The sequence below is a fragment of the Dama dama genome, chromosome 3 (genome assembly GCF_033118175.1).
Source record: "Dama dama isolate Ldn47 chromosome 3, ASM3311817v1, whole genome shotgun sequence".
Lineage (NCBI taxonomy): Eukaryota > Metazoa > Chordata > Mammalia > Artiodactyla > Cervidae > Dama > Dama dama.
Window position 1 is genome coordinate 23295203 of NC_083683.1, and position 72089 is coordinate 23367291.

Genomic DNA, 72089 nt, shown 5'->3' on the forward strand with positions numbered 1-72089 from the left:
TCCTCTTTCTTTTACATCTCCTCCACCACCACCCCTCCCCCAGTCATTATGATTCAGCAAACCCAGCTTCCTTATGACTCCTTGCCTACACCAAGTTCACACCTGTTCTCCCTTAGATGCCCTTCCCATGTGTCTTGCTCACTCCCACACTTCTTTCAGGTCTCCTTACAAAGAGATCTTCCCTGAGTTCCAAGGTAATATACTCCCTGCCCACTGCCCACTACCGTGCTCCCTAGCCCCTTATCCTGCTTTATTTTTGTCTATAATCCTTCTTTTAAATGATGCACACTGACTTTCTACCTCCATATTAGAACTGTAGCCCTCTATGAGGACTGAAGTTTCGTTCTGCTAAGCTTTCTAGCATCTCAGTACTGCCATGTCACTTCATGTGTGAATGAATGAATGAACAAATGAACATCCCTAGGGCGGAAGAGGCTTCTCTCCCCATCAAGAGTGTGACTCTCATAAGACTTTCACAAGGTGACCTTGCTGTCTCAGTTTTCCCCGTCTCCTGCAAAAAAACAAATGGGACAATGTCTCCCAGATTGCCACAGCTTGGAAAATTACTCGCAAAGACTGTAAGCCAGCATCCTAGGATATAGTCTGGGTTCCTCAGACCTCTTCCCTCCAGTTGATGTCCTTGCCTCTAAAGGAAGCTTCCCAAGAAGTTGAGAGAGCTCATTCTTTGAGTCTTAACCTCAACATTCTGGTGCTCAAATTTCAGTCATCATTCTCTTCTTTTTCCCTCCCAGGCCAATCATCAGGTTTTCATGTGTTAAGATTCCTAATGAGCCCAAATCTCCTGCAAACCTCATTACACAAATGAGAAGACAGAATTTTTTAAAAAGTAAAGTCAACCTCTCACACTAACCTATCACCAAATTCAGGAAGCAACACCTCAGTGAGCACTGAGTTCAGAAGTTCAGATATTCGGTTTCTTCTCTAGAAAAATGAAGCACCATCTTCTTCATTAAGTAAGTGAAGATGCCAGGAAGGTGTGACTAAGTGCTTGGAAGAAATAAAAAGGAGTAAAATCTTCAGAATCCAACCACTTTTTTAAAAAGTGTGATTGAAAAGGAAACTCTCCCAGATGCTAAAAGGAATTTTTTTTAATGCAGGAATGTGTGTGTTAAGTAGACTATGCTTTGCCAAAATCAGGATACCATTCTTAAAGACTTAACTTGATTTATTCTATCACTTAACGGAAAGTTTCAACCATTATCAAACTTCAGCAAATGCTGAATAAATTCAGTATATGCCTTTCAAAAATCCTCTTACATCTAAGTTAAAAGTTTACTGTTTAAAATTATGATTCAAAAGCTTAATTGGATAAACATGTTCCATATTTTTTCTAATTCTGTACTAATAAAATAGTCTGATACATTTTAAAGATAGAACTAGTAAATCACAGAGCACAATCTTGACATTCAACAAGATTTGAGGAAGAAGAGGATAAAGATAGGATAGAATGACCATCATCAAAAAATCAACAAACATTAAATGCTGGAGAGGATGTGAAGGAAAGGGGACACTCTTGCACAGTTGGTAGGAATGTAAACTGACATAGCCACTATAGAGGACAGTTTAGAGATTCTTTTAAAAACTAGAACTAAAACTACCGTATGACCCAACAATCTCACTACTGAGCATATACCCTGAAACCATAATTCAAAGAGACACATGTACCCCAATGTTCACTGCAGCACTATTTACAGTAGCAAGGACATGGACACAACCTAGATGTCCATCAACAAATGAACAGATAAAGAAGTTGTGGTACATATACGCAATGGAGTATTACTCAGACCTGGAAAGGAATGAATGTGAGTTAGTTGAACTGAGGTGGATGAGCCTCAGTTCAGTGGGTCTGAAAAAGAAAAACAAATATTGTGTATTAACACATATATATGGAATCTGGAAAATGGTACTGATGAACTTATTTGCAGGGCAGATATAAAGACACAGACAAACAGAATGGACTTGTGGTCACAGAGGGGGAAGGAGAGCGTGGGAGGAACTGAGACATATATACACTGTCATACACTGACATATATACACTATCATGTGTAAAATAGACAGCTGGTGGGAAGCCGCTGGACACCATAGGGGGCTCAACTCCGCCCTGTGACGACCTAGAGGGATGGGACGGCAGGTGGATGGGAAGTCGGCTCAACAGGGAGGGGATATGTGTATGTAAATATATATATATTTATAGTTGATTTGCATTGTTGTATGGCAGAAAACCAACATAACATCATAAAACAATGATCCTCCAATTAAAAAAAAAAGATGGGGTGAATTATTAAAACAATTATTCTGTGTCATAAAATATTCTGTGTCATAAAAGTTTCTCTTCTAGAACTTAAATTCTAGCCCTATGCATGAAAACATGTGAACTTTTTTCCTAATCATAAAACGTTCTCAAAATGAAAAAATAAAGCTATCTAGGAAAAAAAGAAGAAACAATAGGAAGTTCTTTTGCAATAATAACCCTATGGTTTCTGCTTCTGTGCTAGAAAATCAGATAGCTGCATAAAAGCATAATTTACACAGGGTGCTCTGAGCAGTCAAATCACAGATTTTTTCCCTTGAGTTTTGCCTCTACAGAAAGGACATTAAATAAAGTTCCACATGTTCACATTTTCAATTTAATTACCTCTTTAAAATGCTAGAATTTTTCAGCCACGTGGGACTCAAGTACATTTTCAATCACGTAGGACTCAGCATTTTATATCATTAAGTTCTCATTACACCTCCTGCAGTTCACACTCTACCCTTTCTGTATGTAATCTGATGTGTTTAACTAACTTGTCTAAGGTCATTTTAGTCGTAAAAGAGCAAAAATGAGAACTGCAACATCAGCTCTGCGTACTAGCTGCGTGACCTTGCAGCCTAAACCTCTGTAAGGTCCCTGTCAAAGGAGAAGGTTGGCCCAGAAGATCACAGATCTCTTCCAGCCCTTAAAGTCAGTGATTCCCTATTCTTGATTTTAGGCTTAAACTTTTTATATCTCTACTGTGTTTCAGTTTAAGACTCTCAAAATTCAGTATCATTAGTTTGCTCTCAATGTACCTTAAAGACAAGCCCCTTAAGTTTTATATCAACAGAAATCCCCAGTCATTTGAATACTTATTTCTTTTACAATTTCTTAGAGGAACCTTTTGACATCAGTGAAAATGGACACTCTCTCTCAAAAACCATACTATAGCTCTATAACATTCAGCCAATTATGGATTGAATGTTTGTGTCTCTGCCCCCAAAGACCATACCATTAATGTGGTGGTATTAGGAGGTAGGACCTTTAAGAGGTAAGTAGGTCATGATGGTGGAACCCTCATAAATGGGCTTAATGCCCTTAAAAAAGAAGACGTAAGAGCTTGCCCTTTCTCTTTCTCTCTCTCCTTCTCTTTCTCTCAATCTCTCCCCCTCCCTCTCTCTCTGTCTCTTATCTCTGCATCTGCAAACCAGGAAGTGGGTCCTCACCAGACACTAACTCTGCCCACCAGATCATAGTCTTCTCAGCCCCCAAACACCGAGAAGTGTCTGTTGTTCACACCATCCAGTCTATGGTGATTTGTAACAGCAGCCCAAGTCCTGGAGAAGAGAATGGCTACGCATGCTGCTATTCTTGCCTAGAAAATTCCATGGACAGAGGAGCCTGATGGCCTACAGTCCATGGGGTCGCAAAGAGTTGGACACGACTGAGCGACTAATACAACAAGCCAGTTAAGACACCGACTATTCTTCAAATCATGGCGCCTTCTTCTTTGACCTCTCAGCTTTCATTAAGCCAAACAGTTCTGACTCTTTCTGTCTTTTCTCCAGTTTGCTTTCCTACACCTTTGTCATTTCCTTCACCTTTTAAATTGCTCATTTCTTAAAAGCCTCAAGTAGCATGGTAAGACAGAAGCCTGATTTACGCTAAGTGGAAAAGTCGCTTGTTTGTCCTGCATATTAGGAATCTCTTTTTCATCTGATGTAGGCAAATGTGGTTGTTTTGTTTTGCTTTGTTTTAATTAAATGCACTCAGCTATATTATTGCTTCTTAGCTTTACTTCAACATCAACACTTCTGGTTACTTTCACTTATCATCAGTAGTTTTTGTTCTCTATTTTCATAGCTTCAATTTCCTCCAGAGGTAAAATAACTTATATCCAAATGGTAGAACAAGGATCTGGCTGTTATTTCCCTGTTATGAACTGAATTATTTCCCCCCAAAATTCATATATTGAAGCCTTAGCCCCTCCAGTACCACAGAATGCGACTATAGAGAGCTTTTAAAGGGACAATTAAAGTTAAATGAGGGTATTAGGGAGGGTCCTACTCAATACAACTGGTGTCCTTATGAGAAGAGGAAACATGGACACAGGCACACACAGAGGGACACACAGGCAGAAAATAGCCCTCTACCTGCCAAGGAGTGAGGTCTCGGAAGAAACCAACCCTGCCAGCCCCTGGAACTCAGACTTCTAGCTCCTAGGACTGTGAGAAAGCAAATTTTTGTTTGTTTGTTTGTTTAAGCCATTCAAGCTTTCAATACTTCGAAAGCCATTGAATACTTTGTTATAGCAGCCCTAGAAAACCAGTGCAGGCCCCTCTCCTGGTTATGACCTTGGAAGAGAGAGTGACCCTGGTCACTGGTAACTGCGCACACACAAACAAAACCAGCAGCTGACACGGTATTCACCGTCTTCTCCATCACGTCCAGTCCACTGGTGCAGGGCAGACTCGGGTCTTCACAAGAAGAGAAGAACCTTCTTCAGTAGCTTAAACTACATCTCCAAGGTTTATCTTTATTTTCTTTGAACTCAAAGAAATACTAACAGCCTAGTAAATCCTAGGTAGGCAGCTAAAGAGTAACAGCATTCTTCCTGAGGAAAAATGGGGCCAAACGGACTCTGACCATCTTTCTCTTCATCTTACCCCCAGTGGTCACTCTACTGAACAGAGAAGCCTACTATCTGAGCCTAGTATCAAGACCAGAATAATCCTAAGAAGAGAGGATTACTCATCAGAATTTCATGAAATCGTTTAATATTTTGACCTCTTCATTTTTCTATTCATTCACTTCTTCTGGGAACATTTATTGAACAACTACTATATGTAAGGCTCTGCATAGGGGCCAGGGCTACAGATGCTAATAAATCATCAATATGTCAAAAAGCCATACAGCGTCCCCCAGGAAGCTAGATTATAAAGATTTCTAAGAGAAGAGTGAAAAATCACAGAAAGCAGAATTTTAAGATTCCAAAGACAGATGCCCTACTATTCCAGGAAATCCAAGCAAACATACCACATTGATTGGGCAGAGAACTCAGATGTGATGGGCAAACTAAAGTCATGTGACGCCTCACAGAGAGAGAAGATAAAGGGATTTCTTTTCCTCCGCCTCCTTCCCTCTCTGACAAATATGCTGAACCATTCCTTTGCAATCCCCCCCCCCAAACAGACACCATTTCCATTCTTATAGTGCAGCCAAATTGTGTTTTTAAATGTGTTTCCTTTGTTTGAAGCTTCTAAGGCCACGTAATCCCTGTTATTTTCTCTGAAACAGTGTCCACTACAGAGGGACCAGATGACCACGCTGAGCAGTTAGCAGCTCCGCTCTGCTGTCTGGGTGAAGGGGACTGGAGGCGGTGGTGGCCGCCCTGATGTCAGGAGCGCCGCCGGGAACACTGCTGCCTTTTCAGGCAGGGCTGTGAGAGGACGGGGCGGCCCGCTGCGGGAAGGGGGACGGTCCTGAACCCACTCAAGAGAGCGCCTCAAGGGCAGTGGTGTTCTCTCTGCAGGCACGTGATCAGGAACAAAGGAATCTTTATTCATCTCTTTCTGCTGCACTGGTTTGCTTTTTATTCCTTATAAGCAGCTGAGAAAGACCATGAGCAGCCCTTTTCATCAGCTGTGGAAGAGATGAAAAGGTTCAGAAGAGAGAAGCTGTCATTTCTGAGAAGGGTTTATTCACACTGTAGAATAATCTTTAAAGAAAAAAACTCTACAAGACTGATCTTTTAATTATAGAGGAATAAATACATCTGTGAAATCTACCAATTTCACTTTGGATTAAATACTCCCTCGTTTAAAAGCCAGATATGCAGTAAACAAAGATTTCCGTTAGGAAATGACTTCTCTCCCTAATGTGATACATGGCTTCCAGCTCACCCGCTTCTCTACCCCACCCCCAAAACCCAGTCACTCACTATTTGAGAAACAGTAGGGACAAAAATACATAACATCTCAGAGATCAGGTTTGGGGTTTTTGTATATGTTTGTCACCATGCACAATCTGGACTCTCAAAACATCAGATCAGATACCAATTATCTGTGAATAATATTAGGATCATGCTGTCTTACAGGGTACTTTTTAGTTTATTCAAAAATTCCAACACATTATCATCCCATGCACGAATCACATCCCAGCTGTCGCTAAAGAATACAAGAGTCCTGTCTTAGAGTTTTTGGGGTCCCTCCATCGCACTGGTGATGGGCACAGATATTCAAAACCCATCTATTGACTTAAAATGTCACTATTCACAACTCAAGGAACTCCACCAACCAAAACATTTAAATCGCCGTCTCTTCTAGTTCCTTTTGGGCTAACGAGCAAAGGAACAGTGCCTAGCTGGTTGTATCTTTGTTGATTTATATTTTATAGGTTTTCTCTTACTAAGACAGCACAGAAGCTATTCTCCCTCCATACACAAGTGGGCCAGGGTTTTCTGAATCCTCTTTCCCATTTCTGCTATTTCTGGACCTTGAGTCAGCTCTCCTCTTTGGGGAGTTCACAGACTGCTACAAGTTTCCTTTTCAGGAAATCCATTTCTATTTGAAATTATCTCTCCCGGGGGAAAAAAGAAGAAGAAGAAGAAAAATAGCTAAAGGAAAAGAAGATCCTATGTGTTCTTAAGAACTACTTCTTTTCTGTCGGTGTTTTGGTAATTTTTCATATTGGCGTCCTTCTCTAAATAGGAGGCTACTTACACAATATTTTAATATCACTTCTTTAACTTTGCAAATGGAGAAGGAAATGGCAACCCACTCCAGTATTCTTGCCTGGAAAATCCCATGAACGGAGGCGCCTGATGGGCTACAGTCCACGGGGTCACAGAGACTCAGACATGACTGAGCAACAAAACAACTTTGCAAGTACACAGAGATGCTTTAATTCATGTTTAGACAGATGGCTTCCCAAAGGTGGGTTGATTCTTCCCTTTATTCAGCAGGTTCCTCTTCTGAAGCCTTCTCATTTGTATCTACTGACATCAGTTAGCCTGTATTTTCTCCAAAGGTTGATGCCAAGGTTTGGTTCCTCCTGTCTGCAAAGTCATCTTTTCCTCCACTCTTCCTGGGGTGGGGGGGTCCTGGAGCTCAGAGCAATACTTCCTCTATGATACAACCGTGTGCCCTGGGATGAGTGTCTTTTCTGTCCCCACTGTTCATTATTCTCAGAGTTTTACCTGAGCATTCAGGACCCCTGCTCTAGGAAACATCATCTCTTCAAAATAATCTCCTAATCAGCTTCCAGACAAGTTTCCTTCCAGTTTCTTCTTAAGTCGTCTTCAAAAACGTTTTATGGGCCAGCCCACCCTGTTTTAATCTAAATAAGAAAAGGAAGAAGAGGAGATAGCATCAAAATGCTCTCTTAAAAAAAAAAAGAAATGCTCTCTTTACGAGGGGAAAGCAGGCTTATCTTACATGTTGTAACTTTTGCTCCTTCAGCACTTCCTAAAGCCTAGTGGCTGGTGAGGGAGACTCAGAGGCCATCACTGGGCCAACACTGTCCTCTGTTTGAAGAGGTGGCATCAGTTCACAGCCCCTGATTCATTCCCTTTGTCTACAGTCCTATGTTCTGACCCTGCCCTGCCACCAGGTAATGACTCACGTGACTTCTGAGGGTGGTATAATCTCCTGGGACAGAACGGGCTCCACTGGCACAGAGGAACGCTTGAGAAAAACTCGTTCATAGTCAGCGCTGCAATATTCCTAATAATACCTTCTTACACTCTATTACGGGCTTCTTAGGTGGCACTAGTGGTAACAAGCACGCCTGCCAACGCAGGTAGACGTAAGAGACGCAGGTTCGATCCCTCGGTCAGGTAGACCCCCTGGAGAAGGGCACAGAAACCCACTCCAGTATCCTTGCCTGGAGAATCCCGTGGACAGAGGAGCCTGGTGGGCTATGGCCCACAGGGTCACACAGAGTCAGACACGACCGAAGGGACTTAGCACACACACACATTATATTATGTACATTTGCTTGTAATTGTGTTTTCCCCTCTTAAAAGGTGCCTCCCTAAGAGGATGTCCCCTTCTTAAGGGAAAGACTGTTTCATTGACCATGGCTTTCCCAGGGCCTTACACATATTGAGTAGATGTTCAATAAATAATTGTTCATCTTCATTTATTGTTGCTTCTTTACAGAATCATCAGGAGTTCCGTCCAGGTACTTGAGAGAAAGGGAAGAAGGTACTGAACAAACCTCACTCACAGGAATAGCATTTGATAGAATAAGGCAATAGGAGAGTGTCCTCTGGAATCCTCAGAGGAAGAAAACCCTGAAACAGGCTGGGGAGAGGGGGGAATAGTTGAAGAGAGGGGAAACCACAGGCCACATGCTAATTATCAGAGGTACTGGCCTAATATCTTAGAGAGTACTGGCCTAAGACAAGAGCAGACATGCAAATGCCTTCCTAGAGCACAGAGCAGTCAAAGAACAGACCCCTATTGAACTATACTCAATATTTTGTAATAACCTATAAGAAAAAAGAATCTGAAAAAAAAAATATATATATGCACGTGTAAATGGATCACTTTGCTGAGCACCTGAAACTAAAACAGCATTATACATCAACTACGCTTCAGTTTTAAAAGGACTATTTTAAAGAACAGACACTTTATTAAGGGCCACCCTTCCTCCGCACACTCCCCTATATCACCAGCCTCCCTAGGGGCTAATAGATACGGGCTCTCAGCCTCAATCTCCTTGCTTTTCCCATGCTCAGAGAGACTGCTTCTCTTCCCCTTCTCTGCAGCCCTTTAGACATGCATTCCTTGATCTAGATAGAATGCTTCCTTATCCAGTACTTTTCTTTCCTTTGAAAGATAACCAACACTCAGAATGGCCTCTTTCTTACAGCCTCATCACTCCATCACTATCATCTTTGCAGTGGAGACTTAGGTCTCTGCCTGTTTCATGCCCTGCCCATTAGCACTGAAACAGGCCTACTCTTTACTGACCAGGGATGCCCAAGGAACTGATTCAAATAGCCGAGATTTAGCAAAGCCGGAGTGGCACCTGCTTAGACATGACTGGAGATCACTGGCTCACCCCAGGGCTTTCAGGAAATAAAAAGGAATCCAGTAGAACCAAGAGTCTCAAGCCAAGAAATCGCTAGCTAGAATTCCGCGTGTACCCCACCCTCTATTTTACAGATGGACTCTCCAGTCCCAGGGAGACCAACCCAGCCTCTGGGAGTGACAAGCTGAGAATCACCACGCCAGAGTGACCATTCGGTCCCAGCTGCATGGGCTCCAGCTTCGTGCGTTTTCCTTGGGACGCTCAGAAACTCTGCGGAGACTAAGGAGATGCCGTCGGAATTTGCCAGGTGAGCTGGCACTGGGCGAAGCAGTCCTGCCGCTGGCCTCGACTCCATCCCCCTTCAGCCAGAAGATCACAACTTTGCAGATACTGGAGAAATTCAAAGACGGCAGAGAAGTTGGTGGACGTGAAGTACATCTCTCTCCACAGGTACATCGGGAATACACCTTCAAATAACCTAGATTTTCATCTCTGGCTTGCAGGGAACCTCACGGACGATCCCAGACGCTTCCTTGCTGCTGGCTGCCATGATGAAATGTTTGTTAGTGTTGTTCAGTTGCTGAGTCATGTCCGACTCTCCGCCGTGATGAATAGCTATATTTATTCTTCTGCTGTCTCCATCTGCATTAAGTTGATTTGGTGTGTTCTGGGGATCAAGCAAGATAAAACTATAACCAAAAGAGCTTGTACAACCCTAAGGCTACATTAAAATGACAGTCATTGCTAGAAGAATTATAGTCTAAAAAGTATGGCGCTCTGGCATCTGGTCTGGTTGCCGTGGGCTTCTAACTACTCTATCTACACTACCTCCATTCACAAAATTGTCCCTGGTTCTCCCTTCACTTCTGTCAGGTCCGCGCGCTCCCTGTAACTTGGAGGGAAACCCACTAACCTAAGGAAGATGCTACACAAGTTATGTTGATTGTCTTAAACTATATTCAACTGTATTTGATTCTTAACCAACTGCAGCCTGATTTCTATCAGGTTCAATGCAGTTTCTTTCAGAAAAGGATCTGCACTAATTTGTATGACTTACGTATAGAATAAGCATTTAAGTTTAAAAAGTCAGTGGTTCCCAAACTGGCTGCACATACTTTGGAAGCACATACATGCTTCATGTGAAGACTGGATGAACATATATGTGTATGTATATAGGTACTTACATATGTGTATGTGTACACAGATATCTCCACGTATATTCATAATATCCAGCATTGCTATTTCAAGTGTAGATATAAATGCTATTGATAATGAAATGCAAGTTTATTTGAAAGCATGATAATTTATGAAAGCATTTATCATTGTACACTTTCTCAATCATTTGTTAATATGTAGTGATTCTAAATTTTTAATATAATAGCATTTTATCAAATCTTGGCATTGATGTTATTAGTAATGTTTGATTATTAACAATAATATTCCAACACTTATTATGTGTCAGACACCTTTCTAACAACTTCAGGCTCAAGATTCAAGAAGTGTGCTCAGCTGTGTCCGACCCCATGGACTGTAGCCTGCCAGGCTTCTCTGTCCACGGGATTCTCCAGGCAAGAATAGTGGAGTGGGTTGTCAGTTCCTACCCCAAGGGATCTTCCCAACCCAGGGATTAAACCTGTGTCTCCCATGTCTCCTGCATTGGCAGGTGGGTTCTTTACCACTAGCGCCACCTGGGAAGCCCTCTAACAACTTAACATATATTAACTCATTAAATTCTCACAATGAACCTATGAGGCAGAGCTAATATCATTTCCAGTTTACATATTAGGAAACTAAGGCACAGAAAGGTTAAGTAATTTATCATGGAGCTAATAAGAGGCAGAGTTGAGATTAAAACTCAGGCATTCTGGTGCCAGAGCCTAAGCTCTTTGTTTCCACATAAGTAGTTGAGAATTCAGCTATGCAATAATACACTGGTGCCACTGTTTTTGATCAGAAAATTGTATGTGACCTTGACATTGATTTCATATTCTATGCAAACAAGCATATTTCTATCTGGGTACAGAGCAAAATGTATATGCATACTCTGGCTTATATTTGACCAGGGACACAACCAAGAAATCTATGGTAACTGCTTTATGAAAAAACAATAAATTGAAATAATAATAATAATAAAAATCCTACATGCTGCCTGGTCTGCCTATATACTCCTGCCCAAGGAGGTCACATGGACCAGAGTGAGTTTCCATTCACAGCATTTCCTTTGTTGATTATTTTGTCACTATCTTGTCGCTTTCACCTTTTTCTGCTCCGTTAGGAAACTATTAACAGTTTTCCAATATTTGCACTGTTTGATGGTTTGCTAAATTAAAAGGTAGTAACAACTACAACAACAGAAGCAAAAACTACAAGGGAAGTTAAATTCTATAAAAATGCTGCTGCTGCTAAGTCGCTTCAGTCGTGTCCGATTCTATGCAACCCCATAGATGGCAGCCCACCAGGCTCCTCCGTCCATGGGATTTTCCAGGCAAGAGCACTGGAGTGGGTTGCCATTGTCTTCTCCCTCTGTAAAATAGAAGGATGCATTTCAAATTTTTGCCTCTGTACTTGAGTTACATTCACACTCACCCATGTTCCATTTCACTGAACATTTAAGAACATTCACTGACTCTCTGCCATGTCCAGGAATTGTGTTTAGAGCTATAAATATGTGAATAGAACTAGAATAATCTAAACCCTTTTAAGAACAGTCTGAAAGATTCTAGGTGGTCCATTCACTCAATTTATAACTACATTGCCAGGGAGAACAGGGGGACAAAACTCTATACCTGTTCTGAGCAGGGAGAGATGACTCCGAGAGAACAAGTCATTAGACGGGAAGCCTCCTTGTGGGTTCTTTCCCGAGGGCTCGCTCACTCCCAGAGCCGCCTAGAATCCACATGCAAATCAGCAAGGCAAGACCTCATGGGGCCTCCTTGATTTCCTGGGAACAACTTCTCCCAAGATACAATGGTGACCCTCTTATTCCATATTCTTACTGATCCTCCAACTCTTTCCCCCAGCTTCTCTCTTTCTTTGATTTATTCAACTTTTTTTTTTTTCCTATCTTCTTTCATCATTCTCCTTCTCTTAAGGTATGTTATTTCCTAGGAACACTTCCACCAGGTGACTAATGTCATATTATCTTAACACTTGCTACGAGAAAGTGGTATTTTCAACTCTGTTTCCAAATTATGAGAATTTATGATATTCTAATTTCCCCTTATCAATGGGGAGTATGTTCCATGATGCCCAGGGGATGTCTTAAACCATGGATGGTAACAAACCCTATTTGTATTATGCTTTTTCCTATAAATACATACCTGTGATAAAGTTTGATTTATCAATTAGGCACCATAAGAGATTAACAATAATAACTAATAAAATAAAACAATTATAACAACATACTGTAATAAAAAATTATGTGAATATGGACTCTCTCTCAAACTACTTTATTTTACTTTAGTCTTTCTTCTTGCGATGATGTGAGTTGATAAATGCCTGTGTGAGAAGATGAAATGAAATGAGTGACAAATGCACTATGATATACCTTGAGGCTACTATTGACTTTGGGTGAAACTCAGAAGGAGATTTATCTGCTTTGGGTGATCTTGGATCATTCATGGTTGCAGGTCAGGAGCAGATGATGTCAACGGTTGGGCTACTTGGGCAGAAAAAGCAACATGGGGTGAAATTTCATCACATTACTCAGAACCGAGCTGCAATTTAAAACTTATGAATTACTTATTTCTGGAATTTTCCATTTAACCTTTTCAGACCATGATTGAGCACAATAACCAAAACAGCAGAAAGCAAAACCACAGATAAGGGAGGACTAAGAAGACTCTTGACAGTCCCTTGGACTGCAAGGAAATCAAACCAGTCAATCCTAAAGGAAATCAGTCCTGAATATTCATTGGAAGGTCTGATGTTGAAGCTGAAGCTCCAATATTTTGACCACCTGATGCGAGGAGCTGACTCATCGGAAAAAATCCTGACGCTGGGAAAGATTGGGGGCAGGAGGAGAAGGGGCGACAGAGGATGAGATAGTTGGATGGCATCACCGACTCAATGGACATGAGTTTGAGCAAACTCGGGGAGATGGTGAAGGACAGGGAAGCCTGGCGTGCTGCAGTCCACGGGGTCACAGAGAGTCAGACACGACTGAGAGGCTGAACAACAACAACTGTGCTTGAAAACTGCAAGTTCCTTAAGCATTAAAAGTTCTATATTTGATGGCCTTAAAACATCCTTTCTGACCCTCTGGGTCAGAATCTGAGTCAAGGAGGTTGAACAGAGCCAGGTCAAGAATGACTTTGGAAGAAGTAAGGAATCTAAAGAGTGGTTTGAAGAGGGGAAAAAAGCACAAACAACAAGACAATCATAGGCACACTGGCAGCACACATATGCTACATGGACTCTCGGGGAGATGGCATCCAGACACAGGTGTACTTGAAGTGAACAGCTACAAAGGTGCTGATCTGTGTTCTTTCGTCCAGAAATTTTAGAATTTTTGCTTTTCTCCAAGCACTCTAATCATCCTATTAATTCCTTTGCAAACCTTACTTTTTATGGAGCCCCAGTCTTTTGAGCTAAAAATATCTGGACTCCTTTTGCACCCAGGGGTACAAGTGTAAATGTTACATTTAGCTGAGAGAATTTTTCCAGCTTCACTTTCTATGCTTCATTTGAGAAGACAATGATACTGATTCTTTAACAAACTTGACAAGGTGTGCTTAGGAAGTAATTCTCATTGTCCTTTGTTTTGTTTAAAAGACAATGTGTTCAAGTTGAGAAGGTCACTTGAATCATAGAAGACTCCTCTGTTCTAGATCACACTTTCCCACTAACAAGTATCATGTTAAGTCATTTCACCTCTCTGTCTTCAATTTTCTCATTTGTACTTAGCATACAGAAGGAGCTTTATAAATATTTGTTAAAAGAATGAATTAATGCTATTTACTACCTTAAATGTGGAAAATTCTGAAAGAGATGGGAATACCAGACCACCTGACCTGCCTCTTGAGAAACCTGTATGCAGGTCAGGAAGCAACAGTTAGAACTGGACATGGAAAAACAGACTGGTTCCAAATAGGAAAAGGAGTGTGTCAAGGCTGTATATTTAACTTATTTAACTTATATGCAGAGTACACCATGAGAAACGCTGGGCTGGAAGAAGCACAAGCTGGAATCAAGATTGCCGGGAGAAATATCAATAACCTCAGGTATGCAGATGACACCACACTTATGGCAGAAAGCGAAGAAGAACTAAAGAGCCCCTTGATGAAAGTGAGACAGGAGAGTGAAAAAATTGGCTTAAAGTTCAACATTCAGAAAACTAAGATCATGGCATCCAGTCCCATCACTTCATGGAAAATAGATGGGGAGACAGTGGAAACAGTGACTGACTTTATTTTTCTGGGCTCCAAAATCACTGCAGATGGTAATTGCAGCCATGAAATTAAAAAACGCTTACTCCTTGGAAGGAAAGTCATGACCAACCTAGGCAGTATATTAAAAAGCAGAGACATTACTTTGTCAACAAAGGTCTGTCTAGTCAAGGCTATGGTTTTTCCACTGGTCATGTGTGGACGTGAGAGTTGGACTGTAAAGAAAGCTGAGCACCGAAGAAGTGATGCTTTTGAACTGTGGTGTTGGAGAAGACTCTTGAGAGTCCCTTGGACTGCAAGGAGATCCAACCAGTCTATCCTAAAGGAAATCAGTCCTGGATGTTCTTTGAAAGGACTTATGTTTAAGCTGAAGCTCCAATATTTTGGCCACCTGATGCAAAGAGCTGACTCATTTGAAAAGACCCTGATGTTGGGGAAGATTGAAGGCAGGAGGAAAACGGGATGACAGAGGATGAGATGGTTTGATGGCATCACCAACTCAATGGACATGAGTTTGGGTAAACTCCAGAAGTTGGTAATGGACAGGGAGGCCTGGCATGCTGCAGTTCATGGGGTCGCAAAGAGTCGGACACGACCAAGCGACTGAACTGAACTAAACTGAACTACCTTAAAAGATGATTGTGAAGAGCTCAGTTTTTAAGCTCCCAGATATGTCTGTTTTACTTACCACTGCATTCCCTGGCACAGTGCCATGCACATATCAGAATCTCATCAAAACATAGTAAGTTAGTGAAAATTAATAGATTCTATAATAGCTGCCATACTTTACAAAGTTACCAAGAATAACAGTTTTAGGCTCACGATGAAGATGAATTCTGTTGGTTATACTCATCACTGTATCTCCAATACCTAAGTCTCTGGCATTTGTAGGTGTTCAATAAATAATTTTGTATTAAATAATTAATGAATGCTCAATAAAAATATATGTAAAATTATTTCAAAAAGCACAAAGCATGATATCTGCACAAGTTATTAATAGTCTCTTTCTTCCACACACCTACACCAACAACTTCTATAAGAAGATGACCTCTGACCTCAAAAGGGATGACTTCCATGAGATATGATGATTTAGAAGAGATGATATAGAACCTTCTGACTCACATCTGGACCTCAGGCTGGGAACAGTGATGTGGTAAAGCTCAAATGTATCCCAAGGATATGCAGTGACATTTCTTACGTTTCTTAAGAACATAATCAGGACATTATTCTTTGGGTATATCACATACTGGATCTTCCTAGGTGGCTCAGTGAGAATCTGCCTCCCAATGCAGGAGAGGCAGGAGACCCGGGTTCCACCCCTGGGTCGGGAAGATCCCCTGAAGAAGGAAATGGCAACCCACTCCAGTATTCTTGCCTGGAGAATCCCAAGGACAGAGGAGCCTGGTGGGTTACTGTCCACGGGGTTTCAGAGTCAGACAGGACCACGTAACTGAGCATGCTTTCATATTACACATTACATTTTCAGTTGCAAACAACAGAAAACCCTAGCATAAGATGTTCTAAACCACTAAGAATATGCATTAACTCAGCTAGATATAGAAGCCATGTGTAGCAGTAGAATAGCTTCAGAATGGGTAAAGTTTAAGACTCAACATTATTGTCAAAGACTCAATTTACCTCCTTCTTTCAGCTTTAACATCCACTGAGATGCCCTCTAGAGCTGGTTCCTCTAGAGTGAAAAAATGTCTCTCACAGACCCAGGCATTATTAGACAACACATCTAGTGGAAGAAGGGAAAAGGGAAATCTTTTCTTGTAGCTTATTCTTATCAGCAAGAAAATCATTCTCAGAAGCAGACTTCAATTCTTGTGGGCCAGAATTATATCATATGTCCACTCCTCAGCCAATCACCATCAAGGGAGAGAGAACCATTATGGTGGGCTTAGACTTGGCAGGTTTTATCCCTGGAAATCAAGATAGGGTCAGTCATCCCTAAGTTTCATGGGAGCTCCAGAAGCGGCAGCAAGGAGGAAGGGGACAGTGGGGCTTGGCCGCTCGGTGGGCAGCAGAGTCTGCCAAAGAGAGAAAGTATCGTGCTTTCAAAACTGTTATTTAATGTATCTGATTAAGATTCTGTAGGTTTAAGACTTCAAAAACCTATTCTGTCTTCAACAAAAACTCAAGGAAGGCAGCTATAAAAATTATAAGAAATTTTTCTAGTGGATAAAATTGCTCAAAAATTGAAGCCACTTCCATTGTATAAGGCATACCTTCTCCAGAGGCTATCAAACATCAGTGTCCTTGACTCACAGTAAAAAAAAAAAAAATGCAGTAAACACCTTACCTTTACACATACTTCACAACCTTCAGTGAAACAATACTTATTACCTTAATACCCATGAGCATACTCATGTTTTCTATTCCATTCTATTTAACTTTTTTTTATAACTATTCATCTCAATCCAAGAAACTGATTTCAGGACCCAGTAATGGGTTGCAAGCCACTCTTCGTTTCAAAACACCGCTTACTCAAGGGTCTGGCAAGTCTCATTTGCTTATTTGTTTTTGTTTGTGGCGGTGCCATGTGGCATGTGGGATCTTAGTTCCTTGATCAGCGTTGGAACCCAAGCACGGAGTCTTAATCACTGGACTGCCAGGGAAGTCCCTTGTGTTGCTATGTAAACATGATAAATCATGATTTGTTAAAAGCAACAGTGACGTTATTTCAATTAACCCTGTGAGTATCCTTAAGCCATGTTTATAGCTCAGAAAACATACAGTATGAGAGATCTGTTAGGATCTTACAGCCAGTAAGCGCTGGGGGTGGAGGTGGGAGGGGAAGGGGAGCTGTGTAGCAGACTTCAAATGAAGGTGTTCTGATTTTAAATAGGTGTTTTGAAAGAAAAACAAGAAACAGTTCGGTATTCACCTGAATGAAGTCTTTAGTTTCTTCAAATGACAGCTGTAAAAAATGCAAGCATAATACTCACACTCACTGGCATAATCAATGGCCAAGTACAACTGTTCAAGGCTAATTACCTCCGCCAGGCCAAGCAGAGTTGTACAGTCCATCAGACAATCCATTACATCTAATTAAAGGAAATTATTTCGAGATGACTCTTAAGCCTATTAGAGAATGTTCTGTGCTAACTTTTCTAAAATGTTTAGAGAAGTTTATGAACCATAAGAGAGTTTGCAAAACTAGAACTCTGATCTAGAGAGATTAAAAACACTTGACCTGCCCCATCTCCTCTCTTCTTTAACTTCAGGAATCAGGTTGGCCCTAAAGATTTTCTGTCAGCCATTGAAGAGTCCTTTCTGTATGGTAATAAAATTATTATTTGCACTATTTAATCCTGAGCAGGAAAATTCCTTTTAGCTTCATGGGTAACATTTATTTTTCTAGCTCAAGGACAAAATCAGCTAAAGAACTGTCAGCCCAGAGACACAAAGAAGATGAACGATGAATTCCCTGCTTCTCGGGTTAGACAGCTGGAGCAGCACCAGCCAGACTTACAAGGCCCAGCAATGTCTTTCCTGCTGCTGCTGCTGCTGCTACATCTCTTCAGTCGTGTCCGACTCTGTGCGACCCCACAGATGGCAGCCCACCAGGCTCCCCCGTCCCTGGGATTCTCCAGGCAAGAACACTGGAGTGGGGTGCCATTGCCTTCTCCGAATGTCCTTTCTAATCTCCTTTAAAAGAACAAAGAGCAGAGACTGTCTAGACACTCAGGAATGCCTCACTCCATCCCTGGACCCTCCAGTTCTCCAAGAGTCCCGGGTGAGGAAGCTAAATGGCAGAGGATGATGCAGTGGAAGCGAAGAGAGGAAGCAGGGGCCAGGCACACACAATGGCAGCATCACCCAAGCTTTGTTCCTGGGCCTCCACGACAGATGGAAGAGCTCCCAGGGCAGCAGTCACGGCACAGGGGGCCCAGTGCCCCCCAAGGAGCTGCACCAGAGGTAAGGTGCCCTGCGGGAATGGCAAAGCACTGCTCTCGCCTCACTGGAGACCGTCAGCCTCCCCTGCTATGCTGGCCTCCTTTCCTAAGTAACACTCTTGAGAAGCCTATGAAACCAAAGGTCTTTTGAGCCCAAAAGACCATATATTCAGAATCAAATATTAGAACTTGAAGACCATCTAGGATCTGTTGTTGTCATTGCTTGATTTGCATTACAGGTTGTAAAAGGCTAAATAATTTAGTTATACTGCTTGTGGATTTAATAAATCATTTTAATAGAATGAAATGATAAGAGGTAGATGCTGTCCCAGTAAATCCAGGATATGCAATGTTTAGGAAATGGTAGAGATATTTCAGATTTGCCTCTGTCAAGTTCTAACTGCGGATTTCGGTGAGGACTATTTCTCTTCCCCACAGCCACAGAACAATCAAAACAGGATCATATATAGAGGGGGAAAAAAACCTAATTTGATTTTCTGTGGCTCTCCATTAAGCCACAGACTCTGTGGAGAAAAATGTAACTTCTATTTCTTCAATAACTTTATCCTAATATTTCACATGGCACCTGTACAATAGAGAATACTATTACCCGCGTTTATTTCATGCATTATATGAGATCATGGCAGAATTTTTACCAAAAAAAAAAAAGAAAAAACCATCAGTGTAGAAGAACAACAGGGTTAGTGTATTTGGGTTATAAAAATTTTATTTACATACAGAGTCCCTTGGCCTGCAAGGAGATCCAACCAGTCAATCAGGAAATCAGTCCTGAATATTCTTTGGAAGGACTGATGCTGAAGCTGAAGTTCCGATACTTTGGCCACCTGATGCGAAGAGCCAACTCATTAGAAAAGACCCTGATGGTATGAAAGATTGAGGGCAGGAGGAGAAGGGGACAAAAGAGGAAGAGATGGTTGGATGGCATCACCGACTCACTGGACATGAGTTTGAGTAAGCTCTGGGAGTTGGTGATGGACAGGGAAGCCTGGTGTGCTGCAGTCCACGGGTTCACAAAAAGCCAGACATGACTGAGCGACTGAGTTGAACAACTTTAGAAATTCTATTTCTGCATGAAAGGAGACACACCCGTCCATAATCCTGAGTTATTCGGGTTTCCTATTGAAAGGTAGAGAATTTGTTAAGAGATACTCAACTAGACTATGAAGTTATGAGCCAGAAAAGACACTCAGTACTCCCAAGACAGCCTACAGTACTCAAACTTGAAGACCAGTGAAAATAGAAGGACTAAGACTGGATCCTCTTCCACAGGCAGCTTTGGCTAGGTCAGCTTAGGGGTAAACAGCAGGACTCCAGTTCCAAGGGTACCCAAGGCTGGGAGAGCTCTATCCATTTCATGAAGCTCCTTCGGGTGATCCTGTTCACATAACGACCCAGCACCTACAGGGGCAATGAGGCCTATCTGCCCTAGAGAAGCTAGTGCTGCTAGAAAGGGCTTAACGGCCCAAAGGAGGTTCTGGTTCTTATGGCCTTAGGGACGATCAGTCAGTCTCTCTCAAACCTCCTGACACTCAGAAAGCACTGATACTGCCAGCCAACGTGCACTGTAGTGCAGGTGACACTATAATCATTGAGCTTGTATTGATGCAGCTAATCTTCACCACTATCCTATCAGGAAGGTAACTGTTATTATCCTCATTTTGATAAACTAAATTTTATCAAGGTTAGATAAATTGCCCAAGTTTACAAAGCTGTGGCAATAGCAGAAGCCGAACTCAGAACGTCTGTCCACAGAGCTACATGCTCTTCGCCATGACATCATACTGCATAGTTTTACATCCATGCGCATAGTACCTGTGTGTGTACATGTTTGTGCATCCACGTGTGTGTCCATGCTATACTGATATTCAGTTGTCGGCATTCTGTCATAGAAACTGAATTGTCCTAAGAAATATTCTTTCGACAGCAGTACTTCAAGGTCATAAAAAGAATGGTAAGCATGATAAGAAATAAGAAATAATAAGGTCAAAGGATTGTCAAGCCTACAGAATGGATTAGAAAAATTCCCCTAGAGATATAGCAGGTCTCTAGAGGATTCAATATGCCTGATACAAAGAATGCTTGCCTCTAAAGGAGTCGTGAATATTAACAATCACGAGCGTGGAGAATAATTTTACTTGACCAGACCTTCCCTGCTGTATACTTCACTTAGTGGTGTGCATCAGACCAAGGCATAAAAATGAATTGCAGCTTTGCTTAAATTAGAGCATCAATTTCCCTGGTAGCCAATATTTATGAGTAGGAGACTTGAATCACCTTGTTAGAGAAGCAGCGCCCACCCCTACCTCCTGGCAGGTGTGAGCAAAGGGGCATCAGTCTGGGGCACGGGGATGGTGCCCAGCTTCTTCTTCCTCCGTGTACCAGCGAACCTGCTTCAAAAACATGAACATTGAACGAAGGGCTCTAGATAAATCACCTGATTGCATTTCATGCCTTTAGGGAGATGGCTGTTTAAGTCAATAAGACTGGTACTTTTTTGCTACACCTTTTGCATTTCCTCCTTGTCCTTGGGTGCCCCACGTAAGTGTTTTACACATGACAGAAAAGAAATTCTATTTTACACTCAAGTAGAACCTTTAGTTTAAATTAAGTCCACTCCCCTTGATAGTCCCATGAGGAGAGAGAACTGTTTTGTGCCCTCCTCATCAGTTCAGTTCAGTTCAGTTCAGTTGCTCAGTCGCGTCCAAATCTTTGTGACCCCCATGGACTGCAGCATGCCAGGCCTCCCTGTCCATCACAAACTCCGGAGTTTACTCAGACTCATGTCCGGTGAGTCGGTGATGCCATCCATCTCTCTCATCCTCTGTCGTCTCCTTCTCTTCCCACCTTCAATCTTTCCCAGCATCAAGGTCTTTTCAAATGAGTCAGCTCTTCGCATAACATGGCCAAAGTATTGGAGTTTCAGCTTCAACATCAGTCCTTCCAATGAACACCCAGGACTGATTTCCTTTAGGATAGACTGGTTGGATCTCCTAGCAGTCCAAGGGACTCTCAAGACTCTTCTCCAACACCACAGTTCAAAAGCATCAATTCTTTGGTGCTCAGCTTTCTTTACAGTCCAACTCTCACATCCATACATGACCACTGGAAAAACAATAGCTTTGACTAGAAGGACCTTTGTTGGCAAAGTAATGTCTCTACTTTTTAATATGCTGTCTAGGTTGGTCATAACTTTCCTTCCAAGGAGTAAGTGTCTTTCAATTTCATGACTGCAGTCACCATCTGCAGTGATTTTGGAACCCAAGAAAATAAAGTCAGCCACTGTTTCCACTGTTTCCCCATCTATTTGCCATGAAGCGATGGGACCGGATGCCATGATCTTAGTTTTCTGAATGTTGAGCTTTAAGCCAGCTTTTCACTCTCCTCTTTCACTTTCATCAAGAGGTTCTTTAGTTCTTCTTTGCTTTCTGACATAAGCGTGGTGTCATCTGCATACCTGAGGTTATTGATATTTCTCCCAGCAATCTTGATTCCAGCTTGTGCTTCACCCAGCCCAGCGTTTCTCATGATGTACTCTGCATAGAAGTTAAATAAGGAGGGTGACAATATACAGCCTTGACATACTCCTTTTCCTATTTGGAACCAGTCTGTTGTTACATGTCCAGTTCTAACTGTTCCTTCCTGACCTGCATACAGATTTCTCAGGAGGCAGGTCAGGTGGTCTGGTATTCCCATCTCTTGAAGAATTTTCCACAGTTTCTGGTGATCCACACAGTCAAAGGTTTTGGCATAGTCACGAAAGCAGAAATAAATGTTTTTCTGGAACTCTCTTGCTTTTTTGATGATCCACGGATGTTGAGAATTTGATCTCTGGTTCCTCCGCCTTTTCTAAAACCAGCTTGAACATCTGGAAGTTCACGGTTCATGTACTGATGAAGACTGGCTTGAAGAATTTTTAGCATCACTTCTCTAGCATATGAGATGAGTGCAATTGTGCGGTAGTTTGAGCATTCTTTGGCATTACCTTTCTTTGCTATTGGAATGAAAACTGACGTTTTCTAGTCCTGTGGCCACTGCTGGATTTTCCAAATTTTCTGGCATACTGAGTGCAGCACTTTCACAGCATTGTCTTTTAGGATTTGAAAGAGATCAACTGGAATTCCATCACCTCCACTAGCTTTGTTCGTAGTGATGCTTCCTAAGGCCCACTTGACTTTGCATTCCAGGATGTCTGGCTCTAGGAGGGCCTATTACCATAGGCATATTATTATTCCTTTGTACTTTTTATAATTTTCCATTTTTCCTGCATTTCTTGGGGACTTCTCTAAGACTCCTATGTATTTTTTACACCATGTTAAAATAATTTTTTAAATCATATTGAAATGATATATTTTCCTAGCGGAAAACTAGAGAAACTCTGAAATGTCCAAAGAAGAAATTTAAGATCTGACATCTCAGATCTTTCTCAGAGCCAATTTGATATATATCTTTCCAGTCTCATATGCCAATGCACATATATGTTTTTCTGACTGTTTTCCCCTGCCACTGATAATTGCTCCTTACTCTTCAACCTAAGTCTATGCATAGGCTTCATACAGTCAATGAATTCTGTGAAATTACTTACAAATTTTTATGTAGGTAAAAATGTGCTTTCTTCCCAAGAAGGGAATTGGCTGCTTTTATCATATTCCCAAAAGGATGTAAGACCTAAAGAAACAGTTAAAGTTCTCATTTAACAACAAGATTTTGATGGTTGTATAATATTCTACCATATTAACTGACCTTTCTGTTATAAATTATACTGCAAAAAACATTTATAATTAAATCTTTTCATTCACCTTCAATAATTCCTAAACAAACACATCCTTAGTGACTTTTATCAAGACATCAATGATCAGGAATTTGGGATTAGTAGATGCAAATTATTATATATATATAAGATGGATAAACAACAAATTCCTACTATGTAGCACAGAGAACTATATTCAATATCCTGAGATAAACCATAATGGAAAGGAATCTAAAAAAGAATAAATGTATGTATATGTATAACAGAATCATATTACCATCTAGCAGAAATTCACAAAACATTGTAAATCAACTATACTTCAATAAAATAAATTTTTAACAAAAGAAAACAATATCTTATGGACATTCAAAAAGAAAGATATCAATGACTCTAAGGGGAGTGAGGTCACTTGACATACACCCTTACATTGATGCCAGATCACTAGAAACTGCTTCTGGGAGGACTGTCAACTAAATACTCTGCCTGCCTAATTGTAGTAACTCTGGAAATAGAACCTGGCTGAAGAGAACATAAAATCAACAGAGATAAGAGTGACCAAAACACCGCTGCGGTAACTGAGAGGGTGAGCTCTGGCGGTGAGAGTTCCTGGGCTCACATGTCGGCCCCCTCGCTTGCTGTCTGCATGGCCCTGGGCACACACTTCCCTGTCTAAGCTTCACCACAACTTGGACTAATAAGGGCCCTGGGCTGGACACCGGGAGTGTGGCTTCCTGTTGGTTGCAGGTGGTTTCAGGACTCCTTCGACACAACATTTTCAGACTCCCTTGTACAAATCAGTAAACCCCCGAGGCCCTCCTCCACACCCCCTGTCTCTTTCGTGCCCAGCTTCTTTCTGTTACCTGTCTCATATCTGATACGTGATATCTCTGTTTTCATCTGGCTTCTCTCAATAGGATGTAACCTTCACAAGCACAGGACATTTGCACTCTGTTCTCAGCACTGCACCTTGAGAATGGAGAACAGGGTCACTGTGATGACTGAATGATTCAAGGGGTCTATAAGGACGTGTTAGTTTCCTAGGTGACCGTAACACAGTACCACAAACCGAGGCGCTTAAACAACAGAAATGGACTGTCTCACAGTTCATGAGCCTAGAAGTCCAAACGGTGGTGGGACCAGGGACTGCGAGGGAGAATCTATGGCAGGCCCCTCTCCCAGCTCCTGGTGGTTTTCTGCCGTTCCTGGGGATCCTTGGCATGTAGATGCATCACCCAAGTCTCTACCTTCACCCTCAGTAGCCTTCTCCCTGCGTGTGTGTGTGTTGGTCTCTGTATCCAAATTTCCACCGGATTAGGGCTCACACCAATGACCTCATCTTAAATCAATCATCTGCAAAGTTCTTATTTCCACATAAGGTTATATTGATCAGCACCCTGAATTAGGACTTTGACATTTCAGGGGAAGGCACAATTCAACCCATAATAAGCGGACAGCAGGATTTCTCTGGTGATCCAGTGGTTAAAATTCTGCCTGCCAATGCAGGGGACAGGGGTTCTGTCCCTGGCCCAGGAAGATCCCACATGCCAAAGGGCAAATGAGCTCATGCACCGTGAACTACTGAGCCCGTGCCCTAGAGACCACCAGCGACAGCTCCTGAAACCCGCCCACCCTAGAGCCCATCTTCTGCAACAAGAGAAGCCCCTGCTCTGCAACTCGAGAGTAGCCCCTGCTCACCACAGCTAGAGCAAGCCCACATGCAGCAACGAAGCACCTGTGCAGCCCAAATAATAAAATAAGCTAAATAATGTTTTTTTAAAAGCCGGTAGCAGAGCATCCAGCACTCTGTTGGCACTCAATAACTATTTACCCTACTTAGATACTCATGTTATGGGATCATTATCTTACCGAGAAAACTATGTTATGTCTAGTGTGATAGGTTCTCACGAGTTACTATGACATACCTTCACTCTAAGGAGACATTAACTGCACTTGCAGTAGCTCCCATTCCCTCAGCTCTGAGTGATGACCTATGGGGCAGAGAGGCAGCTCTGAAGTCAGTCTTTGCCATTGTTGCAAACCCGTTATTTTGCAGACAAGAAAGGAGAGGCTAAAACGCAATGACTTGAGCAGAGGTTTACAATAAGTTAAAGCAAAAGCTGTACCAGAACCCAGCCTTTATCACTCCTGGCTCCTTGCCTCCTTTATATAAACCTATCTACATAGATTTAAAATTATAATTATGATTATGGACACATTTTTAAATAGGTTGATTATAGAATTTTTGGCTCATGGATTAGTCCACCTGGACAAACAAGTTACCTATAAATATAGTCAATTGACCCTCGACAAAAGAGGGAGGGTAATACAGTGAAGCAAGGTAGTCTCTACAACAAATGGTGCTAGAACAACTGGATACCAAAAAATGTAGAAAAAAATTAATATAGACACAGATCTTACACACATCACAAAAATTAACTCTAAATGGATCATATTCATAAATGTAAAATGTAAAGATATAAAATTCTTAGAGGATAGCATAGGAGAAAACCTAAATGACCTTGAGCGTGGTGATGCCCAAAGACCCAAACCGTGAAAGAAATCATTGATAAGCTGAACATCATTAAAACTAAAAACCCCTGCTCTGTGAAAGACATTATCAAGAGAATTAGAAGACAAACCACAGACTGGGGGAAAAAATTTGCAAAAGAGATACCTGATAAAGAAGCATGATTCAAAATGTCCAAAGATCTTCTAAAAATCAGTAAGAAAACAAACAACACGCTTAGAACATGGGCCAAAGACCTTCATAAACATCAACGAAGTATACAGATGGCAAAGAAACATATGGAAAGATGCTCCACATCACTTGTCATCAGAGAAAAGCAAATTAAAACAGTGATCGGTTACCAGTACCCAGCTTTGGTGGTGAAGGTTTAATCACTCAGTTATGTCCAGCTCTTTGCAACCCCATGGACTGTAGACTCCTCTGTCCATGGGATTTCCCAGGCAAGAATACTGGAGTGGGTTGCCGTTTCTTCCTCCAGGGGATCTTCCTGGCCCAGGGGTCGAACCTGCATCTCCTGCATTACAGGTGGATTCTTTACGACTGAGCCACCAGGGAAGCACCAGCTTTAGAATGGCCCACACCCAGAACACTGGCATCACCAAATGTTGGTGAGGAATGGAACCACACAGACACTCACTCACCGCTGGGGGCATGCAGAAGGGTGCGGCCTCCTGGGAAGACAGTGGTGGCTTCTTACAGAACTGAACATGCTCTTATCGGATAACACAGCAAGCATGCTCCCAGGTATTTACTCAAAGGGGCTGAAAATGTATGTCCACAGAAAAGCTTGCACATGGATGTTTATAGCAGCTTTCTTCATAATTGCTAAAGCAGATCTGCAGGCAACCAGATGTCCTTCGGTAGATGAATGCATAAGTAAACTGTGGTATATCCCAACAATAAAATTTGTTCAGTGCTAAAAGGAAATGATCTACCAAGCTATGAAAAGACATGAAGGAAACAAATGCATATAAGTGAAATAAACCAATATGAAAAAGGCTACATACAGTATGATCCCAACTATAGAACATTCTGGAAAAGGCAAAACTATGGAGATGATAAAAAGATCAGTGGTTTACCTGGGGTGGGGGAGGGGATGATGAATAAGGTAGTAACAATACCCTATATGATATTATGTTGATGAATACATGTTATTATCTATTTGTTCAAACCCATAGCATATACAACACCAAGAGTGACCCCTCAGGTCAACTGTGGACTTGGAGTGATTATGATGTGTCAGTATACGTTCATCCTTGGTAAAAAATGTACCATTTCAGTGGGTGATGCTGATAATGAGAAAGGTTATGTATATGGGGAGGAAAAGAGTGTATAGGAAATCTCTATACCTCCCTTTCAAATTTGCTGTAATCCTAAACTGCTTTAAAAAAAATAAAGTCTTATAAACATACTGAGACATGTCTTGCCAGAATTAACTTCCCTGATTTATCAAATCTAAGATTTCACCTATTGTGAGTGACACCATTATTTTATCCACCACCAAACAATCAGAAGACCATTGCCAATTAAGGTGTGACATATGTGATGAGGAAAATACCTCCCAAATTCTCAGGTGCTAAAGGGTGAAAATGTCTGCGTCTCAAAAGCCGCAAAACTTAGCAACAGAGCCCCAGTCGTTGGACTAAACATTTCGCTGATACAAATTCTCTTCCCTAGACTGCTTCACTGTAACCCAGCTTGGAAGGACGGGGGAAATAAGTTTTAAGACCCAGAATTGCTCATCTAGACTCCCCTCAAACGACCTAACACATCCTCTTGTCATTCCTATCAAAGCCATGCTTGCAGTTTAGGTCTCAGAGGACAAGAGGTAAGCAGCAGGAAAAAGCATTCCAGGTCAAAGAGATGAGAGCGGAGAAGAGAGGATCACAAGGCGATCCTCTGCCAAGGCAAACAGAGACAGACAGAGGGAAGAGAGAGAATGACATTTCCTTCCGAGATCCTCTGATGGAAAATCACAGAGAATTCATCCGCCCGTGTCTGGAGCTGAGACACAGCTGGGGAGGTGTGATGAGCCCCACGCGGGGGGTCGGAAGCCGCGAGGCTGGCTCGGGCTGTCTCCAGCCTGGCGCAGGACCAGAGCCGCCTCTGGCTGGTGCTTACAGAGATCTGGTGAGGGGCCAGCTGGCTGCCAGGGGTATGTTTCTATATCATTCATCACACACAAGTGCTCTGCACCTGGAAAGACAGTCAGGATCGTGGCAGTCAATGAAGGCCGGCCACGGGACTGGCCTTCCCCCGTTTCTAAGTCTCAGCTCCTCCCTCAAGAGCAGACAACCGGCCAAAGCCCCGCGGCAGTCAGTGAGAAGGGCACGGGGAGGCCGTGGGGAGGATGGTTAGGCCCGTAGAGACAGCTTGCCACGATCGGCACCCACCAAGTGTTTACTCGGCGCCCGCTATGTTCTAGGTCTTGGGGCTACAATGGTAAGCAGGACCGCACGTTGCATTCCAGTATTATTCATTCGGAATGATTTTGTGCCCTGGGCTCTTTCCATCTGCTTCCCGTTGCAAGGGAAGGAAACCGTCGCAGTTTGTCCCTTTGTTCAGTCTCTTCAGCTGGCTCATAGGCACTCACCAGCTAGCGTTTTGCTACCCGCCCAGGCTTTCACAGGATGGGTCATGGGAAGGCCGGCTCCGCAGAGCGGCCCAGGAAAACCAAGAGCCCAGCTAAGTGAAGTCAGCGTTTCATCATAACTTGGGGACATTTAGAAGCAGCTCACAGGAGCAAAAGGAAGGAGGACAGATAAGAGGGGCAGGATTGTCATTAACAAGGAACAGTACGGCCTCACATCTTCCGATCGTGTGCTGAGTAAGTCGGTGCAGTTTTCTTGGGAGGGTAAACACTGATGGCCATTCAAGCTGACAGTGGGAGCTGGACAGTTGACATTTACAACAATGCTCCATGCAAATCAAGGCACTTGCCCCCAGAAATGGAATTTCATAGATTTATCCTTTGAAAGGCCATTTCTCTGACTAGTCTGGGTCAGCAGTTAAGCTGAAAGAGAAATATTTCTATTATTTGGCAGATTTTTCCAAGGCCTCCAGTTCATTAGGCAAGGGAGGCCTTGAAAAAGTCGCATTCTGGTGTGGTTGTCAGGCAAACAGAATGAGAAAACATCAAAGAACAATCCCATTTCCAGAGATGATGACAACAAATACTTCCTCTGAAGTCTGTAATGTTCCAACAGGGGGAGGGGGTGGACTGCCAAGACCAGGTGTCCTGGCACCATTCCAGTTTGCAAAAATTGTTTCAACATGCTCCAATAACTCTCATGGCTTCACCATAAAGTAGCAAAACTTTTCATGCACAGCCACTGCCGCTTGCTATCCCAGAAATGGACTAAAACCCAGAGCCTCTCACTAGTTGGATGACCTTGAAAAGTCACAAAACCATAAGCAAATCTTCATTGTTCTACACCTGCTGCTCTTTCCGCCTACCTTCACACTCACTGATTCCCAGATGCAATGTGTTTTGTCTTCCTCATAGCAGTTAATATTTGAAATTATTTCATTTATTGGTTTGCTAGTTTATCACATCAGCTTCCCAAGAGTGGAGACAGTACCTGCCTTATTCATCTCTGAATTCTTAGTACTGAAAAGGATGCCTGGCACCTAATAGATGCTTGATGAATATTTGTTACATAAATAAATGGAATTCATTCAAATTATTTGAGCCCAAATTCTATAATAATAATGAGTAATAATAAAAGATAAACTGTGCCTTATAGGATTGTTTGAAAGATTAAGTGAGATCATGTTAGTAAAAGCAGAGCCTAGAACATTGCAAGGTGCTTAATAGATATTAATTTATGAAGTATAGAGGGAGGGGACATATGTTTACCTATGGCTGATTCATGTTGAGGTTTGACAGAAAACAACAAAATTCTGTAAAGCAATCATCCTTCAATTAAAAAATAAATACATTTTTTAAAAAGAAATATATCACCATTCCTAACTCCACAAAGCACTTTTCTCAGCTTAACTTTCCAGAAACAAAAATTCTGAAATAATTCGTGATGTGCTTAGCCGCTCAGTCGTGTACAACTCTTTGCAACACTTTGGACTGTGGCCCACCAGGCTCCCTTGTCCATGGGATTTTTCAGTGAAGAATACTGGAGTGGGTTGTCATTTTCCTCCTCTAGGGGAATCCTCCCAACCCAGGGATCAAACTGTGTCTCTGGGTCTCCTGCATTGCAGAAGATTCTTCACTTGCTGAGCCACCAGGGAATGCTTAGATATGACTAATAACTGCTGATATGCCACATTTACAACATTCTAAGCTCCTTTTCACTGAAAATGCATTATAAACTTAATAAAATTTGGTTGGTAAAAAAAACACTATATGCATACTAATTTCAAAAATGAAGAAAAGTGAAAAACTCTTAAAAATAGATATGGTATTACCTCTTGTTGAGAAAAATAAAGCTGAGCTTTAGGCCAAATGAGTAACTCTAATCTCAGGCACTGTGCCTGGGTAATGGGAAAGGTCGTGGGAGAAAGCCTCCCACACAATTTGAATCCTAGCATGTTACTTCCTGGCCCAAGTGTGGAATGTGAGCAAGTGCTCTTACTTTGAGCCTAGGAAGTAAGCAATGTAACCAGCAGACATACAATCAAGTTTCAATCACCCCCAGTAAACAGGATCGGGCACTGCTTGACTAGACAAACTCCCTGTGAAATCAGATTACTAGAATGCAGTCGCTGGAAAGGGGAGAGCAGGAAGGATGCCCTCCTTCCCATGTGAGGGACAAAGAGGGGCTAACCTCTCTCATTAAACAGAGTCAGATGTGTCTACTCTCTCATGGAGAGGCTCACCCATGGGGTTTGGTTTCTTCGTTTAAAATAGTCACCATGCTCTACATCACATCCCCAGGACTCATCTGTCTCATGACAGAAGTGTGCACATTCTGCCCACCTGCACCCATTTTGCTCTCATTTCATGAAGTTTAAGCCTCTCATCCTTGCAGCACAGTCCCCGGGCAGCTGGGTTAATGAGCAGATATCACAGGATGACAAGAGGACAGAAGGCCTAGATGGTGCAGCAAGTTAGCAATCAGACATCGGTGAGCCAGCCCTCCCCCCTCACGAGCCTCCAGGCTCTTCCACTGAGCGAAAAGTACCATTCAGCGCACCTCCTCTTTTCCCATTTTCTCACTATCCATTAGTTCAAAAGGTCCTGGAATAAAGGCTGAGACCCTGAGGACAGAGGACAGGAGGCATTGTCCTGTCAAAGCCTTGTCTCTGCTGTCCACCCTTGAAGTGAATGCCTCCCACAATGAGATGTCAGCTTACCTTTTTTTTCTTTTTAGAACTGACTGGCAGACAGCATATTCAAGGGATCCAGACTTGGCATGCTGGACTCCCTGTCACTCATTGGGGTTCGGGGAGATCACTAGCAGGTCACAACCTTCCTCCTGCGTGTCTTTGGTCCCTCCCTGACTTCTCAAATAATAGTAGGGGGTGGGGAGAACAAGGACAAAAGTAAAAGATCATTTTCTAAATGGAACATCGATCTATTACCATGAGCCATCTGCCGACACCTGTGTCTAGGGAACCATTGTACTGTCAGAGATGGGGAAAGTGTGTTAGTTGTCAGACAGAATGCAAATTCAAACAGCTTCGATGAGCTTTACCCACTGACCTGTCTAAAGATGAGCCCTGCGACCACAGGAGGAATTTCCAAAGCAGTTTCTAGGAAACGCAAAACCAGGTTCAGATGGAAAAGTAGAGTTTAAGTTTTGCTAGGGTTTTGTTTTTGTTTTGTTTGCTTTTTTCCCTAAAAGGAGTCTATAACTCAATTGCCTTCTTTGGCCTTCCCCATACAAGAGAGGGCAGAATGCCTACAGGGAGCAGGGGGAACCCCCATCCTCGTCAGGCTGAAGAGCAGCTTGGGTCTGGGAACCACAAATCCAAAATGGGGCGACCATGTCTGGGTAACTCACAGCCTTTCCAGCACCAGCTTTATGTCCAAAGCAGCAAGCTGAGATAGGCTTCCCAGCTCAACCAGGCATGCTTCTGCCTCCTCCCCTCCTTGGTGACCACCAGCCTGGCGTGCGTGTCCTATGACACAACCCCACTCCAGAATCCAAGGGGGTCTGCAGAGACCCCATTCAGGTAACCTGCTTACCAGGTAAGCACGTCAGGGGGTCGCCCATCATGACTGCAAACGAGTCGTTCAGTTGGCTGTGACAGGAACAGAGGATCTCATCGGGAGCTTCAGTCTTACACTTTTAAATTCTGTTCTGCCTCCAGACACGTGTATCCAACACAACTGATTGTCCTGATCCAGACAAAACGGAGTCTGTTCCAGGACTAACACTTCAGTCAGTGTTGGTCGCTCAGTCATGTCCGAGTCTTTGGAACCACATGGACTGTGGCCCGCCAGGCTCCTCTGTCCGTGGGATTCTCCAGGCAAGAATACTGGAGTGGGTTGTCATTTCCTTCTCTGGGGGATCTTCCTAACCCAGGGATCGAGCCATGTTTCCCACATTGCAAGCAGATTCTTTACTTTCTGAGCTGCCAGGGAAGCCCAATGGACATGAATGAGTCTGAGCAAATTCCAGGAGATAGTGAAGAACAGGAAACCTGGTGTGCTGCGACCCATAGACTCTATGCTACAGTCCATGGAGTTGCAAAGAGTCGCACACAACTTAGCGACTGAACAACAACAAATAGATATTTAAACTACTTATTTATCTGTGTCATTTGTTAAGATTTTACTTCTGGTCAGGTGAAGTGTTTCTCTGTAAATGCAAGCTCGGTGGTTAACTGAGGGACTTAACATGAATGCCTTCAAACTCTAGCGACCCATTGTAAGAAACGCACTCACATGTGTGTGACTGAAGCACAAGTTTTATGAAACAGCACTCACTGGGCTCATGCCTATCCAGGTTTTCCTTTTTCGAAAAAAGCTGCTCCCCGAACAGTGTGGAGATTCCTTGAAAAACTGGAAATAGAACTGCCCTATGACCCAGCAATCCCACTCCTGGGCATATACACCAAGGAAACCAGAACTGAAAGAGACACGTGCACCCCAATGTTCACTGCAGCATTGTTTATAATAGCCAGGCCATGGAAGCAACCTAGATGCCCATTAGCAGATGAATGGATAAGGAAGCTGTGGTACATATACACCATGGAATATTACTCAGCCATTAAAAAGAATTCATTTGAATCAGTTCTAATGAGATGGATGAAACTGGAGCCCATTATACAGAGTGAAGTAAGCCAGAAAAATAAACACCAATTCAGTATACTAATGCATATATATGGAATTTAGAAAGATGGTGATGATAACCCTATATGCAAGACAAAAAAAGAGACACAGATGCATAGAACAGACTTTTGGACTCTATGGGAAAAGGCGAGGGTGGGATGATCTGAGAGAACAGCATCGAAACATGTATATTATCAAGTGTGAAACAGATCGCCAGCCCAGGTTGGATGCATGAGACAAGTGCTCGGGGCTGGTGCGCTGGGATGACCCACAGGGATGGGATGGGGAGGAAGGTGGGAGGGGGGTTCAAGATGGGGAACACATGTAAATCCATGGCTGATTCTTGTCAACGTGTGGCAAAAACCACTATAATATTGTAAAATAATTAGCCTCCAACTAATAAAAATAAATGAAAAAAAAAAAAAGAAGTTAAAAAAAAAAAAGCTGCTCCCTATGCTGATCCACTCAGGCGTTGAGACTAGCCATTTTTTTTAAAAATCTTGATTTAAATTATATCCAGAGAAAAACTATTAAAAGTCTCCTTTCTATGTCTCTAATGCCTAATGCCTCCTCTCTAAAAGCACAAATGTCCACATATTTTCTGAAATGTACTGTTATGTTTTCAGGATAAGAGAAGTGGAAAGGGGTGAGGAGAATTTGAACAATAATAGTACAAACCAGAAAGTGCCTGCTGACAACTCAGGGATATGAGAAGATGGCTCCACACTCTCAGAAGGCATCGCATGATGATGCTTCATTGCACCCTCAGATTCCAAGTGCCTTCCATGGACCAGGTGCTCCCAGGGCGGCTTGTGGCGGGGGAGGCAGGAGAGGGAGGAACGCACCCTAAGCCACCTGTGCGTTCACCGCCGCAGGCAGACCCTCTGCACGCCGCTGGGGGCTGTAGGAGCAGCCAGGCTGCGGCCGCCTCTGCTTCCACCAGGGCGCTGGGCGAGGAGGAGCCCCAGAAGGGAGGTCTGGTCTGAAGCACCATAAGATTCCTCTGGCCAACCCCTAGTCACTCATCTGACAAAAGGCCGAGGAGGGAAACTCTTTCCATTTCTGAGTCTAAATTTTACAATTGATTAATTGTAATTTATTTTTTATCCTGACAGGAATAAAGGGTTTATGAAGCCTCAGTTTCCCAGTGTCATCTTTCTCTTTCCATTTCCTTTCTTGTCAGCAAAGAAGGGAGGAAAGAAACAAGAAGAAGGGTAAGGAGAAGAAAAGGAAGGAGGGAAGGAAAGAATAAAAAAACAAATAAAGGCTGAGAGGGAGGGAGGGACAATACTAATGCTGAGATCTAATCAGATGTCAATCAGTTAAACCCAGAAAATTTTTCTTTGTATCTTTTCAGTGGAACCTTCACAGCCACATGGAAACAAATATATCTGGATTCTTAGCTAGTTCTTTTTCTTTTTTTCTGGTTTTTTTTTTGGGGGGGGGGGGGTGTTGGTCAAATCAGAGGCTTTTTAAAATTTTTATTTGAGTGTGACTTCTTTCTTAAAAGGAAAAAATAAAATGAACCTAATGTAACTTGTGGCTCAGCTGGTAAAGAATCTGCCTGCAATGTGGGAGACCTGGATTCGATCCCTGGTTTGGGAAGATCCCCTGGAAAAGGGAAAGGCTATCTACTCCAGTATTCTGGCCTGGAGAATTGCACGGACTTTATAATCCATGGAGTCACAGAGTCGGACATGACTAAGCAACTGTCACTTTCACTTTCAATGTAATTTAGACTAAAGTGTAAAGTGCATCCTCAGTGCTTTTCCGAAAGTGATAAAGAGTAATCAGTAAAAGGTGTGAGGCCTACTCAGCTATTAGTATTTTGTCTAAAATAGACCCTATGGATTTCCCATTTATTAAATCATTTTATGGATCACCCACCTCATTGGCTCGGTTTCTGCCTCTGTTCTTCATTCAATCCAAATGTCCAAAAGCACCAACAGCTAACATTAGTCTTTCCCAAAACCACTCTACAATGGTCAGGGGAGGGGTGGGGAGGGCCAGGAGGCAGTCAGGAAAACAATAATTTAGCAAGGACGGCAAGCAAAAACTACAAATATTTTCTAGAGAAATAAACATAAAGTGAACTCAATCTCTCCATTTAATTCCAGTCTTCTGGAATTAAAGGCCTTCCAGTCTTCTCTTAATGATATCTTGATGCTCTTGAAGATCTCACTTCAACCGATTGCCCACTCTGCTTCTGTTGTCAGCTTGCATGCCAGCACACTCTCACCACCAGGCCAGAGGGGTTTCCAAGCCAATGGTGAGAAAAGTGCTCGACTTGAGATGCGTCTCAAAGGAGGGTTTGCACTCACACCCCTTCTGATTGCAGACAAATCGTAATGTTCGCTAGGTTCCTCTACCAGAAGGAATCTGAATTTACAGAAGATCATATTCATAATTCCTTGACGTCAGCAAGCTAAGTGGAAAATATACATACGCGTGCATGTTCAGTCACTCCAGTTGTCTCCCACTGTTTGCGATCCCATGGACTATAGCCCACCAGGCTCCTCTGTCCACGGGATTTCCCAGACAAGAATACCCCTCCTCCAGGGGATCTTCCCCACCCAGGGATCAAACCCACATCTCCTGCGTCTCCTGCATTGCAGTTGGATTCTTTAGCGCTGAGCCACCAAGGAAGCCATATATTTATTTATTTATACACACACACACATAAACAAACGTATGTGTATACATACATGTTAGAAGCTCATTAAAAACTTTAGCTCTGGGCCTGCTGAGGGGCTCAGTGGCAAAGAATCTGCCTGCCAATGCAGGAGACATGGGTTTTTGCCCTGAGCTGGGAAATCCCACATGTGGCAGAGCAAGTAAGCCCATGTGCCACAACTATTGAGTCTGTGCTCTAGAGCCGAGGAGCCATGGCTACTGAGCCCATGCACCCTAGCTGTGCAGCAGGAAAAGCCACTGCAGTGAGAAGCCCATGCACTACAATCAGAGTAACCCCTGATCGCCACGACTAGAGAAAAGCGTGCCCAGCAACACAGACCCAGCACAGCCAAAAACAAACAAATAAACAATAGTATAGGGGAAAAAACTTTAGCTCCAGATCAAAATGAAGCCATGGTGCCCTCCCTGGAAATAAAAAATTCTCTGTAGTAGAAGTTAGCTTGATGATAAGGAAAAGTTGCGAGTTACCTCCATGTTCCCAATATGGCATCTGTTACCTCCCGGAGCATCTGCCTAGGTTAGGTCTCCTCTGAAAATAGCCATGTCACACATGTGCTACTAAGAATCAAAGAACTGGGCCTTGAATGATCCACCTTGCCCTCGAGCAGCCTTGTAACTGAGGGAATGTAATGTAGGTGTGCTCAGTCGTGTCCCACCCTTTGTGACCCCACGGGCTGAAGCTGCCAGGCTCCTCTCTTCATGAGACTCTCCAGGCAAGAATACTGGAGTGGGTTCCTTCTCCAGGGGATCTTCCCAACCCAGAGATCGAACCCTTGTCTCCTGCATTGGCAGGCGGATTCTTTACCACTGAGCCACCTAGGAAGCCCTTTATAACTGAACACATCAGTAAATTTCTCTTAACCTCTCTTTCTTCAAACACACAGGAGCACGGCCACACGCAATGTCATCTAAAAGATTCCAGTGGCTGATTAACTGATGTCTAAAGTTATTTTCCATTTATAACATCCTGTTCTGAAAATAGGAATCATCATAACTCCTAACAAATAAGTGTGGGTGAAAAGTCTCCAAATTAACAGAGTTCTAACACATGACAAATGTCCCTTGAGTTTGGAATGGAAGCTAATGTCACACCAAAGCTCATGACTTCCAAGTCAGGGTCATTCTTTCCTTTCCTCAGTCAATGAAATGTATTATCCATAGGTTACTTACCAGCAACTCCTCTGAGCATAAGCGAACCTCAGAGAGAGGGTAACAGGTTTCAAAGTCAGCAGCTCTATAAACAGGTGGGTGGGAAAGGAAAGAGTAGGGGAAAAAGAGGAAAGGAATAAGTCAGCATACTCCTTCCAGAATAGGGGTCTCAAAGTTTTTTCACCATAAATAGGACACCAGGAGTTGAAAGGGAGCTAGAAGAAGGTTTGCTTATTTTTTTTTAATAGACTTTGTCTTTTAGAGCAGTTTTAAGTTCTCAGTAAATTTCAATAGAGTACACAGCTTTTCCTGTGTACCCCCTTCCCCACACATACAGCCTCCCCCATTATTAGCATTCCTACACAAGGGGGGTATGTTAGTCACAACTGATGAACCTACATTGACACATCATTGCACTTATTTTTTCCAACAGATGAAATGCACATATAACACTGCTAATCAAAATATAAAATCAGTATTTAATCCTTAGGATGTTTGACTAAAATGTTTGTTTCTAACTCAACCCCTCAATCCTTAAGGTACCAGGAAGGAAAGAAGGCTCAAGCTCCTTCTGAAACCCTCGAGGCTTACAATCAGAGGAGGAGACTCTAGTCAGCCCCTGGAGCCACTATCAACAGTGAGAATGGCCCCAGGAGTCCATGGTCACTTTCTGGGGGTCTTCCCCCCAGCTCCTCTCCCTTTAAACTGCCCCACACCACACACACACACACACACACACACACACACACACACACACACACTCAATCACTCTAGATCATAAAGCCTCTGTAAGATGTTCGTGGACTGGAGCCCACCAGGCTCCTCTGTCCATGGGATTCTCCAGGCAAAAATACTGGTGTGGGCTGCCATTTCCTTCTCCAGGGGATCTTCCTGACCCAGGGATCAAACCGAAGTCTCCTGTTTGGCAGGCAGATTCTTTACCAGTGAGCCACCAGGGAAGCCCTCCTTTTAGACCTTTAGGCTCATCTGAGACCTCTGATAATCCTAATTTTGGACATGACCCCAAGATGTTCGCGTGAGTAGGGACTATTAACAGTGAAGATCATTGGTGCAGGGACCAATGAGGTAACATGTCCCCCACTAAAGGAGGCCATAAACTCTGAATTAAACAACCCAATGGGCTAAACCTTCTTGGAAGCATTATTCAGGTGCAGGTATCCAGGTTACCCAGTTCACATTAGCACAAGTTTCCACAGGCAGCATGTAATTCTGAAATCAGCTTAGAAGAAAGGTGACCCGCTGGTGACCAGAGGGTCCTGTAAGCCCATAGACATTCTCAGTTTGATTCACACAATTGTTTTAATGCTACCTTTGATTATTCTGAGATATCAGATTGCCTATTTCTTGGGAAAACTGACATTAGGGTGACATGCAACAGTCAGCTGGCGCGAAGGATGAGCAGCTGACTTGATTAGATGGAAACTTTGCTTCCTCCAGTCTGCTTCAGTCTCCAGCCCTAACACACACACACACACGAATGTGACTCCATGAATGCACACACAGTAAATGGAACAGCTTCACCCACTGTGTAAACAACCTGGTCCTTGGCCAAAGAATACACGCTGTTCTTTGCTAATCCTGAACTTCAGTCTCAGAGTGGCTACACTTTTTAGCTTGCCATCCACCAATCTCCCAGCCAGCTGAGTCTCCAGAGTCAACTGTCCTTACCTGTTCATTTTCACTCCTTTTCCAAGTCGTCTTTTCTGTAACCAGCATTGCCAGCTTCCAGTTGACTTTCCACCATGGTCCCTCCCGTAAGTAAACGGCCCACTCATCTCCCAGCCCTGGCATCACTGTTCAAGGGAAAAGTAAATGTTCTGAGGGGCTGGCGAAAGCCCAGGAGGGTGTGAGGTTCTTCTGAAATTAAAATCATTACCTTTTGCTTATTTTACCAGTCATTTTATTAGGGCTTCCCAGGTGGCATGGTAGTCAAGAATCCACCTGCCAATGCAGGAGATGCAAGACATGCAGTTTCGATCCCTGGGTTGGGCAGATCCCCTGGAGGAGGAAACAGCAACCCGCGCCAGTATTCTTCCCCGGGAAATCCCATGGACAGAGGAGCCTGGCGGGCTACCGTCCGTGGAGCTGAAAAGAGTAGGACACGACTGAAGTGGCAGGACACAGGCACACACCTTCATCATATTATTCCTCTGTCGAAAAGGATGATCTGAAAAGTAGCAGAGAAATGTAGCTTCCAAGGCACCACCCTTGCATAAATTTTAAAAGCACTGCTTTATATACAAAGATACTTTTAAAAGGAAAAAAAATGTGTTATATTAAGCAAAATCTTGATCACTATATACAAGGTGTCATTCCACAGAAATACAGGAAGAAAGGCTATAACTGAAAAGGTCAAGAGTTGGCAGGATTGCTTATTGCTAAAGTTTCTGTGTAGCAGCCTCATGTGACCCTTTATGTAAATTCATTATTTAGCTGGTCTCAGTCTCCATCTACTTTGAAAGAAATTGTACTCATTGGGTAACAATGGTCTAGCAACATCCTTACCTGTATTTTCTCACATGCATTATTCACTCAAAAAGTAATTAGTAGGCCTAAAAGATTCTGTCCTGGGAGTCATGCTAATGTATGTATGGCTGTATGTATGTATGTCTGTATGTATGTATGTATACAGCCATCCTGCTTTTTCATCTTAACAAACTCTTTTTCACGGCACCTGGCTGATGGTGTGGTCTATTCTAATGCTCATGACTCAGGCAGTCGCGTCAGGACTGTTACAGAATCAAGTTCTGAGGATGAAATTTAAGCCACCAAGCCCCTGGACTTCCCTGAAGCTCCAAATTATCTTACCGTGTGTGCTTCTGCCTTTAGCTATCATAAAACTCTGCTCACTCTCTTCCCCCTTAACTAATATTGCTATAGCCTTATTTAGGGAGGCTGCCTAAAATTAGCTTTGTATATAAGTGGTTTAAAGAATGAGCAAATGAATTAAATGTTTTGGATAAGTGAATGTATGAATTGATCGATAAACCCAAAAAGGCAAAGAAAACCAGAGCTCATTAGAAGTTTTTAAAAACATCCTTTCATAAAAATAGTAATGAATGCTCATTTCACCTGGTCTCATGAATAAGGATTCAAAGTCAGACAAGATCAGTGTCTGATTATTTGAAATATGCCTTAAGTAATCTACAATGTAGATAATCTACATAAAGAGTAAAGATAAATTATTAGAAATAGCTAACTTCAAATTTAGCAAACTCTATCAGATTCTGCTAGGGCAAAGAGTTTGTTCAAAGCTATATTTTGGGCCACAGTATCAGAAGTTACAGTATTGACACAATTCACAGACCACAGTTGTAACAAAAACACCACGCTCTTTTAAGGAATGGACATTGTAGAGACTTGATGATATTCTAGGAAATGAACATGAGATAATGTTTTCTAAAATAGCCCCATGATAATGTCAATGAGTAATTTCAGCTCTTATCACTGTATTATGTAGTTCAGGAGCAGTACTGATATTGTGTCAAGGAAAGGTGTCAGAATGTTAAAAAAAAAAAAAAAAAAAAAATCAATGCTCCCTCCAAGGAAAACAGCTGAGAAACAGCCACTACTGATGGATTAAAGACTCTTCATTGTTCAGTCATGGGAAGAAAAAAAAGATCTGAAAATAGTTTTCATTGTTTCACAGCAAATAGTGTGTCAAAGACCCTGCCCATCAACATACATATGTCCAGTTTCATCGAGGATAATTATGGAAAACAAGATCATTCAAACTGGAAAAGATCCCCAGGCCAGTGCCCCCACTGACAGATGCTCAGAGGCACAAAGTAACTTTCCTCATTTGCCCAGCGCTGGAGCTACGGAATCAGAGCTGTGGAACCAGGCCCTCTCCTCCCCCTCCGCCTTGGGCTATCTTTCCACCCACTTAATCTATTTCTCCTCTTCTTTTATAAACAGACGAGGAAAGAAACATTGCTGAAACCCTTCACAAACCTACAAAAGTACAAACAGTCACCCACCCTGGTCCCCTTTTCTCACCTGGCATCCCCTTCTCACATATTGTAGCTCTTTCTGGGACACTTTTCCAGCCCTGCCTGCCTCATGGATTTCATATCTCCTTTAATGATTTTTCCTTCCCCCAAGCCAGAGTTAAGGGTTCAGTTCCTATAGCAACTTGCCCATGCTTGTGTCACAATAATTGCTACCCTATTGTTTTCGAGCCACTTGATAACCTCTCTGTCTCTTCCACACACACAGCACCGTGGTTTCTCAGAAGCAGTGGTTTTGTCTTACTTATCTTCGCAGGTGCTACTATCCCCAGCCTTTAGCAAAGATCATTAACTGTTTATTGTATAAATAAATCAATGTTACCAACTTTTTGTCTTTCTGAGCTTTAGGAAAAAGCCGACAGCCAAAACAGCATAACGAGGGACTTCCCTGATGGTCCCGTGGCTGAGACTCTGTACTCCCAATTCAGGGGGCCCAGGTCTAATCCCTAGTCAGGGAACTGGATCCCACACTTGGCAATTAAGAGTTTGCATGCCGCATCTAAAGATCCCACATGCCACAAAGACCCAGTGAAGCCAAATAAATATTAAAACAAACAAAAAAAGTAGCATGACGATACAGGACAATGTGTCTGTCTGTGCTATATAAATATTTTTCAAACTGTAGGAGATCCATGATTGGGTACTATATGGTTTCTGCAATTTTCTTAAGAAAGCGTGAAAGGACCTGCTCACTCTCCGACAGAAATTTAGCAAGTTGCCCATAGTTTAAAATTCAGATTAGTCTCTGCCTTTCCCTTCACAGGCCTCTCTGCCCTAAGTACTGTTCCTTATTCCTGACCCATCCCTTTTCAAGGCTCAGCTCAGACATCAGTCCCAGATACCAGGCTTTCCTTGACCTCCCCTTGGTGAACCTCGAGGGGGCCCCTTATCACACCCTCTTCTGAAGTCTCCCAGCATGGTAGCTGTTCTTCTTTATTGACTGTATTCAGTTTACTTAAGTGGATCTTTTATCTCCTCGCCTCGCTAAGGAACCTGAGAGCAGGCTTTCGATCTTTACACCCTGAAGATGTCTAACATGGAGCCCTGCCCGGGGCAGGTCCGTGGCAAAGAGTTTCTGAATTGCTAAAACCTTCCCTTCTTAAAGCTGCAAACAGGCAAATCTTCACCAAGCAGAATGAGGAGGAGACGCTTTCTAGCCAGGCTGGTCCGTGACTTCGTGAGCTACGTGTGTGTGAGCAGCAGCCAGATCAGTAGGTAAAGGAGGACAGGTGGGCGTGTGAGCCTGCCAGGAGGGATTTCTCAAGGCAGACAGATAAGAAGAGCCCTAACCTAGGCTACAGGTCAGGGAAGACTTCCCAGAAGAGATGACCCCTGACCTGAGGCACAAAGGTTGCGTTGAGCAAAGAGCAGGAGAGTTGGTCAGATGGGAGGAGGCAGCACAGACACAGGCCCGGAGAAGATCCAGCCATCCAGGGCTTTATATACCAAGTATGTGTACCTAAGCAAACACACGGAGCAGTGTGACGAGCTGCTTTCTGCTGGAGGGATGGAGGGCCAGGGAAGGATGTCAGATATCATTCAGTAGCCATATTCAAAGGGGACTGGAGGGCCCCAGCCAGGAGGCAGCCATCCATGGCTACTGCCTCCATGGCTACTGCGGTCATCTATGCAAAATGGGAGGCACTTCAGAGACGAGAACCTGAAATGTGGGTAATTAAAAATATCCATTGATGATCTCTTAGGAATGGGAGGAAAGAGAGCAGGGAGAGAGAGGAAGGCATCAAGGATAATGGCCAAATGTCTGGCCTGAGTAACCACGTGAGTTACATTCACAAAGACAGATGTTGAAGAGAGCAGAGGAAGGTAAATGGGAAGGTGATGGATGAATTAACTGAGTCTGAATTGTCTACAGGACTTGGAAGTGTCAATCCAATAGGGATCGGTCACACAGAGCCAGATCTCAAGAGAGAGATTTCAAAGCCAGAGCTATCTCTTTGGGATTCCTTGTAAAGGTGATAGTTGAATTCATGGGAATAAATGAGATCATCTGGGAAAAGTACATAGAACTCACGAAAGGCTTGAATTTGACGGCAGATAAAGAAGGGAAATCTTTGGAGAGATTCGGAAGTTGCGATCAAAGAGGTAGGAGGAAAACGGAGAGAAACCAACCGTGGGAGCTGAAGGACGTTTGAAGAATCACGGTGTGGCCAATGCTGGAAAATGCTGCAGAGATATCAAATGAAGGAAAGACAGACCACGGTCGTTGCATTTAGGCAGTAGGTTTTGGTGCCCTTGAAAAGGAAAGCACTGTTTCTGAGGAGTGAGAGAAACTGACGCCAGTTTAGGGAGTAAATGGAAGTTGAAAGTGTGGGAAAATGAATGCAGAGAAGTTTTTAGAAGCTTGGTTTTAAAAGAAATGTGAGAGATGGGACGAAAATCCAAATAAGACCCAAGACTGAGAGAAAAAAAATTGGGGGGTGGGGGTGGTGCAGTGTGTATGTATTATTTGGCTGGTTAGTTTCTTTGTATAGTTCAGAGAGCCCTTCAATGTTTCTATCCTGAGAGCAAAAGAGTCAGGGAGAGGTTAAAGATCCAGGAGAGGGCAGATGAAAACTGGAGGCCATCCCCTAACAGGCAGGTGGAGAGGGGGCAGGGTGTGATGGAAGAGTTAGCCTCAGATAGGAGGGAGAAGGGACAGTCAGCCTCGACCAGCAGAGGAGGGAGGCTGGGAGCAAACACCAGGAGGGTGATGGGTAGTTAAGGGAGCTGATTAAAAAGCTTTTTGTAAATCCCGATCAGCTGTCAGGATTAAGAAAGGCAGTCACAGTAATATGGCAATAGTTTCAAAAGTAGTCACAGGACCTGGTTTCTTCAAACGAAAACTATATATGTTACAAGGAAAAAAGAGAAAAGGAGGAAGAAACTTTACCTTAAAAGAAACTTACCTGACATGTCAACCAATCACAAAATAGTGACCTTACTTGGATAAACCTTTTTTTAAAAAATCAAAAGGCAACAAGGAAATGTGAAAACTGCCTGTATGTTCAGTGGTACTAGAGAATGACTATTAACTTTTTACTGAGATAATGCTATTGTGCTTAGTTTTTTTAAGAGTCCTTATTTTTAGGGTACATATAATATTCACAGATGAAATAATATGACATCAGAGATTTGACTTACTATAATCTGAGGGCAGGATAGAGGCCGTCAATGCAATAAGATTGGTCATGAGCTAAGTAATAGATATAGGGGAGTTTAGGACAATATTCTCTATGCTTTTATAAATGTTTGAGATTTCCCACAGGATAAAGGTTTTTAAACCAAAAATATTTTTCAAAGCCAGAAAAAAAAAAAAAAAGACAATCATAGAGAATGAAAGAAAGGGATAATCTAATACATATAGAAAGATTACTATGTAGTGGGCAGTGACTGCAGCCATACAATTAAAAGACACTTCCTCCTTGGAAAAATGCTATGACAAAACTAGACAGTGTATTAAAAAACAGAGATATCACTTTGCCAACAAAGGTCCATATAATCAAAGCTATGGCTTTTCCAGTAGTCATGTTACAGATGTGAGAGTTGGACCAGAAAGGAGGCTGAGTGACGAAGAATTGATGCTTTCGAATTGCGGTGCTGGAGAAGTCCCTGAGAGTCCCTTGGACCACAAGAAGATCAAACCAGTCAATCCTAAAGGAAATCAAGAGTGAATATTCATTGGAAGGACTGATGCTGAAGTTGAAGCTTTAATACTTGGCTACCTGATGCAAAGAGATGACTCGTTGGAAAAAACCCTAATGCTGGGGAAGATTGAGAGCAAGAGAAAGGGGTGACAGAGGATAAGATGGTTGGATGGCATCACGGACTCAATGATTCGATTTGAGCAAACTCTGGAAGATAGTGAAGGACAGGGAAGCCTGGTGGCTGCCATCTATGGGGGTCACAAAGAGTCAGACACAGCTTACAGACTGAATAACAACAAAGCCTGCCTAAAGTTGACACAATCAATTTGTTGTAACCCAGTTGAGTGACGCTTTCCCAGCAGACTTCAGAAGGCTTGATATGCAAGTGAAGACACTGCACTGGTACAGGGCAATAGATATGACAGCAAAAGAAGACACAGGGGTATAATGGTATTGACCATGGCAAAACTGAGGCGTTAAACCATCATCCAGTGTAGGCTAGATAGGCAGGATATGAAACCACGGCAGTGACTGACAGAATAGAGGCAGAAAGAAACTGGAGGTCTTGAAGAAAATGCATGGCTGGAAAATGGAGTTGAGAAAGCTGGAAGAATTGGGAGCCTATGGTTAGCAAGCCAGTTTATGGAATCTAGGATTTCAACTGTGGGTGATGACAAGGTCAAGTGTAATGGTAAATGCCTGTGAAGTGCCTCCGTGAAAGGGCGGCTGAAGTGGGATGGAGGTGGAAGTCAAATAGAGTGAAGACAGTTATGAAATGGTGAGGTGGGATGGACACTGAAAGATGAGGCTCAGTTATAAGTCCTGTAAAGACAAGGGCTCTGCCTCTCTTTTATTAAAAAAAACCAGCATATACCAAACATTGAAGACAGTGCCTGTCCCAGGGAAGATGTTTCCAAGTAGTCTTTGAGCACATGAGAGGAAGGATGGTATCACTAACTCTTTAACTGAAAGCCTTCAAGTTTCTACTCACCACGGGTGAGCCAGGAGCGGGAAAAAGAGATGTAGAAAGCAGATGAATGAATATGCACCACAGCAGGATTCATTGGCCAAAAGAAATATTAAAGGAATAAAATGTGGAACCTAGGAGAAAACGTCAAATGCATTCACGCCTTTTTGTCACTTAGACCTGAACTAATATATGAGCTGTGACTGAGTTAATAACTGTCTGTGAGTGTATGGACAGATTTTTTTAAGAGAGGAGAAAACAAGAAAAGATTTTCTTAGTGCTCTGCCGTGTTGCTGTTTGGCGGGGACCAGGCTTAAGTGGGAGTCGATCTGGATCACAGCAGCCTGAGGTCATCTCCGGTTCGGAAGCCAGTGGGCAGGGCAAGGAACAGGCCTCCAGGAACTCCTCTAACTCTATAATTAGGAAGAATAAACTTCTCACCCTGTCACTGATCTGCCCATCTAAGAATCTCAGGAATAAATTAGAACTTTTGAGAATATAGTTGGCTCTTAAAACTGGGCACCTAAACCAGTATCACTCAGTCATTATTCATTCAGTTACTCAATAAATACTGAGAAATGAAATAGTGGTTTGAATTGAGGAAATGATTTAGAAAAGACATTAAAAAAGAAACTTAAAATGCAAAAAGAAATATTAAAAACTAAGTCTGCTTACAGATAAAATTCTTATTAATGATAATCTCAAATACTTAGTGAGTTTACCACTGGCCACATACTAGGCTATGTGCTTTACATAAAGTCGCATTTCACCATCATAGCTGTCCTGTGATCTAGGTATTGTTAGGATTCCCATTTACAGGTGAGGAGACGGGCTAAGAGATTGAATGACTTTTCCAAGATGGTAGCTAATATGGATCTGAAACAGGAAGGAAGGGGACATGGGAGAAGTGACATAGCTTGGGAGAAGTGACATAGCTATAGGATATGATGAAAACTGGTTAGAACCAGCTACATCCAAGACAGCAGAAGATTCAACCTCCAGTGGCTCGGGAGCCTTATTATAGGCTCACCGTAATATATTAGCATCGCAGTGGCACACCCACCAGCGCTGAGGCCAGCCATCATAGGCCAAAAAGTGGGTGGTGGCCCAGCTTCTGGGAATCCCTGCCCCTTCTCCAAAATAGCTGAAATAATATTCCCACTCATTAGCCTGTGAAATGACCCACTCCTATAAAAACTGACAGCCCCAGACACCGGTGCCCCCTCGCCTTCTGAGATGGCCCGCATTCTGTCTGTGAAGTATGTGGGTGCTCAGTTGCTCAGTCATGTCTTTGTAACCCTGTGGACTGAACCCACCGGCTTCTGTCCATGGGATTTTCCAGGCAAGAATACTGGAGCAGGTTGCCGTTTCCTACCCCGGGGGATCTTCCTGACCTAGAGATCGAAACTGTGTCTCTTGTGTCTCCTGCATTGACAGGTGGATTCTTTACCACTGTGCCACTTGGCAAGCTGAGTATGTTTCTCTCTAAATAAATCCACTTCTTACCTATTACTTAGCTTCTCACTGAATCCTTTCTGCGATGAGACATCAAGAACCTAAGCTTCAACAAGTCCTGAAACCAGGTGTGTGATCTCAGTTAAATGATGAAGGGTTCAAGTCCCAGTCTGAGTTACACAGCTTCAAAACCAGGCCAGGTCTGGCTGACACTAAAATACTTGCTTCTGACCCATACTCTAAACTGCTTTACTCAACCCTGCCTGGCAAGAACCAAAGTGAAGTCACTCAGTCGTGTCTGACTCTTTGCAACCCCATGGACTGTAGCCCACCAGGCTCCTCCGTCCATGGGATTTTCCAGGCAAGAGTGCTGGAGCAGGTTGCCATTTCCTTCTCCAGGAGGTCTTCCCAACCCAGGAGTCGAACCCAGGTCTCCCGCATTGTAGGCAGACGCTTTACCGTCTGAGCCACCAGGGAAGTCTGACAAGAACCAAGAAGGGAGAAAATGAAGTCCCATCTAGACCGACTTGAGCTACTAGTGCTGAAGGATCACTCTCTGAGTGATAACTCTGACGAGTCAGGAATGTAAGATAGAAGAAACTTTTATAGTTTTTCTCTTGTCTCTTGTGTGTGAGCTCAGTCACTTCAGTTGTATCCAACTCTTTGCAACCCTGTGAATGGTAGTCTGCCAAGCTCCTCTGTCCATGGGGATTCTCCAGGCAAGAATACTGGAGAGGGTTGCTATGTCAGGGGATCTTTCTGACCCAGGGATCAGCACCTCCTGCATTGCATCTCCTGCACTGCAGGCAGATTCTTCAGCCACTGAGCTACCTGGGAAGCCCAGTCTCTGCTCTTACATTCATGCAAATCCTGTTTCCAACAGAGAAAGGAAAGGTGGGGTAGGGGGCATGTTAATTAATGGCAGGACAAAAAAAAACAAAAAAAAATGAAAACCTTCCAGGGATTACTTAGACCACTGCCTATCAAAAAAACAGAAAAGGGAGGAACTCCCAAAGTCCTTGAGTCCCTATTTCCTTGTGAATGAAAGAGACTAGTATGTAAATAAGGGCTTTGCATAAGCCAGACATTCTTTCAAGTCCAGTTTATCTACCATATGAGTCACTTCCTTTGTAAAGCAGGAATTAGAAGAGATAGAGGCACATAATCATTACCCAGCACAAACCTTCTTAATAGGCCTTTTCTTCTCATTCAAGAAGCCAGAAGGTACAGGACTCCTCCTTGGACAAAAACAGCAACATCATTTTGCATACACTGCACACACAGCTTGACCTGTTCCTATTCTCACTGGCAGAGAGAAATGAACAAGTAAGATAAACAGGCAGATGAGACGACAGGAGGGAGGCCACAGGTCCAGCCGGTTAACCTGACACTTACAAAGGAATCTGAATAACAAGAAGCCTTTGAATGACTCAGGGAAGATTTATCTCTTTCAAAAGGAAGTTTAACCCCACTAGTTACTCACTCGAGCCAGGATAGTCATAAACCTTTAGAGGAAGTCTAAGAGTAGCCTAATACCAGAAAAAGGAAACAGCCACCCATTCATTCATAGACGAGGGCTCTGCCTTGACCTTTCAACTGAAAAACAAATAGAGTTGTATTCTGCGATGGCACAAATTGTAAACAGGAAAGGGACTGGCCTCTTTCTCATCTTAATGCCTACTGTAGGTCTTGTCCCATCCCTGCAATATATTTATCAGGGGTAAATCCTTGGAAGGAAAGCCATGACACACCTAGACAGCATATTAAAAATCAGAGACATCGCTTTGCCAACAAAGATCTGTCTAGTCAAAACTATGGTTTTCCAAGTAGTCATGTACAGATGTGAGAACTGGACCAGAAAGAAGGCGGAGCACCAAAAAACTCACTGATGCTTTCGAACTGTGGTGCTAGAGAAGACTCTTGAGAGTCCCTTGGACTGCGAGGAGGTCAAACCAGTCAGTTTGAAAGGAAACCAGCCCTGAATATTCACTGGAAGGACTGATGGTGAAGCTGAAGCTCCAGTGCTTTGGCCACCTGATACAAAGAGCCAACTTGAAAAAGACCTTAATGCTGGGAAAGACTGAACGTAAAAGGAAAAGGGGCGGCAGAGGATGAGATGGTAGCACCAAGGACTCGGTGGACATGAATTTGAGCAAACTCTGGGAGACAGTGAAGGACAGAGAAGCCTGGCTTGTTCCTGTCTAACTCTTAACAAAGAGTTAGACACCACTTAGCGACTGAACAACAGTGACTTTTTTTTAGGATTAAAGATTCAATTTGAAGGCTGAATAAGGAAAGAAGTCCTGGACCTGCTAGGCAGTTGAAGCCCATTCATGAATAGGCAGAACACCTTCAAGGGCTTCACAGGTGGCGCAGTGGTAAAGAATTTGCCTACCGATGCAGGAGACTTGGGTTCGATCCCTGGGTCAGGAAGATCCACTGGAGAAGGGAATGGTAACCCGCTTCAGCATTCTTGCCTGGAAAAATCCCATGAACAGAGGAGCCTAGCCAGCTACAGTCCATGGAATTGTGAAGAGTCAGACACTACTGAGCACATACACACACAATTAGATTTGAATATTAGGATGGTTTCTCCATCTTTAAAATTCTTTCTGACTTACTGAATGTTTTTGAAAGTGCTGTTAAGACTAATAGTTCTACCTTGGATGGTATCACCGACTCAATGGACATGAGTCTGGATAAACTCTGGAAGTTGGTGATGGACAGGGAGGCCTGGCATGCTGCAGTCCACGGGGCTGCAAACAGTCAGACACGACTGAGTGACTGAACTGAACTGTTAAAACTACATAGGTGATTATTACACACACAAGAGAAATTTTAAAGTACATACATAGGAATAATTATGAAAATAATAACAGCTAACATTTACCACTTGCATACTGAGCACCAGGCACTCAAAGTTTTCTCTGCATGTTAAGTTGATTAATTCATACAATAGTAAATTCTACCGATAACTCTAGTTTGTAGATGGGTTAAGCGAGGCACAGAAAGTTTAAGGAACCCGCCCAAGGATGTGCAGCTAGAGAGTGTAGGGTCAGTATTTGAACTATGGCAGCCTGACTCCAGGGTCCATGACTTGACCTGCAATGCTAGCCAATCATGGCGAAGATGAAAATAAAGTTTGCCTCACAGTTCTGTAATACTTCTGGTCAGTTCTGTGTGGGCCAGAGCTAATCTGCAGACCTCTCTACCAGGTATACCAAGCAACACAAACGATCCTGTTAAATTTAATTCCAGCTGTTAAATCCTGGACATTTTCAAAATATCTGGTTGCTATTGTTGTTCAGTCACCCAGTCGTGTCCAAGTCTTTGTGACCCCGTGGACAGTAGCACACCAGGCCTCCCTGTCCCTCACCATCTCCCAGAGTTTGCCCAAATTCATGTTCATTGCATCGGTGATCCCGTCCAGCCATCTCATCCTCTGATGCCTTCTTCTCCTTCTGCCCTCAGTCTTTCCCAGCATCGGGACTGTTCCAATGAGTTGTCTGTTCATATCAGATGACCAAAATACTGGAGCTTCGGCTTCAGCATCAGTCCTTCCAGTGAATATTCAGGGTTTATCTCCCTTAAGATTGACAGGTTTGATCTCCTTGCTGTCCAAGGGACTCTTGGGAATCTTCTCCAGTACCACAGTTCAAAGGCATCAATTCTTTGGCATTCTGCCTTCTTTACAGTCCAACTCTCACAACTGGATGTGACCACTGGGAAGACCACAGCCTTGACTATATGGACTTTTGTCAGCAGAGTAATGTCTCTGTTTTTCAATACACTGTCTAGGTTTGTCATCACTTTCCTGCCAAGAAGCAGTCGTCTTCTGATTTCATAGCTGCAGTCACCATCCGCAGTGATTTTGGAGCCCAAGAAGAGGAAATCTGTCACTACTTCCACCTTTTCCGCTTCTATTTGCCATGAAGAAATGGGGCCCAATGCCATGATCTTAGTTTTTTTAATATTTAGTCTTAAGGCAGCTCTTTCACTCTCCTCCCTAACCCTCATCAAGAGGCTCTTTATTTCCTCTTCATTTTCTGCTGTTAGAGTGGTATCACCCGCATGTCTGAGGTTGTTGATGTTTCTCCCGCCTGTCTTGATTCCAGCTTGTAACTCATCCAGCCCGACATTTCTCATGATGTGCTCAGCATATAGGTTAAACAGACAGGGTGACGGCAGGCAGCCCTGCCGAGCTCCTTTCTCAAGCTTGAGCCAGTCATTTGTTCCATACAGGCTTCTAACTGCTGCTTCTTGACCCCCATACAGGTTTCTCAGGAGACAGGTAAGAAGGTCTGGTATTCCCATCTCTCTAAGAGCTTTCCACAGTTTGTCATGATCCACACAGTCAAAGGCTTTCATCTGTTGATGAAACAGAGATAGATGCTTTTCTGAAATTCCCTTGCTTTCTCTCTAATCCAGCGAATGCTGGCAATTTGATCTCTAGTTCCTCTTCTTTTTCTAAACCCATGTCCAGACCCCTCCCCCAAAATACTTTGAGTTACGCTGCTTGTATTCTGTCTTTCCCTGTATTCTTTCATGCGTGCAAGCTCACTCGTGTCCAGTTCTTTTCCACTTCGTGGTCTACAGCCACCAGGCTCCTCCGTCCATGGAATTTTCCAGGCAAGAATACTGTAGGGGGTTGCCATTTCCTCCTCCAGGGGATCTTCCCCACCCAAGGATTGAACCCCTGTCTCCTGCACTGGGGCGTGGGTTCCTTACCACTGAACCACCTGGGAAGTCCATATTCTTTCATAGAAAAGAAAAATTTCTGGTCATTTGGAACTGTTACTTCAGGATGACCACGATTACATTCATCAGGTTTCTGACAGTGAGCATTTCAGTGCTTTTTCTGAGGAAAAGGTGCCTTTTCTGAGGAAAACTCTAAACAACCTTAAGCCATTCCTAAGTCTTTATCTGAGGAATCAAGCTGGTTAGTTCTACTGTAAGAAAGTCATCTTTAAATACTTTGTGTACAGAACCAAAGAATGACTTCAAGAAAATGATATTTTATAAAAGGTATTTTCCTTTTAGTAAAAAGTTTAAAAAAATTTTTTTTTTACTTATTCATTTATTTGACTACAACAGGTCTTCATTGTGGATGCAGCTTCTTTAGTTGTGGCATGCAACTTCTTGGTTGCAGCATGTGGAGTCTAGTTCCCTGACCAGGGATTGAACTCTGGCCTCCTGCATTGAGGGCATGGAGTCTTAGCCACTGGACCACCAGGGAAGTCCCTAGTAAAAAGTTTTCTAAGTTGAAGATTTATCTGTCTACCTACAGGAAAATGGAACAAGTTGATTTTTTTTTTAAACATACCAGTTATGGGCCACATGTTATAACACGAGGAAAATGCTGAAATGTCTAAAGGGGAGAGAACTATAATTTATGTCTACCATTATTTTTCTATTTACAATTTGTGTCATTTTATTAATTAGAAAAATGAGGGGAAACAAAATACTTTTTAGTTTGGTTTTGGCTGCAAGTTTGTGGCTCAGCTAGTAAAGAATCTGCCTGCAGTGTGGGAAACCTGGGTTCGATCCCTGGGTTAGGAAGATCCCCTGGAGAAGGGAAAGGCTACCCACTCCAGTATTCTGGCCTGGAGAATTCCATGGACTATATAGTCCACGGGGTCGCAAAGAGCTGGACACGACTGAGCAACTTTCACTTTCAACGTAAACATCCTCCTGAAAATTTCTGAACAAAAGAGAAACAACAGCATCTTTGGCTGATGGTAGAATCTAGCCTTGTGGATTAACTTTGAGCCCTATGGGTCTATTATTTTCTGCATGTTCAGTTAGGCATATACATTGCTGTTCTTTTTTTTTCAAGTAGTAGTTGTCCAAAACAAAAACAAAACCTGAACAACTTTCTTGAGCTCTAGGAGACAATAGCTCTCAGATCATCATTTTTATTTTTCCCAAATAGATCAAAGCTGGATGAGAAGCCTCTGTAAATAACTATGTAAGTATTGCTTGTTCAAGACAACCAAGCCTAACATCAGCTAACATTAAATAAGCCCTGCAGAACTAGTAGAACTTTATCGTAGAGATAAGCAGCCCTGAAGGCAGGTAGAGAAATTGATATTATCAGTGGGTTTTATGTAGCCCCTATTCTGAAGACTGGGGCTTCCCTGGTGGCGAAGCAGAAAAGAATTTGCCTGCCAATGAAGGAAACTCAGGAGACTCGGCTTCACAGGAGACTCGGCTTCACAGGAGACTCGACTTCGATCCCTGGGTCAGGACAATCCCCTGGAGAAGGAAATGGAAACGCCCTCCAGTATTCTTGCCCCAGGGAAATCCTATGAACAGAGAAGCCTGGCAGGCTACAGGCCACGGGGGTCGCAAAAGAGTCAGACCCACTTGACAATTAAATAACAATTCTGAAGACCCAAAAATACCAATTGCCCCAGAGGTAGGAATGATTCTAGAAACTGGCTTCAATTTTCAAACCCCAATTTTTTTAATGTTAAAATATATCTTAAGATAACCTCAAGATATTTCATTAAGATAAAAGATTTTTCATTATACTTATGTATAATTCCTTACTAGTCAAAAAGGAAATAACTAATAAATATCATTACCTTTATTTTTAGGGAGTTTTTGACAACAGCATTCACAACACTTTTGTAAATCTGTTGGTCCATTTTAAATTGTTTCCAATTAGATGCCTGAAAGCTTACCATACCAGGAATGCTAGCCTTAAAAAGATCAAAATTGCCACTATTGTTTAGTAAAATCATGTTTAAAAAATTATATCACAATTTTGTCATCTTAAACAAACTCTAATTTGTCATTCACAGCAATATAGATTTTCCTCTGGCTCTTAGATTTTTTATATGTGCATTCCCTCTCTGTCAAATATTGGCTGATACTCCATTGGAAGCAGTTGCTAAAGGAGCTAGCACAATGAGGGGCATGTTGCTTACCCCAGCTTTGTTAAACAAAGGCCACACCATATATACAGAATAGACTGGAGAACAAAAGTGATGAATACCACTTCCTAAAACAGACACAAGCCACTTGTTCTTATCTATCATTACCCACAGCCCTCAATCAGAAAAAACTTCCTGGCCATCCATTTACGCAAACCTCGAAGCAAGAACTGAAGGACGTAACTACAGAATGAGTAGCGTTATATGATACTATGATATATGACCATAGAAATAAATATTTCTATGATTATAAAGATTTTTGTTCTAATTTTAAATAATGAAACATTGAGATAAACATTCGAAGCTCATTTGTCAGGAGTTTTATTTCTACCTTCTGGACAGGTTCATATAACAAGTGCAAATGTATTTCCTTTCTAGGTATCAGATACTTATTTCAATAAAGAGATCTTACCTGTCTGAATGGCAGACAGATAGAATTGCTTCAGCCCTAGATCTGTGTCTCTGCTGCATTTAAAGTGGCACAGTTTCTCATGCTTGTTTTTCTGTATATGCAGTTAAAAGCATTTGAGATCATTCTGCATCCCCTGAATTTCAAATGTGCAACTGTATCACACCAAAAAATAGTTAAATTCAAGTGGCTCATTATTCAAGGAAAAGGGGTCAAATTTATTCAGGCAATGAACAAACAATTCTAACTAAATTCAACTGTTTATGGTTTAGGTTATTTTCTCAGTAATAGAACTGATTTTCCTCTCAAACCAATTTAGTTGTTATTCTGAAAACCATTTATATGGGTAGATAAAACTCTTAGCACAAAAACCAGCAAAGTCTATATAGATAGATAGATGCATACGTACATACATACATATATATATATATAAAAGGTCTGCTCATTGACAATCAGACATTTAACACTGGTTGCTTTTTTTTTCCCATTTAGATAAAATTCCCAGATTGCTGTGATGAAGTTTCATTCATTCTAACTTCCTTTAAGAACGAGAACAGGACTTCCCTGGTGGCACAGTGGACACCTGCCAATGCAGGGGACACGGGTTCGACCCCGGGTCCAAGAGGATCCCACAGGCCCTGGAGCAAGTAAGCCTGCAAGCCCTAACTACTGAAGCCTGTGCGCCTAGAGGCAGTGCTCTGCAACAACACAGGCCCCCACAGTGAGAAGCCACAGCTAGAACATAGCCCCTGCTGGCCACAAATACAGAAAGCCTGCAACAGCAACAAAGACCCAACACAACCAAAAATTAAAACAAAAAAGAACAAGGACAGATTTTGCACACTGATTGACATCAGGAAATCGTTTTGTTGGTGGTTTACAAAAGCTTTTGAAGAATATAGGTGGGATTACACACGATGCCTCCACCAAAATAAATGTTAGTAGAGTCATGACTCCATTCAGGATTATCAAAGAGCAAAAGAGAAGTTATTAGGAGAAACCTACTTAGTAAATAATAGAGATCAAATTCCACTGTCAAAGAGAAACTTTTAAATAGTTAAAACATGATTCATACAAATATAGAATGAATACGTTAACTTGTGTTCAACTAATTGATGGAGGAGCCAATGGAATGGTAAAGTCCGTTCCCAGGGCATTTGAGGACCTGTGTATTTGTAGAAATTTGTAAAAGAGATGGCCTGAACAAAATTTCCAGGTTAAATACAAAGCTGGTTAATATCCTCCTAGATAATTTTTGGAGTTACCTTTCTACCAGACATAAATCTATAAATCAACATATAACCCCATGGAGTCTAGGCCTTGTTGTAAACTGTGCGTCAAACAAAAGGTACTTTTCCTTGGCTAATTATATAATCCTTGGAGGCCTTTTTAAACATTTCCCCAGTGTAACATTGATGGGACATGCTGTTCTATTTTCCCCCTATTTCCAAGTTTGTGCCTATTTTCCTTGCCACCTCTGAAGTTGTGCTTAAAACAAATAAAAATGAGATTCTAATACTATATTATAAAGAGTCATTATTGAAAAGTAATTTCCAAATCTGGAAACTCAAAATTTCTAAATGTGAAATTTAACTTCATTTCTTCCCTCCAGGTTTCAAACAATGATGCTAAATCTCATGAGTCACTGTGTTTGCCTTCCTTTTTTCTCTCCATATTCTAGCCAAGACCTGAAAGTTTCCTGGCAAAGCCATCTGGTTCTCCCCTCTGCACATTGGCATGAATTACAGAAACCACTTCCCTATTTCAGAAGAAGCACTACATTCTGCCGCACTAACATCAACAACTTTCACCTAAGAGAAGAATACTTCTTTTAATAAAAGTGAACACAAGTCCCTACCTTCTTGTCCTCTGTATGCATTAACGACTACCTTTCTTAGCAATCACCCTCCTTTCATTGGAAAGCCAACACTAGTCTCCAAACAAAATGAGCCTGGTGACTTTAATGTCCTCCGAGATCTTATTTTCCAACTCTAAATTCTTTGGAGGTGTCCCTTGTAAATTTTTCTGAATCTGATAAATTAAAATGTTCTCCTAAGACTCCAAAAGATACAAGTACACCCACAAGTATTGAAAGAAAAATGAAAGTGAAAGTGAAGTTGCTCAGTCGTGTCTGACTCTTTGCGACCCCATGGGCTGTGGCCTGCCAGGCTCCTCTGTCCACGGGATATTCCAGGCAGGAGTACTGGAGTGGGTTGCCATTTTCTTCTCCAGGGGATCCTCCTGAGCCAGGGATCAAACCTGGGTCTCCTGCACTGCAGGCAGACTCTTTACCGTCTGAGCCACCAGGGAAACCCATATTGAAAGAAATGAGATTGCATTTCTTTTGCCTATTTCCACTTCCTCTCAGAATAAAAGATTAGACTTTAGTAGTGAAGATTGAATACAGGTAAAAGATGCAAAGACTCAGAAGATGATTTAAATGAAAAACATGTTATGATATCGCTTGTATGCAGAATCTGAAAAAGATGATACAAATGAACTTATTGAGAAACAGACTCACAGAGGGTGCAGGAGTCAGGGGATAAACTGGAGTTGGGGGTCGACATACACACACCACTATCAAATGGGCTTCTCTGGTGGCTCAGCTGGTAGACAGCCCACCTGCCAATACAGGAGATGCAGGAGATGCGGGTTCAATCCCTGGCTCAAGGAGATCCCCTGGACAAGGGGACAGCTACCCAGTCCAGTATTCTTGCCTGGAGAATGCTATGGACAGAGGAGCCTGGTGTGCTACCGTCCGTGGGGTTGCAAAGAGCCTGACTGCGCGACTAACACTTTCATTTTTCATATTTAAAATAGATAACCAACAAGGACCTGTTGTATAGCACAAGGACTTCTACTCAATATTCTGTAATAACCTAACTGGGAAAAGAGTTTGAAAAAGAATATATGTGTGTATATATATATGCATATATAGACATATAGATATATATGTATAGATATATATATTAATTGTATATGTAGATATATAGAAATATCTATATATAGATATATATGCATATATAGACATATATATATATAGATATATAGATGTATATTAATTATATATGTAGAGATATATATATGCATATATAGACATATAGATATATATATTAATTATATATGTAGATATATAGAAATGTCTATATATACAGATATATATGCATATATAGATATATAGATATATCTGTATAGATATAAATATATATATCAATTATATATGTAGATATATATATATGTATATCACTGGATCACTTTCTGTACAACTGAAACACAGCATCATAAAGCAACTACAGTCCAACATAAAATACTTTTTAAGCCATGTAATCATTAATTTTAAAAGAGACACATGTACACAAGTGTTAACACTTGCTTTGGCCAGGGGCTTTGTCATCTGTGGAGTGTGCTGGATTCTGTGGTGTTTCTGTATTGCTCCGACCGTGCCTCAGGAGCCCAGGCACGGGCTAAAAGCACTGGCCTGAGCCTGCGGGACGCTCTGGGGCTTCCTCACACGGGAGTCCCACGCAGATCCAGCTGAAAGGAAAGGCCTCCAGTGTAAATGTCTCGTTAGCCTGGCTCCGGGCTTGCTGCCCAGCTCTGACTGGGTTCCCAGTGACTTCTTTTGGGCTTGGGGCCAGGACTTATTTTTACATTAGATCTTGAAGAAATGTATTCAGTTCCCACAGAATGCATGGTAGTGTGAAAACTTTAGAATCACCAAGGGCAGCCTCCAGGAGGGGTGTAGAACAGAAGCGTAGCTCGAAGGAGGGAGAGACAAAAACGCCCCAGAGACGCTTAATGAGGTGCGGAGCCGTGCAGCTTCTGGTCACAGCAATATACGTTCTCATCCACCAGTCAGTCCCCGGAGCCGAATTCCCACCCCAGCTTGAAATAATTAGCTGCCCAGCCTCCACAGGAAAGCCGCCCAGTGTGGGAGGCTATGAAGGGACAGAGGACAGTGGGCAGGGAGCTGTCCTTCGCTCATCACTCACCACAGTCCTGACCCTGCACCTGGGGCTTCAGCTAATTCATTCTTCAGAGCAAGTCCACGAAGAGGGACAGGGAACAAGGACCCTGCGGCCACAACGTCAGCAACCCCTCCACTCGCTTTTAATTTCACTGAGAATCCCAGGCGTGCTTAAAATTTGGAAACAACAGTGCCAGAATTAATTAGGTAACTTGAATAAAACCAGATTTAATTCTTCCTTTGCACTTGATCCCCATCACAGGCTCGTTAGTAAGGACAGAAATTCACCCCCAAGTGAACTAAATATATGAAGGGTTATTCAGCATTCTTGGAGGGTGAATGGCCTTTCCCACCCCTTTTCCACCCCCAGTATCTAAGGGCACTGAATCCAGCGATAGCTATGGTCCAAGGAGAGAACTGTTTTTTCCTCTCTGTCTTGGCCAGACTGGTGTTGAACAGCGGGGGACCAAGTTCTTGGTCACAAGCATGGCCCTTCGCCCCCAGGGGAACGCTGGCTGGCTTGACCGGGGTGTCGTCAGCCCTCGTGGGTGAGCAGACAGAATCTGCCTGTGCTGGAGAGAATCGAGCACGCCCCGTGAAGTCCAAAGTCATAGGTGACTTTGAAAAAGACACGAACTGTGTTTTTAACATATGCTAACAGAACTCTAACCTGTGAGCCAGACAAGCCAAAGCTGTCAGAAGAATCTGACGGGGACAGTGAATTCAAAGCCTTCTTTACTGCCCCCTCTTCCCAGTGGAAGCAATAATCTGCAACATTCAATCATTCAGCAGATATTCATTGAGAGGCTACTATACAGGAGACATCCTTCTAGGACCTGGGCAGCAGTGAACAGGACAACAGCAATGACAAACAGATTCTTTGTCTCCCTTATTACTAATATATTCTTATTAAAGAAAAATCATAAAATGGAGATAAACTGAAAGGAAAAACCACTTGAATTCTCCTAATCAGAAAAAAAAAACACTGTTAACTTTGTGGGATATATATTCTATTCAATCTATTTCCAGTGTGTATGAGCCCATAAGTATATACTATTTTTCCCAAAATGATACTAAAATGTCCATAATGTTGTATAATCGCTGCTCTTTCTCACCTGTCCTGTCCGTGCATGCTCAGTCGTGTCCCACTCTTTGTGACCCACGGACTGTAGCCCGCCAGGCTCCTCATTTGTCCTAGTGTTACATATTTCCCTACGCTACGGTTTGAGGAGAGGCTAATTTCCTCATTTCGAAAGCAAGAGTAAAAGCATTTTTTAAGAGATTCCAACCAGTGAGCTAGACTCCCCAGGCATGAGGAGGAGAAGAAGGAAGAGTAAAGGGAGCCTTGTGCCTTGGCCACCCCGGGGTCGCGGGCAAGAGAGCACGTGCTGCCGCCTCCCAGCGCCCAGCCTGCTGCAGGGCGGCGGGCGGGCCACCTCCTAATGGCCAGTCCTGCAGATCCCAGTTGCAGCCCCGGATCCGCCCGGCCCCAGCCAGGAGGGACAGCAGTGCCATCAGCGGGTGTGACAACACCACAGTCTGGAAGGTTTGGCCTTGCATCAGGTTTTACCCGGGAGAGCGGCTCAAGTTGACCAGGGTGCGGTCAGGACTCAGAACAGCAGGGCAGGCGTGGGCCACTTGGCCGTGTGTAGGTAACCTGCAATTCCTCCCATGTTGTGCGTGCGTGTGTGTGTGTGTGTGTGTGTGTGTGTGTGTGCACGCGCTAAGCCACTTGAGTCGTGGCCGACTCTTTGTGACCCTATAGGTGTAGCCCACCAGGCTCCTCTGTCCATGGGGATTCTCCAAGCCAGAATACTGGAGTGGGTTGCTGTGCCCTCCTCCAGGGGATCTTCCCGATCCAGAGATCGAGACCCCTTGTCTCTTGCGACTCCCGCATTGGCAGGCAGGTTTTTTAATTGCTAACACCACCTGGGAAGCCCTTCTTCCATGTTCTCTGTTACTAAAAGCCAATCAGTCCTTACTGTTCAGTTTAGCACTTACACCTAAATTTAATCTGTTGTACGTTGGCAAAGTAGCAAACTTAAGGTCTAAATCACTAAATAATCGAAGAGAAGTCTTGCATTACCCAGTGGTCTAGTAGTTAGGGATCCGCCTGCCAGTGCAGGGGACAGGGGTTCAGTCCCCGGTCTGGGAAGATCCCACAGGCCACAGGGAAGCCCGTGTGCCCCAACTACGGAGCCAACAGCCTGGTGATCACACTCCAGAGGAAGAGAAGAAGCCGCAATCAGCAGCCCCACGCCGCAGTGAAGAGGAGCTGCTGCTCTCTGCGGCTGGAGCAGGCCCGCAGGCAGCAACGAAGACCCCTCACAGACAAACAGATAGCTCTTAGAAACAAAAAAAGTCTAGTGCCAAAGAAAGAATCCTTCCTTTCGAGGTAGGATCTGCTTGTGGGCACCAGACCCGCACAGAGGGGAATGATCCCAGGAACCACCCACAGCATCACTGACGTCTCCTATTCCACCGATTCAGTACATCAGAGTTTATTTTATCAACTGGCTTATTTTGAAAACAATTTTTTTTTAATCTTCCAGTTCTCTACCTTAACATTCCTGCAATGAACATCTGGCTATTAATTGTTCATTCACTTTATTACAAACTTTAGGAGAAATTCTTTCAAGTAGAATTGTCAATTCAAAGGGTACATTTATTTTTATGACTTTGCAACCAAATTACCAGACTGCTCCCTCAGAGAAGTTGTAGCAATCTTTATTCTCACTAGTCTTGTGTGGAGGTGTTTAATTTCCTATAACTTTCTCTACACTCTGTACTACCATAAAACAAAATTGTTAACTTGATATGTGAAAATATAATTTCACTCTGCTCCGTTACGTCCCTCTATTACGAGTGAAGCTAAAGATATTTTTATATCTATGTTTGTTAATCACTTGTTTTACAAATTTACTATTCACATGCCTTGTAAATGTCCTTTATACAGTAAGAATATTAACCTTTTTCATGTATCTACTTAGTGAAGAATGAACTTTTATAATTTACATATTATAGATGCCCGATTTTTGTCCTCTTTGCTCTGTAAGTCATTTAAATGATATCTTTCTTGTTGGCTACATTTATGATTTTCCAGATTATGTGAGATTTTGAAAGAGCTCAATATATAATCCATGCTGTAGAGAAGTCACAAAATTGCAACACACAGCTCTTTCCAATTTGCATTTTTAGTCTCATAATTTTCTTTGTTTCTTGAGTGCAGTTGAAATAAGATCTCTTACATTGTGATGCAGGGTAACATTTCTGAGTATATATGTTAATTGGCACATCTAAGCGTGTAAGCAAATATACACAGTATATAACATGTACGTATACATCAATAATAGAAGCAAAAGTTTTATAGAACAATCTTAATACCTGCCATATGTACTGTCATTTTCCCTTTTTTCTTAGCCTCGGTAAGACCTAATTAAATTGATTTCATAAACCATTAATAAGGTCCAACCTGCAACTGGAGAAATACTATAATAATCGAAAATGTTCTGGAACCTAATAAGGCCAACCCTTCCCTTCAAAGACTCATCCTGATTGCTTTGGAGTCCAATTAATTAACAGTAACAATTAACATTATCAGGGCATTCTTTAGTGCTTACTATGTGCTCATTAAGTGTTTTACATGTAAACCCTCACACATTTTGATAAGGTAGGGATTGTTACTATCTCCATTTGACAGAAGAGAAAACTCAGGCAAAGAGATTAAGAAACCCACACAAACCCCCATGGCTAGTACGTAGTAGATCCAGATTTTGAACTAAGCAGACCAATCTGAGAAACCCTTATTTTCACTCTTCTGGCCTTCCACTCACTCTGCTGCAGCTGGATTGAGTCCAGGAACGCTGACTCTTAAGAGTGGAAGAAAACGAACTGCAAAGTTTTGCACCAAAGCTGCAGAAACTTTCATTTGTTCTATTAAACTATAAAACACTGAGAAAGGAAATAAGATCAGAAAAAAGAGAATAAAAGGTAAGCAAGTTCCATCATCCAGGTCATCAAGGATAGTTTCCAAAGAACCGGTTGTGTTGCACAATCTTTTTTCTCCTTGCCCAAGGAGGAGTAGGTGGATGAAACACGAAGCCCACAAAAACCAACTGCAGAAGCAGCGTTAGGACATCGGGGCTGGCTGATGGGTCGGCCTAGATGAAATCTCCAATCCAAACGTGTGTGTAGATAGCTGCCTCTCCTAATTTTAAAGATTTGGAGCCTATACCTTTTATTGGAACATGCAGATGAGGGTCGATGGAAAGGGAGCTGAAGTCTGAACTTGTGAATAGAAACAGCATCAAGTGCTACACGCAGGACTTCCCTGGCAGTCCAGTGGTTAGGACTCTGCACGTCCACTGCAGGGGGCAAGGCTTCCCTCCCTGCTGGGGGAACTAAAAGTTTAAAAAGAAAAGTTTAAAACATTTTTTTTAATTAAAAAAAAAACACCAAGAGCAGAGAGGATTAAAAAAGAAAAAAGCTATCACATGAAAAAAAAATTGTTCTTTATAAAAGTGTTATTGAGGCATCAACACCCTGAAGAGTCACCCAGAATTTGGGTTTTCTTAGGTCACACATTCCACCTCTCTTGTTTTCCCCTTTAATACTTTACTATTTGTGTTTAAGTCCAAGAGTTAGCTTGTGCTACTGCAGGAGGATGATGGTTTGGTTTGGTGGTGAAAAGTGTTCCATCAAAGTGACAGGAAAGTCCTCAACCTGCAAGTTTTTAAAAACTGACACAGTAATTTAACCCATCATTTAATCACCCCTGCAACCAGGAAGTCCATTTTTAGATCTAATCTATATCTATCTTGCTGAAATTTATAAATAAACTTTGGCTTCCCACCCCAGCCCCAGAGTGCTGGATGCCCAAGGAAATTTTAAACCAGTAATTGAGGGCCTACCCAGCGCAGGAGAGCTCGTTAATTTGCATACAATGCATTGTGATCCTCAGATAAAAGGTGTCCCATTTGAACAAAGCCTAATTTTTTTTTCACAAATTAGTCCCATAATTAAACTCCTGCTAATAGTAATTGCAAATACTTACTTCATTACAAAGTAATTCCTATTCAGAAAAGAAAAATGCAGCTCATTTACTTATTTTATTGCTGGATGGATGTGTACAATGGATTTTTATCTAAAGACCCAGGGCACTGAGCTCTTGCTGAGATAAATCAGGAACAATGCTGGGATAAATTAGGAACAATGCTTTCAGATCCTCTGCACCAGAGAAAAACGGGCTTCGGCTTCCCAGGTGTGGGTCAGAGGTGGGAGGACCGGGTTTTGTGGTTGCATATTAACTCTCTGACCTCCACTAGATAGCCAGGTGACAGCTGCTGGGAGCTGGCTTTGAAGCATGACATTCTTGCGGTACTTCAAAGGGCACTGGCCTCTGGGGCGGGTTTGTTTGCAGGCCACACCTGGTACCTGCCAACCCCCCCACAGCAGCTGGCCGGCAGGAAGCCTCGGAGAACCAGCCCAGGGTCTCTCTAATGAAATGCCTCCAACTGATAATCAAAGGGAGAAAGCAGGGGCTGCGGGTGTTGCCCTGAGATGAATGAACAGCTTGAGCCCTGGCCTTCTCTGAAAACCTAATAATTTCTCGGCCCAGGTCAGTTGCTCCCAGTTCAGAAAGCAGCGAGTATGAAATTTTACCTGGAAAATGTTTGTGGAAATTCAACCTGATTCACACAGGGGAGAGGAATGAGCTGGGAGGTTTAATCAAAAGTGAAAGGTGAGCCACCCTGGTGGCTCAGTGGTAAAGAATCCGCCCGCCAGTGCAGAAGACGCGGGTTCGAGCCCTGGTCCCGGAAGATGCTACGTGCTGTGGAGGAACTAAGTCTCTGAGACACAAGTGCTGAGCCTGCGCTCTAGAGCCCAGAAGCCACAGCAAGAGGAGCCCACACACCACAATCAGAGAGAAGCCCCCTCTCACTGCAACTAGGGGGAGAAAGCCTGAGAAGCAGTGAAGACCCAGCACAGCCAGAAATAAACAAAAATCAATTTTTAAAAAAAGTGCAAGGTGAAGGACTTCCCTGTGGGTCCGTGGCTAAGACTCTGCGCTCCCAATGCCGGGGGCCCAGGTTTGATCCCTGGTCAGGGAACTAGATCCCACACGCCACAGCTGAAGATGCTGCACGCTGTGAGGAAATTGAAGATCCTGTCCTGCCGCAGCTTAGATCCTGCGCAGCCAAAGAGTGTGCTGGGCTTAATCGCTCAGTCCTATCTCTCTGTGACCCCACAGACTAGAGCTGGCCAGGCTCCTCTGTCCATGGGATTCTCCAACCAAGAATACTGGAGTGGGGTGCCATGCCCTCCTCCAGGCAAATAAATAATACATAAATAAAAATAAGTATAGGAACAAACAAAAAGTGAAAGGTGAGCAGAGTGCTAAGGCCATAAACTCTGCTGGGAAAGCTGATTGGGAAGCCACCCCAACCACTGAAGCCAGCTGGCCGAAGGGGCACGTGGCGGTCAGACCCAGACGGGAGGTGACCCCAGTCTCAGCCCCAGTGGGTTATGCAGCCCTGAGAACATACATTATGCTCCACGCCATTGCCAGTCACCTGAAGCCAGCGGATTTCTGCAGTCCCACTGAGCCCCAAGAATTAGAGTCCCTACCACGTATGTACGGGTGTTGCGAAGAGGATGGAAACACAGAGCGCGCAAAGACGTTACAGCCTAGTGGAGACTGTCAGCTGTAGACCTCCTTTTCGGTCATCTGGCCTCTAAAAACAAACATCCTTAGGTCTGAATCAGAGCCCTTACATTTGCTTCCTGTGAGACCTTGGGCAAAGGCCCTGACATTTCTGAGTTCCACCCTTAGACAGTAGCTGTGAGGATTCAGCGAGCAAACGCAGGGCCCATCACTCGGATGGTGCCCGCACTTAGCAACCGCTCAGCAAATGTCAGCTTAGAGTCTCAGCGCTGTGGCAGGAGCAGAGGTCGTAAGGGACAGCGCCCACAGAAAGCAGATCCCACCCAGCTGACGGGTCTCACTGACCGGCAATGAGCTGTGTCTGCTCTCCTAACTCACTGGTTTCTGAGGAAGGAAAGGGCCGACGCCAGCTGTTTGTGGTCAGGCAGAGAACGCTGCGAACTGAGTAAGCACCCCGAGTCCCAGTCTAATTTTCTTGCTACATCCGGCCTGGAGGCCAGTGCGGCGGCCCCCACCCCAGGGAGGCCAGGCAGCGTGCTGGGAAGGTGCCGTGCTGATCCCAGCCCTGCACAGTGCGCTCAGCCACGGCCTTGCTCTTTGTTTAATAATTCTATTTACTTTTTCGGTGGCACTGGGTCTTCGTTTCTTGCTGTGCGAGGGCTTTCCCTAGTTGCGGCGAGAGGAGGCGACTCTTCCTTGTGGCCCTTGGGCCTCTCGTTGCAGCGGCTTCTCTCGTTTGGGAGCACAGGCTTCAGTAGCTGCAGCACACGGGCTCGGTGGTTGCAGCTTTCCAGCTCTGGGGCACAGGCTTAGCCGTTGTGGCGTACAGGCTTAGTTGTCCTGCTGCATGTAGCATCTTCCCAGATCAGGGATTGAACCCATGTCCCCTGCATTGACAGGTGAACTCCTATCCGCTGCATCGCCAGGAAAGTCCTCATGAGCTTGTTGTGAGGATTAAATGAGATCATTAGATGTGAGGCTGTTAGCAGAGTGACTGGGACATATTAAGGACTCCATGTTCACTGCTCTTAGTGAGCTGAGATACAGCCATCGTCCCTGAAACAGCAAGTGATTGCTTTCCCTCACTGCCCTCCTTCCCGTCACGGAGCCAGCGGGCCAGTCACTGCAGAGGGAAGAAGACAAAGGCAGAGAGCAGGTGCTGTTGGGCTCTGAATCCTCACAGGCATTGCAGAGGATTGGAAAGAGCTGGTTTGGAATCCAGGAAGACCCAAGTTTAACCCTGACTTCACAAGGGACTAACCAAGCTACTTAACCCTTCTAAGCCACAGTTTTCCCACCTATACATTGGAGAGAGGTGTTGGAAAAATTAGACATAAAGTATGCAAAACACACAGCCCGATGCCTGGTTTACCATGGCTAAGGAGATACTTTGGTGGTACCCAGTTTCCCTAGGGGTTCTCTCTTCATGCATTTTATATATTCTCTTTGAGCAACTGCTTTGTCAGTGGTAAAGGCCGTGAAGACTGGCTCCAAACATAGAGCCAGATCACATTACAACAAACATTATTGTTTTTCACCAGAAGAATGAGTGTGTACTCATTCCCGTGTACATCACACGGGAAAAAACCCATGTGTCAACAGCATCAGCCATGCTTCCCATGGGTAACGCCGTGGGTGAGGCTGCAACCAGACAGAAGAAAAAAAGAGCAGGAATTTAATGAACACACACCCTTCCCTTTTCTCCCCACTACCTCCTCCCATGACTTTCCTCGTCTCTACTGCCAGCAGGCAATGCCCTCCAGGCCTTTAACACACACACGCCTCTCCAAGTCTTCACCTTGGACCTACCCCCTCTTCTTCATATAAGTAGGCGTTCGTGACACAGGATGACAAAAACGGTCTGAGCTTTGAGGCCAGATGCATCTGTGACTTCCCAAATGCCAAACTCCTGCTCACACTGGCTCAACTCTTCTAAGACCCCAGCTTAGCCATTTATACCTTCTTTGCCAAGGCCAAAGCATATAAGGTCTCTATTCTAAACCTCTTGAAACATCCTCCATGGGGACTCCCCCCTCCAGGATGATTCTCCTGTTGACCCTCTCAATGGCTGCTGCAAGAATATGTACCCCATAATTTACTTCCTCCCTGAAAAGCAACCCTACACTGTGAGCATGGAGCTATTAATGTTAAAACCCTGCTACCACTATAATGATAAGATCTCTTTATGAAAGCATTGTACTAAGCACTACAGATATAGTAGATTGTTTTATTTCTTCCAACTACAGAGTAATTATTTTTTTCCAGTTTTGTAAAGGGAACACTGAGAGGCAGAGAGCTGGGGTCACCTGCACAGGGCCATAGAGCGAAAACAGAGCAACTCTGGGATTTCAAACGGCTTAGTTCATTCATTCACACGTGCATGCATGCTCAGGGGCTCAGCATGGCCGACTCTTTACGACTCCATGGACTGTGGGCCACCAGGCTCCTCTCCCCATGGAGGCAAGAATACTGGAGTGGGTTGCCATTTCCTCCTCCAGGGCATCTTCCTGACCCAGGGATTAAACCCTAGTCTCCTGAGTCTCCTGCATTGGCCATTGGATTCTTTACCACTTAGCCACGTGGGAAGCCCTGCATTCATTCATACTTCCATCTATTCGTTCCCTCAACATTCAAAGAAGAATTACTGAGCGTATACTCTGTGCCAGGAACAGGGACAGATATTGTACATCGACAAATAGGATGGGTGCCATTCCTGCCCTAGAGTGACTTCTGCCTTCACTGTGACACCAAACCCTGTTTTTACTTTTAACCATTACATGGATGCCTCTCAAATTAGAGATCGAACTGTTGTCCTGATGAAATATGGTTCTGTACATCCTAACTTGGAAAGGGACTGGTAAGCTGACTTACCTGCCTGATACACCAAATCATCACCCGGGACAAGCAAAGGGAAGAATTTCTACCTAGTTCTGGAAAATCCAGCCTGTACTGTGGAAGTTCCACTCTAGACAGCTGAGATTTCTCAGCTCCAGTCTAACTCAACTGGACTCCAGACCTCACCCAGGGGCCCTCACCCCCGTCTCCAGCACTGGATTCCATCCTGCCCGAGGGAAGGCATCTCTAGCAAATGCTTCAGCCCACTTCCTGGTCAGGCCGGCTCAGCCGCACTTCTGGGATTGCTTCTCTATCTCTTCCGTACACAGCCAGTCCAGACAGGTAGGCTCCAAGTTAGTGTTTACCATGATTTAGAAACACTGAGACACTAACACCACAATCTCTTTCTCTGGAGCCTCTGTGCTGCCCACTGCTCAGAGTACAGAGAATATGACATAGCAGATGCCCTTGGATGAAAGACACCCACAGAACAAAATTAATTCCTTATATGTCTCTAATGCCCCCAATTGCACTGGCCTTATGGGCTTCCCTGATAGCTCACTTGGTAAAGAATCTGCCTGCAATGCAGGAGACCTGGGTTCAGTGCCTGGGTTGGGAAGATCCCTGGAGAAGGGAAAGGCTACTCACTCCAGTATTCTGGCCTGGAGCATTCCATGGACTGTACAGTCCTTGGGGTCGCAAAGAGTTGGACAGGACTGAGTGACTTTCACTTTCACTTTTCCTTCCACATCCAGTAAGAATATTTTAAAGGCAAATACTCTCTTTTTAAGAGAGAGATTCTTTCTCTTTTAGTTTTCATTTATTCATGTGTTGGCTGCCCTGGGTCTGTACACGGGCTCTCTCTAGCTGCGGCAGGCGGGGGCTCCTCCCTAGGTGCCCGCTCAGGCTTCTCGCTGCGGTGGCTTTCCTTAGAACACAAGCTCCAGACGAGCTCAGGAGCTGCGGCTCTCAGGCTCTTGAGTGTGGGCTCAGCACGTGGGATTTTCCCAGACCAGGACTCAAACCAGGGTCCTCTACACTGCAAGGGGATTCTTAGCCACTGGACCACCACTTCAGTTCAGTTCAGTCGCTCAGTCGTGTCCGACTCTTTGTGACCCCATGAACCGCAGCAGGCCAGGCCTCCCTGTCCATCACCAACTCCCGGAGTTTACTCAAACTCAGGTCCATCAAGTCGGTGATGCCATCCAGCCATCTCATCCTCTGTCGTCCTCTTCTCCTCCTGCCCCCAATCCCTCCCAGCATCAGGGTCTTTTCAAATAAGTCAGCTCTTCGCATGAGGTGGCCAAAGTACTGGAGTTTCAGCTTCAGCATCAGTCCTTCCAATGAACACCCAGGACTGATCTTTAGGATGGACTGGCTGGATCTCCTTGCAGTCCAAGGGACTCTCAAGAGTCTTCTCCAACACCACAGTTCAAAAGCATCAATTTTTCGGCGCTCAGCTTTCTTCACAGTCCAACTCTCACACCCATACATGACCACTGGAAAAACCATAGCCTTGACTAGATGTACCTTTGTTGGCAAAGTAATGCCTCTGCTTTTTAATATGCTGTCTAGGTTGGTCATAACTTTCCTTCCAAGGAGTAAGCATCTTTTAATTTCATGACTGCAGTCACCATCTGCAGTGACTTTGGAGCCCCCCAAAATAAAGTCTGACACTGTTCCCACTGTTTCCCCATCTATTTCCCATGAAGTGATGGGACCAGATGCCATGATCTTAGTTTTCTGAATGCTGAGCTTTAAGCCAACTTCTTTACTCTCCTCTTTCACTTTCATCAAGAGGCTTTTTAGGGGAGTCCCCAAAGCACTCTTCTAAAAGGTCCTATTCACCTAAAAGGCCTTCTTCTTCTGGTGACATGAGAGGGTGGCAGTTTTAGGGGAGAGGGCCGATTTCCTCAAGGCAGCCGGGACTGAAGGAGAGTGTGGAGCATAGGGGAAAGTACTGAGGATGCGGGGAACTGACTTGGCCCACGTCAGAGTCCAGTACCAAATCTGGCCCCATTTTCAGCATTACAAGTGCCTCAAATCAAGGGTCAGTTAATTGAAACATAAGACCTGCTTTCTTTTCCTATTCTTCCCTCATAACATTTCTCTGTAGATAAAAATCTGACGTATTTTAGAGGAAAAAAATAATTTCCATAGTACAAACCATCATATATTTTATAATTTTCAGAAGATTTATTACAGTGTACTGACATATCATTTTGAGGAGATGACTCAAGTTTCAGAAAAGAGGCCTTCCACATACATATCCATAAGAAAATACAGTCCGTCTTCCACAAATAAGATGGATTTCATTTAATATTCATTTAAGTGTAACTTGCTTTCAGCTCATAAATCTTGAAAACAGATTCTGCCCCACCCCCCTCCATGTACTGTTTTCATTGGCTAAGTCACTTTTTCTTTCCTTTGACACTTTATGATTTGTGTTTAAATATGAGACACAGCTGGTTTTGCCAGTAGGGTTTCTGGTTTGGCTTTATTAGAAAACACAGAACAAAATCCTCAAAGATTTACAACAGGTGTTCTGTTTTCTCCCCATGGTGAAATAGCACATTGTGTGGCTACGAAAGGGGGATAAAAAAGGCAAGACAGTGAAATAACCTGCTAGACTGCAGGGTAGAAAATATGACTGGGCTGATTGGCAATTTCAGAGCAGCCACTGTATTTTAAAGGGTAGGTCTACATCTCTCGCGGCGCTAGTGGTAAAGAACTGGCCTGCCAGTGTAGGAGACATAAGAGAAATGGGTTCAATCCCTGGGTTAAGAAGATCCCCTGGAGAAGGCCATGGCAACCCACTCCAGTGTTTTTGCTTGGAGAAACCCATGGACAGGGGAGCCTGGCAGGATACAGTCCATTGGGTGGCAAAGAGCCAGGCATGACTGAAGTGACTTAGCACACACCCAGTACATCTCTGTAGCTGTGCCTACTCTATCTGTGCCCGTGAAAGAAATTGCCAGTGCTGAGGATATAAAAACTTAAAAAGGATGTCCAAATTCACAAACTGGAGAGAGACTCCATGTGACAAGAGTTTGGAGGGGTGGTGATGGCAACGGAATTCTTAACAGGCAGACTATTCTGAGGAGGTATGCACCATTTTCCTTCTTGCTCAGGTGGCAGAAATGGACCAACAGTATACTATGTGGCCTAATAGCTGACCAAGCCAAGTTCGTATCAAGCCAGTGGAGTGGAATAGCCAAGCATTTGTCCATAAAAGACATGCTCCTGTCAGAAGCAGCCTGGTCTTGACATGTGAGTGATGCCCTAGATGGGGCCCAATTGTCAGAGAGCTCTTTAACTAAGGGAAATGATGAAAAGAAGAATGATGGGAATGAAGATGATAGCTCAAGTTTACAGACCACTTAATATGGATCAGGCACTGTTCTTGGCACTTAGTGTAATTCACTTAATCCTGGTAATGACCCTGTTGCAGGTACAATGATTGTCACCATTATATGCATTAGGAAACTGAGGCCCAGGGATTTAAGTGACTGGATCTTGATCACACAACTAGCAAGGAATGAACCAGAATAAAACTGCTAAAGACAAAAGTCTTTGGAAGGGCTCATGACTAGGTACCAAGATGAATACCATCTGCTCTCTTGTTTTATGTTCTCTGTAGTCAGACGGCAGGGAACACAAGCAATTTGGCCATCCAGGAAATCTTGAAAGGTCTTCAGAAATGTTTAACCTATTCCAAAATTTCCAATTCCTCTGCCACATTAACCACTAACTACAGGAAGTTATAGAAAGCACAATAAATTTATCTGCATTCTGTTTTTTTTAATCTGCATTCTTGTTCCTCTTCTCAGTGCTCTAATAAATGTATCGTTGTTGTTGCTACTGAGTCACTAAGTCATGTTCAACTCTTTGCAATCCCATGGACTGCAGCACACCAGGCTCCTCTGTCCATGGAATTCTCCAGGCAAGAAATGCTGGAGTGGGTTGCCAGTATAGATTTTTAGGTCATACCAACCTGAAAAATTCCAATTTAGTAAGTCTGAGATGGGATCTAGCAGTCTATTCTATAATCTACTTTCTAAGATCCAATGTTTTCTCACCGTGTTTATTTATTTTTGCCTGTGTTGGGTCTTCATTGCTGCATGCAGGCTCTCTCTAATTATGCTGCACAGGCTTCTCATTGCCACAGCCCCTTGTTGCAGAGCATGGGGTCTAGGCGTGTGGGCTTCAGGGGTTGTGGTGCA

At 43.3% G+C, this 72089-nt stretch overlaps 1 long non-coding RNA gene across 1 annotated transcript; it reads right to left on the minus strand.

Annotated features, from left to right (window-relative positions):
- Positions 1-36977: 36977 nt before the first annotated feature.
- On the minus strand, positions 36978-48436 carry LOC133043666 (uncharacterized). Its single transcript, XR_009689752.1, has 4 exons — positions 48237-48436; positions 38854-39144; positions 38646-38770; positions 36978-37041 (listed from the first exon to the last, which is right to left on the minus strand). It is a non-coding gene; the product is annotated as an uncharacterized LOC133043666 (long non-coding RNA).
- Between the last annotated feature and the right edge of the window lie 23653 nt (positions 48437-72089).